The sequence below is a fragment of the Rhyacophila brunnea genome, unplaced genomic scaffold (assembly GCF_057557595.1).
Source record: "Rhyacophila brunnea isolate RB1 unplaced genomic scaffold, BYU_Rbru_1.0 scaffold_9, whole genome shotgun sequence".
NCBI classification, from domain to species: domain Eukaryota; kingdom Metazoa; phylum Arthropoda; class Insecta; order Trichoptera; family Rhyacophilidae; genus Rhyacophila; species Rhyacophila brunnea.
The window spans coordinates 38,164,563-38,236,651 of NW_028233361.1; the positions used below are offsets into that span (position 1 = coordinate 38,164,563).

The 72,089-nt window shown below is 33.6% G+C and overlaps 1 protein-coding gene across 1 annotated transcript; it reads right to left on the reverse strand.

The window, feature by feature from the left end:
* Positions 1 to 32,571: 32,571 nt before the first annotated feature.
* On the reverse strand, positions 32,572 to 40,359 carry LOC147063604 (uncharacterized). Its single transcript, XM_085959428.1, has 3 exons — positions 40,153 to 40,359; positions 37,859 to 37,970; positions 32,572 to 33,122 (listed from the first exon to the last, which is right to left on the reverse strand). The coding sequence occupies exons 1-3, from the start codon at positions 40,357 to 40,359 to the stop codon at positions 32,572 to 32,574; spliced, it is 870 nt and encodes a 289-aa protein (XP_085815554.1).
* Positions 40,360 to 72,089: the final 31,730 nt, after the last annotated feature.

The window sequence follows — 72,089 nt, forward strand, 5'->3', positions numbered from 1 at the left end:
ATGGCAGCATGGCGTCATAATCAAGTTCTAGCGAGTCTATCACAAGAAACGATGATGTTCGAGTGTAGAACAGTGTTTATTTGATGATCATGCAAATACCTACAGCGTATGGCCGTATGGATACAGAGTTAGAAAACCAATCGCTTAAGAGCAATAAAATCTGAAAGACGATAAGCATCTAATAATATTTATATATTATAATACATTGGGACGGCGCACCTGCGTGTTGAATCTTTATCCCATCCATCGATAGTGCGGGAACTGTAGGAATGTAATATGATATATAATATTTAAATATCTCCTACGCAATAGAAAATTTTGATAGTAGGTGCGACGCGCTGTCCATGTAGGAGATGTTGACGGCTGGTTTCCTCACAGTTTAGTTTGTCCATTGTGTGCAATATTCTATTCGACGTATATGGGAGTCACGACTGTACTCTGGTAAAACCAAATGCCGAATATTCGATGCTTGCTTTCTGACGGTGCCGCTTTACGGTAGCGAGTCATGGCACCGACACACGTACGGGAAACCCCAGACAAACAAGACGGTGCACTGTTGGAAACGTCATATGCGATAACGCAACGATTGCTTTGCGTTCGACATATCAATACACCTGGACGACAAAACACATCAGCTTTCTGGACAGCTTCCATAATTATTTTTTTTAGAATTGAATGGATTTTTTGTTCACTACTACATACTATCTATACTTCGTTTACAACACTCCGTGGAGTTCCATATTATGTTCCACATATCAGAAAACTGGAAGTTTTCTTTTTGATTTTTGATTTTTTTACATTTATAACAATATTTGTTCTGACATAGTAATCATATTTATCGATTCAATGAGGAAAGATAACTCTTAGCTTTGAATCTTGTAAGTTTCTGATTTTTTTAGCCTACAATGAAACCGCTCCATAGGCATGCAACTCAGATGACTTAGGTACAGCATTCTGACTTTTTTTCGCGTGGAACACCCCAAAGCTGGGGACTTTCAATTCGCAGACCAGCTTCGTTGGAGTTGTGCTCCTGCCCCATTGACATGCGAGTCATACAATTTACAGTCTTTGGACTTTTTTGCATGGAACACCCTAAATCTGGAAACTATTAAATCCGCAGACCAGATTCATTGGATTTTAAACATGTTCCTTATTTTACTCCCCGAATTGCCAGAATTTGTCCGTGACTTACTACGCGACTACAATCTGACACTAATCCGAAATAATTCGCACCGAAAAATTCTGTACCAAATTGTGTAACCTTTTCATTGATTAACGTGTTAATTTACATATTATTTAGAAAATGAGAAATTTATCATTTCTTATTTAATTTTAATTTATAAAATTCTAAAAAGAAAACGTAAAATTTGTAAAATGTTGTTTTTAATCCTACATTCAATTATTTAAATCTACATGTAAATAACACAAAAATTCAGGATAATTGGAAAATATTATGGATTTAGGCGTTATAATATTACAATAAACAATATTTTTATTACTGGACTTAAAGACTTCAAATACTGGAATATTATAATAGATCATATTGTTATCGTAATTTTAAACGAATAAAAAAAACTCACCGATTTTTAATGTCGTTGGATTTTGACTTCGTGGACACAAGGAAGCCACATAAGTTCAACGTATATATACAGGCACTATCATCTTGAGGGATTATTCCTCTGCATGTGCAGAGTCTCGCTCCTGCATTCAGCAAACACCAAACAGATTTAAAGTTCAGCAGACAAACAGCATATTGTAATGCTGTGAGACTTTCAGGAATATGTTTATATGTATGTGCTGGATGAGGGTCCATTAGCTACAAATAAAAACAACATATTTTTGATAGTAATACCTATTAGTTAATAGTAGTCAGTACTTAGATACCTACGAGAAATTTAGAATGTGACCAGAGTAAAGCACAACTCTTTGTAAAATGCCTATATTATATTTATTATATTCGTCCGTTTGAATTTGTTGAAAAAAATAATATAATGCGGTTGTAAGTACTGTCAGTAAGTAAGTACTGTCATGAACATCCCATACAAAAACATTTCATTCTGTCCGAATGAATCAGATGCTGATTTTAAAGTTGCAAACGATTGTGGGAAAAAAGTAAAGCTAGTGGTCACACTGTATCCACAAACAAACTTTACGGAAGCATCAATGTGCCGCAGTGTCGTCTAGCTAGGTATCCACGAGTTATCCACCTACATTATCACATCATGTAGAGATGTCATATTAAAAGAAAAATCATCGATACTTTTATTTTAACATATATTATTTTTCCGTCTACCGAATCACAAATCAAATTATAACTTCGTTAATTACTTTCTATACCTACACTCGATACCTATATCACAAATATTTTTCTACAAAACTATTTAAATCTGAATTCGGCACACCGGTGCACAAAAAGTTTTAGCCGAAAAAAACAGGTATTTCCCTAATTACTTCAAAAATACTCACTACTACTCACAACTACTTCAAGACTACAATTTGTTTTCTTTCGCGACCAATGACATTAATATGGACGAAGCATCTAGAAAATAAAATGACACTCACTTTGTGTCGGGTCTGCCAGATGGCGAAATTCATATTTTAATATCGGTATCCTACGCTCAAATGAACATTCTGCTTGCAAGCGGTCTGGCGACACCGCTGGGTCTGCCCATACAAACTTTCTGACTGTCAGGTTTTGACTCCACCGTTATTATTGTGTTACAAAATGCCAATGTGCCTAGTTAAAAATTGTAAAAAAATCTACTAAACACGCCAAGAAAGATGGGATATCACTTTTCATGTGTTAGTATTATTTATTATTTATAAAATGCCATTTTAAGATATTGATGAATGTTTATGCAATGCAATTGAATGACAGGAACCATTGGACAGTCAGTCGCCTGTGATTCGCTGGGCTTACTTGCGTCTAATCTCCGAGAAGTCGTAAGTAACCGAGAATCTGTTTCTAACGCAATGAGTCATGACACTAATACGCCATTACAATAAAGGTTATATTACTATAAATTCTCGAAGCTTGTATCGCATAATGGAAACGGATACGTCATATGGTCACGTGACATCTACCTATACATCTGTGAATGACTTTCATGCACAATTTCTCGTGCGCGCCGGTATGAAGTGAGTTGTCCATTTAATACGTCATTGTTCGCGACCCAATAATATAAATGTTTCTTTTATTTGACACTTCGGTATACTTTAAAATTTAGCATTTGCTATATTATAAAATATGAAAAATTGCTATAAAATTTCACACATAATTGTTATAAGGAATTACTAGGTACCTACATTTTTTTTGTCAGGAAATTTTTGTTAATTTCCTCTATAATAATGATTTTTTTGCAATGCTATGGTAATTCGAATAAGTACCAACCTAAGAATTTGCTTTTACTTACTTTCTCTTGACTTTCATTACGATTATAAAGTGACAGTGAGAAAATATTGTAATATAAGCTTGCCGACTGCCGACCGACGGCATTTTTATGATAATCCTGTAAAATGAAGCGTACTTAATGTTTAAAACTGGACAAGTTGTTAATAATTATTAAATTCCATTTAATGTTACGACTCTAATAACAATGATATTGTTCTGATCGCTTTTTCATTTCCCTTTTAGATTTATTCAGTAAGGCAATTAGTAAATGATATCCCCCCCTTCCCTCCTACAGAATTATATTAAAATACCTTATTATATGATAAATAGATGTTAGGTACTCGTATCTGATGAATCGAAATGACGATGTGTTTTGGCATTCAATTTTCCCGCATATCTGCCAGTATTTGTTTATATGCTGAAAATGACCTCTCGACGTTCACAGAGATTATTGGGCAAAATTTAAATAAAGGTGTCCAAGTTGACTTCACTTTTTCTGATAAATCCACACTTGTTCAGTTCTGTAAACTTTATTTTTGTTAATGATTCGCTAAATCTGGATTTCTGAATAAAATATTGGCGATTTTTTCGTATTTGTCTCCCATCACACCTGGGATGGAAGACAATGTTTTTTAACATCTTCCACCATATCTAATGACTGTCAAACGAAATCCTCATGTTTCCTCCAGTTTTTTGAATACTTGAGGTTTAAAAATTGTGTTCGATCACGGCTATTGTCGGGAAATCTAGGATGTTTTATAAATAAGTGCAAAAGTCCATAAATATGCATTTATTTATGAAATATTATGCACTAATGTCTCAAATATGCTCTAACCTCTCAAAGATGCATTTATATGCACAATAAAATTTTATTTTTTGATTCTACGTGTCTCAAAACGGATTTCTGTGCAACTCTCATAACTGTGCATACACCCTAACAAAATATACACTATCATATAAATCCGATCCCTAAATTTATTATATATAAAATTTAAAAGATTGTATACCTCATCGTCAATGATGATACTGCCTATGTCATTCCAAGAAGGATGTGGCACTTTCCCGTCTCTACAGGTATCATTAATGAACGCCCTTTTCTTTTTCCAATTGTTGTCAAATATATTCAGCAGTAACTGTAGAGAGATTATGTCACCCTTCCACGCTGCGATGTGAAGTGGAGTCTGACCGTAGAAATTATGTCTAAATGGATCAGCTCCATGCTGGAGAAGCAGTTTGAGAATCGAATTATCACTTAAGACTGCTGCCAAATGACAGGCAGAAGTCAAAGTTTTTCCGTAACAGCACGTGGCATCAGGATTTACCCCATTTTCAAGGCATCTGAAAATTGATAAATTCAGAAAATTATATAATATGAAATAATTAAAAAAGTATCTTTAATTCAAATGTCCCAGTATTTGAGTGACTTAGATAGGTACCTACACCGACAAACTTCCGGTGTTAAATTTAAATATTATGCATTATAACCATGACCCCTATCCTGAAGTGGGCTCCCAGGCCAAGCTGGTTGGCGAGCCCACGATCTATTGATAAGGTTAAGGCAGTGTGATACTCTCTACACTCTACAGTATACAGAGTCTACACTCGCAACCCAATGGTTCCGCGAGATAAATTAACTGTGTATTTTTAACGTGTTTTTGTACTTTTTAAATAAATCCACTTGAATTATTGAGTTGCCGGCACTCGGCATCATAATATTATGAAGTACTGATCTCGACCTCATTTTGTGGTAGCCAAGTATCATGCGATCAATCGCAATATTGGATAAATTGCCATTTGTATTATAATCAGGAAATACAATAAACATAATTATAAAATAAAATTCTACAGGTGATTTATTATTTAAGTATATCAATCATCATAATATCACATGAAATTGCATCGCATACATATATATTTTAATATTCATATTGTGATATGTGTGTTTATCTCGCTTAGCTAATCGACCCGCCACGCCAGACCCCCATAAGCCCTGGCCCCCAGGCTAGATCCCCGTCACCCCCCCTCCCTTGCGGGGCGCCATGATTACAATGACATTATTAATGGACAACGCACTCAGTACAGTAGCTAGCAAGTAAATTCGCAAGTGTATAGGTAGACGTCACGTGACAAAATTTCGCAATTTTCATTATGCTATATCACGCATCAGGAATTTATAGCAATATCACTCTTATTGTAATGGCGTTAGAACAGTGTTTCTAGTGTCAATATTTATTTTAGCGAACCCGTTCGAACCGAACCATTCGGCAGACTCGACAAAAAGCATCGGGAATTTATAGCAATATCACCTTTATTGTAATGGCGTTAGAACAGATTATGCCATTCGGCAGACCCGACAAAAAACTGAGTGTCATTTTTTTCCCCAGATGCTTCGTCCATATTAATGTCATTGCATGATTATAACTCTTATGAAAATGTAAAAAGAAGGCATTTACTTTTTTGCGCGTTGAAAATCACCAAATTGCACGCTAGCTAATAGCTCCGTATTGGCAATTGCTTCATCCAAAAATTTTTGGCCATATGTGAGTCGTTCATAAATGGTTTCACTTTCCCCTGCTATCACGTCGGATACATTTGATTGGTGATATCCATCTTCCAAACGAATGTCAGTGATTGTTTCAGTGGCAGTATGCGAACTAGTGGAACTAATTATCGTGTTGTCTCTTATCGGTGATAATTCTCTCATCTGTGTATCCTGGTTAAATTGTTTCCCGTTCATTTTAATCGAAGGCTCCTCAATAGTAGTTGTTTAAACTAATGTTGCAATAAAATCGTGGATTATGTTCACCTCTGCAAGACATTAATTAAAAAAAATATTAGTATGTTGCCAATCGTCGCTGTAGGATTGGTTTCCCGAATAGACCAAATGTTCAGGTGACGAAAATTTTTTTTCATAATCCTATATTTAAATAAATGGAGATATTTAAATTGTTATTTTTACAGCATATGAATGATGTATTCTTTACCATTACAAAGTAATTTAAAGAAAGGGATGGTTCCAGTCCAATTAGATACAAAAAACATTCTGCATTAAGAGGTCGATTTCGACAAAAACGGATATTCGGGAAACCAATCCTATAGCGACGATTACTGTCATTCACAAAAATATGCCAGATAAGGTAAGAGAATAAGCTAGATGGCGAAGTAAATTGCTAGATTATTGAAAGTGTCTAGAAACTAGCATTTCAAATAAATGTGTCACAATAATTTTATTATAAACATCTTTTAAGATCGAAAAAGAATAAAATTCAGAATGTTACAACCTATGTCACAAAATTTGAAATCGACCCAGGTAAGAAATAATATAGTCGTCATTTTGTATGTAATATTTAGTATATTAGATATAAGACGTATACAAATTTGCATGATTTATCTGTCTGCAACGCAGCGCAAAACATACACAAATGCACACACGTACTTTATAATAATATGTTTCTGCGCATTGAATACATAACGCTCTGAGCACATCGACAAGAGTGTTGACAGGTGGCACTACCGCCTGGTGTTTTTTTCCTAATAAAATATAAAGTTTTTAAAACTGACATGTTGATTTTCAATAAAATTTGGTGTAATATTCTAGCTTTTTAGTAATTTTAATGTTCCAAACCGCTAGATTTAACTCCATTCATTACGCCAGATGGAAATTTTGCAAGCTAGATACCTATCCAAAAATGCTAGATCTCTCAAGAAAAATGTTAAGTTGGCAACGCTATGTATTAGTAATACACTTGTAACTTCACATTCAACAAAACAACTAATAGTTAGTCAAGAAGGAAAAGTCTAGGTTAGGTAAAGTAATATAATTATATCATAAAATCGATCAATATAAGCTTATTAATATTTTCATAATATGGCACTAGAAATTGTACGTATCGGCGGCCCCAGGAAAAACGATGATAAGTCTAAAATCATAAATGTTCAGGAGAGCGAAAAAACTAAAATATTTACGCTATTAAATTCATCATATAAAATGAGTAAGTTTTTTCTTATCTTATTTAAGTAAATCAGATAGACCATTTTATGGTCTATATTCCTATCAAAATTTAATGGTGATTCATTAATTAACAGCTGAGATAATGTCCAAAAATCGTTTTTATTTGGAATAATATTACGCACTTTATATTTTGACTCGATTCAACATGCTTTTGCGCGGACGAAATAGATTACTGACTCCGCATAACACATTCATATTCTGAGATAGAAACCTTATTTTACGTCGCATTTTTCTTACTCCATACGATTTTATTAATTACAACTATAGTTATAACGCTCTTTTACGGAAAAATTTACATTGCGCAATATTTAACTCGAAATAGTACAGCGTGTCTATAAAATCTTAACAAGGGATATAGGGACATATTGATATATATATATTTTTTTATACGGAGTTTTTATAATTTAAATGTATTTAAGTATGACTTTTTATGTTTTTTTGCAAATTATTATTGATATTTTTATAAATAATCAGAATATGTACATTACGAAATAATAAACATTCAGGAAAAATGTTTATAATGGAATAATAAAGAAGTTATGAGGAAATTAGTACATAACACTACTTACTACACCATCAATAAAATATCTATTTTTTATACCTACTTCGTAACAAATTTTTCATTAAAAATATAGAATAGATAGAAAAAAACAATGTAATGTTAATGGTCATGTATATCGCTAGAACAATTTTAATTTAATTAATATTCAGTACAATTATCGAAACCAGAGAGATAATATATTTCATTAAATAAATCATTATAAGTTCGTTAATGGTTTACATAAAGGATATACTGAGTGAATTAAATTAGTAATTATCACTTTAGAACACACATAATTATTATTGTTCAATACAAAAATACAAAAATATTAAATAACTAGTGGAATATAATATTATACATAACAATTTGGCACAAATGTACCTACCAAAGCATCGAAATGTTGGAAAAAATATATTTAAGTAGGTTTATTAGTTTCAAAAATTTTAATACTAATAAACCTAAGGAAAGTGTTATTTATAACCTAATAATTATTATTTAAAGACAGCTGAATTCACTTTCGTTATCAAATGACATCGCATTATTAAAATGTTCATCAGCAGAAGTTAAATTCATATAAAATTTATACTAGGCTTGTATTACATACACATTCTATAATCACGATTAGGTAATTACCTATCTAAAATAATATTGATACAACATTATGTAGTTCTGCTGTAGCAAGAGTGATAACCTTTTCAGTACCTACCTTCTATTCACTTTTTTCAATTCAATTTTTGCAACATAATATCTTTCTGTAATTGATCTTGTAAAATTGTAATTAAAAGCTTATAAATACTGATACAGTGATCATATTAACTTTCGTTTTGTTTTTCTAATGTTTATTGTTGATATGAGTTTAATTATCGATTAGTAAACATAGTTGAATTATATTTAATTGTCAACATAAATCATGAAACATCAGTATAAGTACGTCTTAATTGAACTCAGTTATGTTAATTAATACGAGGTGTCATGATTGCAATAATTTATTTGGAAAGATAAAATTAATATGTACCTCCCCAACATTGTAATATTTAGTTTAAAATTTAAATAATCGTGGTACGAATCTGCATTTTTCTAAACGGTTGGCTTTTAACTAGTATCTAATCTAATCTAATCTAATCAATTACGTAGAGTTTTATTAAATACTTTCTCAAAAAAACATAGTTTAATATCAATTATCATTCATAGCACTTTATTTAACTTACTATTTTGATCGATCTATATAACTCCGACCGATTTAACTTAGATAAAAAATAGTAATTACTATTTATGCTAGTTTTCATATTTTAAAACAATCATATTCAATAAATTAATACGAGGTAAGTATATATGAGAGTAGGTACTAGATTTTTCAAAACCAATTGATATTTTGTTTGATATTATACCTACCGGGGATACCACAATATGTTAATCCCATCTCATACATATTATTTACCTAGATTCTAGACAACAATAAATGATTCATAAACTGACTATTATACACGTTTTTCGGTAAAATTCTATTGAAAATAATAGATAAAATAAGTTTTCAAAAAACCCGGCTAATCTTTTCTTTTAGGTGACCGACATGTAATAATAATTTATAATCCACAGAGCTCGTTTTCGAGAAACATTCAATGTACAAAGTAATAATAATATATACCCTTTTATATTATTGCAAACATAAAATTAACACGTCGGACGTATTTAAGTTTTACAATGAGCTTAAGTTGGTCCCAATGTGTACAAATCAATTAGTAAGCCTTTCGGAAATTCTCACCATTTGAAAGAGTAATAAAAATGATTTTTTTCACTTTCTTAAGTCATAAATATTATTCCGTAATTAGTAAAAATTTTACTAAGAGAATAATAAAATAAACTCTCTTGTATTTGCTAGCTAGATAAGTCCTTCCTTTTAAATAATAAAATATTTTGTAATTTAAACATGAAAATACTGCCTAGTTGTTATTATCGATGTACAAGACTTATTTAATCAAAATGTGTCATACTGTACCGAAAATAAAATAATTTTTTGAAGTTAAAACATAATATTATAGGTGTAAGCATCGGCCTATAACATCGTGGGTTCCGAGTTTGAATCATGGGTCTGAAAAATAGATACAAATTGTTTTTCAATTTGTGGTCGGAGTCAGAGTACGTACCTAATAGGTTGAGCAAGTGGCTGACATCCATTTCTCGTAAAAACTAAACCTGTTCTCCAATCTGTGGGGGGCCTCATTATGATCGGACATGATCGGATATTTTAGGTGGGTACATTTTTAATTGCAAAACAATTTGTTTTCTAGTGATAGGTAATAATATTTAATTAAAATATGTCGTTTTCTGCTGGGTATTTATTTAAATTAAGTTTATTTATAATTACATACTTTTTTTACTCATCTAAATAATTGAAACAGTGAATTATTATAATGATATATCCATATCGTTTTCTATTGGATATTTGTTTAATATCAAATAATATAACAATTTCAAACTTAAACATTACCTACAACATTGTTTTTTGGGTATCTAAGTAGAAGAGTAATTAACCGAAAATAGTCGAAGAAAGCTTGTGGAGGTCTTTATTTTGCGGTGGATTGAAATTGGCTGATGAATCAATATAATGAATAATCAATATTTAAACATTATTACTGTGTCCTAGTATAGTAAAAGTACCTACCTATATTAGTACAAAATAATTCTTTTCTATTTTGTTTGTTTTATATTCAATAATATAATATTTTGATAATAAAACACTAGTACTAGTGACTAGTGAGTAGCTTTTTAACTAAAACTGCATTTACCTACTGCAAATTCCAATATTTTCCGAAGATAAACCAATATATTTTTCAAAACTAATGTGATACGTCAATATAAACCATGCCGTATATAAGACTGTTATTGCAAGTATAACAACCTTCTTACTCGTAAAATAAAACGCAGTACACTTTTTTTATTGATATATGACTATACTCCTCGGATATTTATGTGAACACAAATTTGGTCGATGCGATATGTAGATATAGAGCACCATTGTCGAAAACCTAACTTTGTCAATTTTTATGCTAGAGACCTGAAATTTTTACAGGACATGCACAAAAAATATGGTATTATAAAAAGCTAATAAAACTTAAAACGCTATTTTCAGACTTATCATGGTTTTTATAGGGCACGTCGGTATATTATGACATAATATGTTGATTTATGTATAGATACTGTATCTATACATAAATAATATGTTTAGATGCTTAGTCAAATGCTTTAATTAAAGGATATTATGATTTTATTTTTTCAAAATTCATTTTTTTACCCAGTTTCTCAAAAGATTACCGAACACTGATGTAGATAAAGTTTGTTACTTTTTAAACCCTAAATCCAAATCATATTAGATAATAGTAAAAAAATATTCATTCATTTATTAAATATTTAAAGTTATGCCATTATCCATACACAAATCTAAATCTAATATATAAAAAATAATATTTGTTTGTGTGTTTGTTTGTTTGTTTGTTCGTATTGAATGCACTGCCATACCGTTCATCCGATTGCGATAAAACTTTGTCAACTTATTGCTTGCACTTTCGCGAAGAGTATAGGCTATACTAATATATAAAAATGAATGTCTGTCTGTCTGTATGTCTGTCTGTCTGTGTGTCTGTCCCGTATGCGTTCCTATACCATTCATCCGATTGCGATGAAATTTTGGTAAGTGGTTGTATGCACACCCATGAAGGTTTCTGAATTAGAAAAATCATCATCTTCTTCTTCTTCTTCATTCTATTTTCTTTTATTCATATGGTTCCTATACCATTCATCCGATTGCTATGAAACCTTCATAAGTTATTGTGGTAACACCCGTAAAGGTTTCTGAATTAGTACAACCATCTTCTTCTTCTTCTTCTTCATTATATCTTCTTTTATTCGTATGGTTTCTATACCATTCATCCGATTGCGATGAAACCTTCGTCAGTTGTTGTGGTAACACCCGCAAAGGTTTCTGAATTAGTACAACCATCTTCTTCTTTTTCTTCATTCTATCTTCTTTTATTCGTATGGTCCCTATATCATTTATCCGATTGCGATGAAACTTTCGTCAGTGGTTGTGCCAACACCCGCGAAGGTTTCTGAATTTGTACAACCATCTTCTTCTTCTTCTTCATTATATCTTCTTTTATTCGTATGGTTCCTATATCATCCATCCGATTGCGATGAAACCTTCATCAGTTGTTGTGGTAACACCCGTAAAGGTTTCTGAATTAGTACAACCATCTTCTTCTTCATTATATCTTCTTTTATTCGTATGGTCCCTATATCATTCATCCGATTGCGATGAAACTTTCGTCAGTGGTTGTGCCAACACCCGCAAAGGTTTATGAATTTGTACAAACATCTTCTTCGTCTTCTTCATTATATCTTCTTTTATTCGTATGGTTCCTATACCATTCATCCGATTGCGATGAAACCTTCGTCAGTTGTTGTGGTAACACCCGCAAAGGTTTCTGAATTAGTACAACCATCTTCTTCTTTTTCTTCATTCTATCTTCTTTTATTCGTATGGTCCCTATATCATTTATCCGATTGCGATGAAACTTTCGTCAGTGGTTGTGCCAACACCCGCGAAGGTTTCTGAATTTGTACAACCATCTTCTTCTTCTTCTTCATTATATCTTCTTTTATTCGTATGGTTCCTATATCATCCATCCGATTGCGATGAAACCTTCATCAGTTGTTGTGGTAACACCCGTAAAGGTTTCTGAATTAGTACAACCATCTTCTTCTTCATTATATCTTCTTTTATTCGTATGGTCCCTATATCATTCATCCGATTGCGATGAAACTTTCGTCAGTGGTTGTGCCAACACCCGCAAAGGTTTATGAATTTGTACAAACATCTTCTTCGTCTTCTTCATTATATCTTCTTTTATTCGTATGGTTCCTATACCATTCATCCGATTGCGATGAAACCTTCGTCAGTTGTTGTGGTAACACCCGCAAAGGTTTCTGAATTAGTACGACCATCTTCTTCTTCTATTAATTGTATGAGTTCCTATTCCATTCATCCGATTGCAATAAAACTTTCTTCAGTAATTGTGCCAACACCCGCTAAGGTTTCTGAATTAGTACAATCGTCTTCTTCTTCTTCTATTCGTATGTGTTCCTATACCATTCATCCGATTGCAATGAAATTTTGATCAAGTGTTGTGCTCACGCCCGCAAAGGTTTCTAAATTGAGACAACCATTTCTTCTTCTTTTTCATCTATTCTATCTTCTTCTATTCATATGCGTTCTTATACCATTCATCTGATTGCGATGAAATTTTTGTAAGTTGTGCGCACACCTGCGAAGGTTTCTAAATTAGTATTATATAAAACACAAAGTTTGTTCCATCCAATTTTGGTTTGTTACTGCATATTAATAACATTAATAACGTTTGCATATTTTGCATTCGATTTTAATTTAGTGTTCTTTTGTTTGACCTTTACTCCTATTAGAATTATTTTCATATTGATATATTGTATTACACAGATATTTTAATATTAAAAAAATAATTACCTCTTATTATTTTTTAAATATCTAAGATAAATATAACCACGAAGCGACCCTATGCGAAGCCGGGTACTTCAGCTAGTATTTTATAAATAAAAGAATATTTTTTATATAATTATAAATTAATAATTTAAGAAACACATATTAGTAATAAAATAAAATATACAAATATTTGTCGGAAGTTGGAATCGAACCCACGCCAATAGAACTTCAATTCAATTTTTATGCAATTACTCAGCCTTAGACCGCTCGGCCACCTCGCGATGTTGCGAAAAATTGTAATACAATGAGTATCACGGTATCATTTTGCGTTAAACTCGAATTTGGTGCGCACAACTTTAATATCATGGCGAGCGGTAAAACATATATATGTTAAAATGGAAAGAAGATATTGAACCCTTCCCTTTTCTATTGAGACGGAGCCTCAACGTATGAAAGTGATAAAAAGGAAGACCACTATTTAACCAATGTTATAAGACGTGATTACGTCAACAATAATGATTACGTCAACAACAGTCAATCTCGCAAATTTTCAAACAGAGTAGAAATTCTGATTTCCCGACGCAACAAATTAAAATGGATCAGTGTTGCCAACCGTAGTAGTTTTTGTACTATAAGTTTGGTCCGTGTACTATGTACGATATTAAAAAGGTATACTACGTCCAAAATACTATAATAAATTATGAATTATAATGAATATCGGCAAATTTTTTTTTTCATATTTTGGTTTTTCTGGAAGTACCTAGTATAATTTAATAATAGAGGAAAATTTGGCGAACCGAGAAAAAAAAGTTATTCGATAGAGTAAAAAGAAAGCCTTCGAGGGATTTCTCAAATTTGAAGGTGTTTTGTTTTTGGCTGGAAGAAAAGGAAGACATAAAAAAATGTTCGGAATATTTCTGTTTTCGGCTATTATCTTGTGAGAAATAAAAAACCTATGCATGTTCAACTGGAGACAAAGCATACCTGCTATAACTTTTGCCGAAATACTATAATTTCTTAGACCGTGTACTATAATTCGGTGACAAAAAGATGGATACAACATTGAAATGGATATTGCACAGTTTAAAGAAAAAAGGCGGAACTTTTAACCCGCGCAAATTAACTATTTAGTCGAATTTTAGAGTATAGTGCTGTGTGTAATCGAATGAAATAATAATATAATGAACAGTGATCATCTCCCCATAATATTATGGTGTGGTCGTCAGTATTAATATTCTTTTACTGCAATAGGTATATTAACTATTTTATTTGAAAAGTTTAGTAAATTCTACTATATTTTAATCAATAATCTCAAAGAAATACTCTATTCAGATAAAAAAAAAGCAGTAACATGTTTTTGAAAAGAAATAAAACATATTTTAGTATACATTTGAAAGAATATATAAATTAATTATAAGTGTTTTTAATCTGATTAACCTACATACTTACGGAAACAATTATTTTATGATGTTTTCAGATTTTAATCTAATAAATTGTAAGTATCTAATAAATAAGTATCTAATAATAACCACCCACGGTGGCCGCGCGGCATAAGCGTTGGACTACAAAGCCGTGGGTCCCAGGTTCGAATCCTGGGTCTGGCAAGTACAAAAAAAAAAAATGTTTTTCAATTTGTGTGTGTCAGGGTATGCATCTAATAGGTTGAGCAAGTGGCTGACATCCATTTCTCGTAAAAAAAAAAACAAAATCTGTCAATACAAACCTCCACTCTGTGGAGGCCCATAATATGGGCCTCCACAATATCATATTATGATCCTATCAGGATCGGACATGGTTAAAATATTTAGTTGGTAGAGTTAAATTACCTTGTTTATGGAAATCGAATTTATGACAATGCATTTTTTAATAAATTTTAGTTTTATTGACCCGGGTTCCGTCTTTCGACATCTCGGGGCTTAATATCTGCCTGTTGATATAATATTTTGTAAAACTTACCGCAATTAGTTTATCGTCCAATAAATACTTTAATCACTATTAAAATAATTCTTCAATATTTCTTCAAAATAAAATAATTATACTTTACTATCAAGATATTTTGGTACATTGTATGAACATAGTTTTTAAAAGTAGTTTAATATTATTCGTAGGTGATGATTTATATACACAACTGATATAGTTTAATCTTATCATTACCACCAGTATCATTCCGATTTTTTGAATTTCGATAATTATTTTATCTTTTTGAATTGACAGTAAAGTTGTTAATATATTATACTAGCTGAAGTACCCGGCTTCGCACAGGGTCGCTTCGTGGTTATATTTATCTTAGATATTTAAAATAAGAGGTAATTAGTTTTTTAATATTAAAATATCTGTGTAATACAATTAGGCAATAAGAAAATAATTCTAATAGAAGTAAAGGTCAAACAAAAGACCACTAAATTAAAATCGAATCTAAAATATGAAAACGTTATTAATGTTATTAATATGTGGTAAAAAAAAAAATCAAAATTGGATGGAACAACAAACTTTGTATTTTATATAATACTAATTTAGAAACCTTCGTGGGCATGCGCACGACAACTCGCCAAAGTTTCATTGCAATCGGATGAATGGTATAGGAACAAATACGAATAGAAGAAGAAGAATATGGTTGTACTAATTCAGAAACCTTCGCGGGCGTGCGCACAACAACTGGTCAAAAGTTTCATCGCAATTGGATGAATGGTATAGGAACGCATACGAATAGAAGAAGAAGACGATTTTCTAATTCAGAAATTTTCGTGGGCATGCGCACGACAACTCACCAAAGTTTCATTGCAAATAGAATAAGATAAAATAGAAGAAGAAGAAGAAGATTGTTGTACTAATTCAGAAACCTTCGCGGGTGTTGGCACAATTACTGAAGAAAGTTTTATTGCAATCGGATGAATGGTATAGGGACCATACGAATAAAAGAAGATAGAATGAAGAGAAGAAGAAGATGGTTGTACTTGTTCAGAAACCTTTGCGGGTGTTACCACAACAACTGACGAAGGTTTCATCGCAATCGGATGAATGATATGGGAACCATACGAATAAAAGAAGATATAATGAAGAAGAAGAAGAAGATGGTTTTTCTAATTTTAGATGATTCGGATGAATGGTATAGGAACGCGTATGGGACAGACAGAAAGACAGACAGACAGACAGACAGGCATACAGACAGACAGACATTCATTTTTATATAATTATAAGATATAGCCTATACTCTTCTCGCAAGTGCAAGCAATAAGTTGACAAAGTTTTATCGCAATCGGATGAAAGGTATGGCAGCGCATAAAATACGAACAAACAAACAAATATTGATTTTTATATTATAGATTATAATTTTTCGTCAAAAACTTTCTTATAAAATGTACTCTTTTTGTAATGATATTATCTCATTTAGTTTTTTTGACATAGGTACTGACAAGTTATTGGTGATATGATATGTATATTTTATTTATTGGAGTTAATTAATTATTACCTACCTACCGAAATAGAGAAAGTGGCGCGAAAAACATTTTTTGAGAACTGCGTCATTGTTCAAAACAGAACAATTTCTTCTCGCTCTATTGCCCAGCGTTCATCAACTCACTAGGTACCTACCTGCATATATACTTACGTAAAACGCACTGAAGACCATTCGGGTTTATAGCCGGCTGCATAGTCGTCCTTAGACATGAGAAATGAGTCACTTAATAAGGACTCAGACACTATAGTTCAATTACGGATAATGATTTGTTCGGACAGATTATATGAATTGTGTATTTTGTTTCCGTAATAATATGTAAAGTACTGGCACGTATGGACTAATGAGTCTCTTCGCCCCCCCCCCCCCAATATATCAAAAATTACGCGTCCAAGTTAGCCGCATTAGGGATAATCATCGGAACTCGGAGGAGTCAGCCCAATCAAAGTGCAATAAGTGTTGCCATCTTTTCAAAGTGGAATTATAGTACAGAGCCTCCAAAATTATAGTATTTGGTGAAACAATATAGTACGCGTTGTCATCTGTTCAAAATATATAGGTTTAATATTTCGCAGAAAAGAATAACGGAGAATTTGAGAAACTCCGAGATCCCTTTTTATATAGGTACGTCTTCCGACCAAAAAAGCTTACCGAAGAATTCAAGATATTTCAATTTAAACCAAAGTCAGGGGATTTTTTTACGTTTTTCGAGCAATTTTTTTTCGATGTTTTCCAAGTTTTCTTATATTGCGAAATTATAGTACTTTGCACCAATTTATCCAACGGAAATATCGAAATTTTAGTACTGTTCACATATTTTTTCCGATATTCAAAATTATAGTATTTTGGGCGTACTGTCCCTGTTTTATATCGTACAATCTGAATTTCTCCCAAAGAGCATGTTAGTAAGAATGCGGGGGATGTATCGTCTCGGGGTGCGGGGTAAGAGGAAGTCACTTAACAAACTTTCGAAAATATTACGGAAGAACATTGCAGGGGCAGGGCTGGTCATTTATGATATTATTTTTGGTTAGATTACTAATCTGGAATTTGAGACGTTCTCTTACTAGGGGCTTCATTTGGTAATAATATGTATCAGTTTCGTGCGGTCTATACATTATGTAGATGTGAAACATTCCTATACATAATCGATAGTACTAGGACTATGTAATAAATAATATTATATAGGTAGGTTTTGCGCAATTACATGGTTGATTTTCAATAACTATTTTTGTTACAGATCTACCACTCAGCACTATGACACATCATATTACTTAATCGAATACCCGCTAAAGTTTAATACCTAATTAGTTAAAGCCCTTAAATAATCCGTAGCAAATAATAGATTAAAGAGCACCTCTACAAGTAAAAGTCACCGTACGCCACTGGTATGTATTTATATAAATATAAGTACACTGAACTACATTATAATTAACTGATAAAAATAATATTACTGATATTTTAAAAATTGCAAAATATTTACTCAATGATTTGTACAACGATAGGTACGTAGCAAAAATCTACATTTATTAATCAATAATTATTATTAACATATTTTTGACACTTATCACATTTATAATAGGTACATACTATAAGGTGTATTTTATCACTGATATAATAATGTATATACTAATGATCATGTACTATTAGTAAAATTTTAAAATTGCAAAATATTTACCGAATGTCAATTATATACGCTTATTGGTCATACTTATTAGGTGTCTCATTGACTGGGTTTCATTGAACGTGAAAAAGCATTTGATTCTATTGACGAATCCTCAACTATAGACGAATTGAATAACCAAGGAATGGGAATGGGACGATTTGGCACCGCGAACTGGCCTCCGCCGATTGGCCTCCGGTAATTGGCCGCCGGTACAATCGGACGCCGGCCCAATTGGACGCCGACCCAATTCGACGCCGACCCAATTGGCCTCCGGGAGATTGGACGCCGCACAGTTGAATTAAATGCGCAAAGGAATAGACGTACGTTACGATTTGTTGGAGTAAATGAGCAAGTCAGTTTAATATGCTTCTATCTTCTCAGTAGTTGTACCTTATACATTTCGCGCTTGACACATTTTTAATATAGATTGAGAATAATTATTATGCCTTATGATGTTTATTAAAAGAAAATAATTCTTGCCTCGCTAAAACTTAAAGATGTGCATAATCAATTAATGTATTGTCTATTCATGGGTACTTATTTATATTTACAACAAATATTAAAAATAATGTTAGAATGAAAATTACATTATATTTCAGCGTTTTATCGACTTAATATTATAATAAAGCTTGAACATGTATATTATTATGCATAAATGCGTATTTTAAGATTGTATGAAATTACAAACAAAATATTAAGTAAGTTATCTGCTAAGTATAAATGTTTCAGTAGTTTGATTGATAAATTACTTAGGTACTGGGTGCCGGACAAAATCCCGAAGGCCGAAATCCCGAATGGCCGAAATCCCGAAAGCCTAATTCCCGAAAGCCGAAATCCCGAAAGCTGAAATCCCGAATACCAAAACCCGAACGCTGAAATCCCGAATGGCCGGAATCCCAAAGGCCGAAATCCCGAAAAATAAAAAAAATACAAACATCAATAATTCCGCAATTTTTGCAAGAGACACAAAACCCATTTTTTGTGGAAACAAGAATCAAGGATGGGCAAACAGTACAAATAAAATATATACTTAATTAATTTATACAAAATCAATGTATTATGGTAGGAACGTATAACATGAATATTCAATTGAATATTGATTATAGAATCATGAGGGGCCGGGGTCTGTCCCCTAGGTACCCAAAGGAAGAGCCGGCCCTGGAAGCTACCTACCATAAATATGTGACAATTAATTTACGTATCAATGTGTAATTCTATATTCATTTCAACTTAGTTATAACATGAAAGATAATTATTTTATTCATAATTACTATTTCTTTTATTCAACGAATAATTCACAAGATTTTTTGTCACAAGATTAATTTGTCGCAATTAGTATATCACTGCGTAGCATAGAGGTAATGCGCGGATGGGGCGTAAACCCGGAAGATACAGGGTCCGATTCCCTGCCAGGGTGGCTTACTTTTTTCAAAAAAGATTTTTTCTATTGGTTGTAATATATTTTCTCAGAAAGTGTTTTTCAAAATTATGTAGTTCAATTATTTTATTGTTTAGGTGTTTAGTATAACATATTATAGTAGTCTTGCATAGCAATGTAGTGGCTTATCAATAAATACAAATATATTATATCAACCTGTGTGTGTGTGTTTGTCTCAAAGTGGCCACCCATCGCTTATCTTATTGTGCATTCATGAGATTTAATCTCATTTTATATTTTAATGTTTTATGTACCGTACTAATCTATGTATTATTATCTATAATAAAAAATCTTTTGGGTAGGGCACTTGCCTACCTACTTTCAGTGATGATAAGAATTAATTATAGGTAGGAATGTATCAGTGGCGTGCGGTCTATACATTATGTAGATATTGTGAACCATTCCCATAAATAATCGATAAAGTACTATGTAGGTAGTAAATAATATTATATAGGTTTTCTGAAATTACATGATTGATTTTAATTAAATATATTGTTCTAGATTAGCAATCATCAATATTTTTGTTACAGAGCTACTACTCAGCACTATGACACATCAGATTACTTTATCGACCACCCCGCTAAGGCATAAAGCCCATCAAAAAAGCGCTCGGTGCGCTCACTACTGAGTAGGCCCCCTCCCACCCGCGCATTACCCTTCACCTATGTAATAAGGGGCCCAAAAAGCACAAAATAAATATTATTATCAGCGTCTCTCATAACAAAGCAATAAAAATATTATATTATTTCTCGGGGCTTGTAATTAATATTCACGATGACATCATTCTACCAGCGAAATATTGGACACGCAGCAAACTAAACAATGGGTTCACTGTTATTAAATAATGGCTTCTCGCCCGTCTATCGACGACGCTTCGAGGAGAGTGATTTTGCTTGCCGTGTTCGATGAATGGACTACGTTGTATTTTCGTTAATTCGTATCGCTGAGAAGCCAAAAAACGATGAATCATGGGGCACGCGGGCACAATGCGTCGTCAAATCCAGTGTGCGCTGGCGTATTTGATTACGTTGTATTTTCGATGATTCACATAGAATATGCGTGAGCGCCCTACAAGTCCGCTTTAGTGGACTTTATGCCTAAAGTTTAATAATTAGTTAAAGCCCTTAAATAATTCGTAGCAAATAGTGGATTAAAGAGCATCTCTACAAGTGAAAGTCACCGTATGTCACTGGTATGTATTTATATAAGTACACTGAACGAAATTATTATTAACTGATAAAAATAATATTACTGATATTTTGTACAACGATACGTAACAAAGATATCCATTTATTAATCCATTATTATTATCAACATATTTTTTAACGCTTATCCTATCTACATAGGTACATAATATAAGGTGTATTTTAGCACTGGATATAATAATTTATCTACTAATTATCATGTATGTACTGTTAGTAAAGTTTTATAATTGCAAAATATTTACTCAATGATTTGTTCAGCGATACTTCTCTAAATCTGCATTTATTAATCAATAATGATTTTTAGCATATTTTTTGACACTTTTATCCTATCGACCAGTAGTGGACAATATACGGCGGCATATTTGTACAGTTTCTCCTAGTTTTTATTAAATTGCAGGCATAGTGGCGGTAACCGTTGAGCGTGTCATCAGCGACTGGCGGATTGGAAGTGACTAACAGTGACCATGCTGGATTTGTGCGCCTAATATGCTAAAATATTACTCAAATATTATCGGCTGTACTACCCGCTTCGTCTAGAGAGCTACAATATTTATGCCGAATTCCACTGAGAAAATGTTTTTTTGATTTACACCAGCACTGACTATAGTGGGTATAGTCGTTATTTTTGCCGAATTTTTATCGTCGATTTTTGGTTTTTTAATATTGATGTTCCAAAATATTAATTGAAAAAGTATTATTGCATTTAACTTATACACAAACCTACTAAACACAACACCGCCTAATTTCTCGTTTATCGGTCTTTTGCCTATTGCACTCGGTATACTTACACCATGGCCCCCACATCCTGAAACGGGCCCTCAGGCTAGGATATTTGCCGGCCCCCTTACCTACCGCTAAAGTTAAAGGCAGTGTGAAACACTACATTAACGTTTTTAAAATTGTGTTTTAGTTCAAATTAAGAATACTTATACAGTGAATTAGCGATATTTAATACATCGACTTTAATAATGGAGCTGTCGAGTATCGACACATAATAATCAGAAAATAAATTACACAATTATATAATTCAAAATGTTCATGGCATTGAGGTATAATAGCGCCACAGGCGACTTTATTACTATTAAAGCTAATTTATGATGTGTGTTTATCTCACTTATCTGGTCAACCCGATACGCCGGGCCGCCCACAGCCCGGGCCCTCAGACTAGAGCCATATCAGAAGGCCAATTCTTGAATGAAGCAGTATTACCGGTTGCACAACCTAAGCGCAAACCTACTACAACGAAGTATATTAAAAGTCGACCGGTGGTGTCGAGTACCGTATGCAATTTAACTATACACGCTTTGCCGCTAGAGGCGCTAGTAACTCTCCATTTTCATCTCCATCCAACACTACATTTTGTAGTGAGCAGGCTGTTATTCTATTTTTTCTATCTTTTACACAACTATTACCGCTGAAAGTATTAGTTTGTAATTAACTATTTCTTTTATTCAAACGAATAATTCACAAGATTTAAGAATATATATTTCTGATTATTGAACATTATATAATTTTAAAAAAACACTAACTGAGAGAGCATATCACAACCAATAGAAAAAACTTTTTTGAAAAAAGTAAGCCAACCGGTCGGGAATCGAACCCGGCATTTCCAACGGGTAAACGCCCCAAACTCGTCGCATTCAACCATTATGCTACGGAAGACATACTAATGACGACAATATTTAAGCTATTGGCTATTAAATACCTACCACTCAGCGCTCTTCGAAATCATGTTACTTCGGCAATCGATTTTTGTTTATTAAATCAAAGTATGTCTTCCGTCGCATAATGGTTGAATGCGACGAGTTTGGGGCGTTTACCCGTTGGAAATGCCGGGTTCGATTCCCGACCGGTTGGCTTACTTTTTTCAAAAAAGTTTTTTCTATTGGTTGTGGTATGCTCTCTCAGTTAGTGTTTTTCTAAAATTATATAATGTATTAGTTTGTGTTTAAATTCTCACTTAAATATTTATTAAGATTTTGTAATACAGAAACACACATGTTTGTTTGCAAAATACAACGGAAATTCCGTGTTGTAATATTGTTATATTGGAGACGTAACTGATAAATTGGCTACGTACTTCAACAATTCACAAACGGTTCGTTTTGGCATATTTACTTTCTATCTTACTCTAACGCATGGATATAAGGTATAAGCATGCTGAATGCTTTCTCACTCGCAACACACAATATCTCCTGTAAAACTAAAAGTTTTACGTGCTTCATTAATGCTTCATGAAAGCGGCGTTTTTACTGCTTCATTCAAGAATTGGCCTTCAGCCCTCCGACATGCCTATCAGTCATGACCTACACCAATCCGGAATTTGGGTGGACACCGAGAAATTTTTGACAGTTTCTATTAGGGATTGGGTTTCTAAAAAAACTCGACATTAGTGTTTCGAAATTTTTGTGTTAGAAATTAAAATCTAAGATTTTTTTCTAAAAAGGGTGCTGGAGAATATTACAAATCATTTTTTTACCGTGTTTTATTTGTCTAAGCCGAAGGTATAGTTTATTGGCTTTCAATTTCAATGTTTAAAATCATTCTGATAATTGTTAAGTTCTTGTGCCCCCCCCCCCCTGGGTGCGCCACTGCTATCGACACACATCTAAATATATAAAACAAAATCGGGTTAGTTACACCATTTATAACTCATGAACGGCTGTACCGATTTTTATGATCTTTGATTTGTTGGATTTGTCTCCGCCCCAAATATCAGAATAACTATTAAAACATCGGATAAATCCCGGAAAAAATAAATTATGAAGAAAATTCATTTTCTCATACATTTTGTATGGAACGGCTTTTGACGGATATCTATGAATTTGAACGATGAACCTCGCGCATTCGAAAAGTAAGAAAATCACAAAAAAATTAAATCCGTATACAACGCCATCTCTGATACAAGACAGAAACAATAAACAAGAAACAAACAAACAAAAGAAAGAATGATAGTCGAAATGTCTAACTGTCAATGCTGTAGTGTGCCCAACATTTCGTGCGTCATGTCAACAGCTCAATTTGCTTGAAAACGATACTCATTGGGATATGACAATCGCTGAAGCAATTGTTTCTGGATCTCCAAGTCAGATACGCACATTATTTGCTATCATTATTTCGACATGCTTCCCATCGAATCCACCTGAACTGTGGAACAAGTACAAGGATGACATGTCAGAAGACATTTTACATCAAATTCGTGTCAGTTCAGGGAATCCCGATCTCGAGGTGAATGAGTAGATACATAACCAGGCTTTGCTTTTGATCGAATACATGTGTTACCTCATTTGCGGCAGTTTGTTAGTCAAGTTAGGATTGCCAACGCCACATCGTGGATTGAACGACGCTTTCAATCGAGAATTGGAACGTGAACGTGAATATAATCGAGATGCATTGAACCAATCAGTTCGAACGAATGTACCACTATTGAACCCCCAACAGAAAGAAGTGTACGGTACGTTAATGAAGGCAATTGATGATGGAAATGCTGGCTTATTTTTCCTCGACGCGCCCGGTGAAACTGCGAAGACATTCCTCATGTCATTGATTTTGGCTACTGTTCGTGCGAGATCCGAAAATGCTATAGCAGTTGCTTCTTTTGTGATAGCGGTAATGTTGCTAGAAGGATGCCGAACGTCTCATTCAACGTTGAAATTGCCCTTAAACCTTAAAAATGACTGAAAACCCGACATGCAACATTGCGAAACACTCGGCAATGGCCAAAGTTTTGGTACCAAGTAAAATCATCACCTGGGATGAATGCACAAACGCGCATTGAAAGCACTCAATCGAACTATGAAAGATCTGCGCAATGACTTAAGACGTTTTGGAGGCGCAATGATTCTACTATCTGGCGATTTCCGCCAAACACTACCAGTCATTACAAGATCGACCGCTGCCGATGAAATAAATGCTTGCCTCAAATCATCAAGTCTGTGGCGCTATGTAAATAAACTTCAGCTGACGACAAACATGCGAGTTGCATTGCTAATCGATTCATCTGCCAAAGATTTCTCCAAGCAATTGCCGACTATCGGTAACGGCTGTGTTCCTGTCGATGAATCGAACGGATTGATTTCGTTTCCGCTGAATTTTTGCAATTTCGTCTCAAATAAGGACGAACTCATCAACAAAGTGTTGCCGAACATCATTGCTAACCACAAAAATCACAATTGGTTGAGTGAACGAGCATTCTTGCGGCAAAGAACAAAGATGTGGATCACTTAAACTTCACAATTCAAAATCAAATCGTTGGTCCACTGCATTCCTTCAAATCTATCGACTGTGTAACAAACGAAGACGAAGCAACCAACTATCTAACTGAATTTTTAAACTCATTGGGTCTGCCTGGCTTGCCACCGCACAATTTACAAATGAAGGTTGGCTCGGTAGTCATCATGCTTTGAAATCTGAACCAACCAAAACTATGTTACAGAATGCGTTTGGTGGTGAGAAAACTCATGGGCAATGTGATTCACGCGACGATAATCAAAGGAATGTTCAAAGGTGAGGAAGTTCTCATTCCGAGAATTTCGATGATCCCAACCGATATGCCATTCGAGTTTAAACAAATTCAATTTCCGATTCGTTTAGCATTCGCCATGACGATCAATAAGACAGATCACAATACCAATCCTTGAGTGTTTGTAGCCTGAATCTGGAATATGAATGTTTCTCTCGCGGTTAATTGTACGTAGCATTTCACGTGTCGGCAAACCATCCGCTTTGCTCGTTCTCGCACCTTAAAACAAAACGAAAAATGTCGTATATCACAAGGTGCTTCAATGAAGGGAATTGACCCGAGTGCAACCCATCCAGCAAATAGTTTAACAGAAAGTAGTGCAACAATAAAGCAAATGCCTTGCTGCCACGTGAATTATATTCATTTCATTTCATTTCAAAATACTTTTCATTTTGATTTGATTTTTGCACATTTATTGAACTTAATTCATTTTGAGTATTCATTGTAACTTAATAAGAAACTGAATTTAATTCAGCTAATAAGTTACCATAAAATTTCTTGATTCTAAGGCGGTACGAAGTTCGCCGGGTCAGCTAGTAATAAGATATAAGCTGTGTTTTATCATTTGATATAATGAATTATCTACTAATAACCACACTACTAATACAATTTAAAACTTTCACTGTAAATGAAACCCTAAAAGTAAGTTTAAAGATAAATGACGACGTAACTTTGTTAAATGATGTATTATGATTAGGTTATAATATAAGTTTTGTTAGTCTATAATCGACAACATAAAATACCATCTTATTTTTAGGCATTTGGAAGATGTTCCGTAAGAGGTTTGATTATTCTTTGAAAAAACCAGGTTCCGGTTATTCAACAACAATATTATATTCCTATATTAGCAAATATACATCATTTCTGTGCATTTAATACATCAGGCCAGTGGCGCACCCAGGATATAATATTGGGAGGGGCCCAAGGACGAGAATGTAAATTAGTCCCATAGGCTCTTTTTCTTCTTCACAGCCTAATTTCTCGTTTATCGGTCTTTTGTCTATTGCACTCGGTGTACCTACACCATGGTCCTAACATCCTGAAACGGGCCCTCAGGCTAGGATATTTGGTGGTCCCCCTACCTACCGCTAAGATTAAAGGCAGTGTGAAACACTAAATTAGCGTTTTCCAAATTGTAATTTCCCTGGATACCCCAAGAGTACGTAAAAATACGACTGTATTACCTCTTTGAATTTATATGCTTTTTCGCTCTTTTAGGTACTCAGTTGAACGGCACTCACCTGTTTTATCAGTCAAGCGATGATCGATCTCAGCCACCGTCTTCAAAGTAGACAGTTCCCAGGGTTCAAATGTCTCAAAACCCAGGGGACAGACAATATAATTAGTTGACAGACAGTTGAAATTTTTGGTTTTGTTTGACTCAGCTAAAAGAGCTGCTGAACCTAACAATTGAAATGATTTATTCAGGTGTGATGCCGCGAGTGAATCCACGACAGTGGCATCCCGAATAAAGAATATTTTAAACGATTAATAATTTTAATTGAATAAATCAAGTATTAGAACTGTAAGATTACTTTAGAAAAATATACTTAGATTATGTACATACTATAGTGGAAGAATAATACTAGAGGATTTATTATAATATTTTCACCGATATTAGGAAATAATTCAAACAGCGAGTCTGCTCCGGTGAAACATTTTTGAGCTATTTTGATGAAAGCAGTATTTGAATTTTGCATTAACACAGACATTCCTCTGCGGTGCGGTGGTATACTCTGGTGAGAATACTCATACTGACAGCACGTTAGTCTAAAAGATAGCACTCGATAACATGGCAGTCGATGTGGTCGACACCCACCAAAGGAGGACAAACGCATCAGTTTTTCCAGATGAGATAATTAAGATGTTGAACATATTCTCTGGGATTGCCCACTGATGGGATCCGACTGAGTGGAACTGCTTGCCAGGTCTCGTTCACACACGGCGACTTGATATCAAGCAAGGCCAACTTTGAGGCATTTGAAAAGTTTTCAGCGTCATATGGAAGAACGGAATAATTTCGACCTGTTCTTAGATTCACACTTTCAACTCCTGACTCCTCCGTTTTGGCAGAGTTTCGGTACACGGCAGTGGCGAAGGCTCCATACTAGGCGAATATTTAAAGCCTACCTTCTAAGAAAACTATTTAGGGAGTAAAATGATGTTAACGCGCGTGTTTGAACATGTACCGTTTAAAAAAAATCGGTAAGGTACATGGTCAAACACGCGCGTTAACATCATTTTACTCCCTACTTCAATTATAGTTTGTCAATTTATGGCTAGGGCCATATGTTGTAGCTTAACCACTGGGGAATGCCAAAAGAAATGGCGTATTTCAAAAAAAACACTACCTTATTCTTAGGTCAATAATTATTATAAAGCAATCATTATTCGTAGGATGTTTATCACACTTAAATGGTCAAAGACATAGCTTATAATGAGTATCTTTAGAATTATCTTCAAGTGTGTTAATCTTGCCTATTTTTTGAATAATAAAATGCCTAATTCTTGTCAAATTTGGGATCACAGAGATTATCAATATAATTTTTTATCGTAAATATTTCACTATAATAATGTCGATATAAATTACTGATGGTTTTATAAATGATTTTAATAATTAACAAATGTAAAAAATCTTAACACCACCGCACAGTTATGTACTGAAATATGACTGTATTCTAAAACATTAGAGCGAGAGGTTTAAAATAATACTATTTTATGTAATAAAAAAACTTTATGCAGTCATTAAATGTTTAAAATAAATATAAAGGATAATAAGGCTTCAAAATGATATAAATAGATTATCTACAACGTTTAAGGTATGACCAGGATCATGCTATGAAAATAGAACAAAAGCTCCATTTTGACCTACACCGAATACTCCGAAAAATCTTTGGACCCACGTTGGAAAATGGAAACTACAGAATAAAAATGAACCACGAGTTGGAAGAGCTGATTGAACAGCAAACAATCATAAGATACTGTGAGTCCCAAAGACTACGATGGGCGGGACATGCGGAGAGAATGCCTGAAGTTAGAGCGCCAAGGATCATGACGAAGTGGCTACCCCAACGGAAGAGACCCAGAGGCCGTCCATGAAGGAGATGGGCTGACGCCGTAGAAGTGGACTGGCTTCATATAGGAAGGCCCGGTAACTGGAGAAGTGTGGCGAGAGACCGGAGTGAGTGGAGAGCGGTTGTGGAGGACGCCAAATTCCACCCCGGGATGTAGCGCCGTGGAAGAAGAAGAAGAAGAATATCGCTACACTTATTATTAAAATTCGTTCGAAAAGGTTTACTCACGTGGAAGCCGCCTTATGGTGGAGAGAGTCCAAAAGAAATTTTTAAGACTCCGTTACTTTCGGCTGTATGGATATTATTCGTGGCTCTATCCGACTGATTTTCTCTTAGGGATACTTACATACTGTAGCTTAAAATTTAGAAGGGATCTTTATTTAGCTACATATTTTTTCAGACTTATACGCGGCGTAAATGTGAACTCTGCCATTCTTGGTGGTGTTGGCTTGTGTGTCTCTAATAATTACCTTAGGAATCGAGGACATCCGTTGTTTGTTCTCCCACGGTGCAGAACTACCATGCCATTAGTAATGCCAATTTGGAGGGCAATAACCATGTTTAATGAAATCGCTTCGGATATTGATATATTCCACTTACGTGAGGGTGAATTTAGGTGGACGTTGTTTTATAAGTTTTTAAGATAGGGTCTATCAAAGTTCACCCTGTGTGCTTCCACCTACTTTTTTTATTTATTTTATTACTTACTGTATTTTTAACTCACACTTCTCTGTATTTTTATTTATAAAAAATATTAACACTTATTTAATGTCATGTCGTGAACGCTTTAAATTTATAATTTGTTATATTCATTATATGTAAAATAAATAGATTTGATTTGATAAACATTGAAATTGCTGTATTTGTAAGATGTTTTTTATCTCACCGGAACATTTTTGTTTTTGCATATAGACCCTTTTTATGTCGCCTTCATAATATTAAATTTTAATAGGTATGTTCTGATGAGTTCCAAATTTAATTATGTATGTATCTAAAATCCTTAAAGATAATAATATATTTTCGAACAGATTAATAATTTTGTAATGTTTTTAGCAACGTTATAATCAACAAAATATATTAAATTGCAGCTTTTGTATTTTATCGCTAGATGCACCAGGAAATGCGCAGTAGTAAACTAACAAAATAAATACAACAATTATATTTTTTTTTCAAATATCTGTATAGTAAATAATGTATTAAGTATATTATTTATTTTAAACATGATACCTACATAATAAAATAATATAATTTATAATAATAAGGAAGTATTAAGGGTTCAATTACATTCTTTATTTTTATTTTTAGATGCATATTGAATATAATAATGTGTTATTTCGAATTATTAATAATATCAATTAATTATCTACTTATAGTTAACGCAACATTATACATTCTAAAATACTATATAAACCTATCATAACATTATTTACACATAAATAATAATAATCGTTATGTAGGTACTTAACTATATGTTTTTCATAATAATATTTTTAATGTATAATAAATACTTACTTAATAAACCTGTTATGCAACATTTTATAATACACAATTTGTTAAAGTGACGGTTTCTCGTGAACCAAATGAGGCCTTTGCTTCAACAACACAAACAACAGGACTCGAAATGACCGGAGCGCACCGGAGCGCCGTTCCGGTTCGTGAAATAGGTAAAATTATCGCTCCGTCTCGTGGAAAAATAATCTGACCGACTGAGCTAGATAGGTCATTTAACGAAAAATCTTACAACTACGAGTATGTTAATATCTTCAGAAAATTATCGAGCGCTCCGGTTCGTTAACTTTTCCATTTTGAGCGCTGCATAGACCCCTCCAAACTAACCCGCCCCGCACCACACTCGGTCTTAATCTAACGTATCACGAGAACCTACGTTTGTATGTAAAATATCAGCAGTGTTTAAATATTATTATTATATATTTTTTTTAATTCAGAAGTCTCATTGACCAAATAACAAAACAAAAATCGTTGGAAACAAATCAGAAGTTTCCAAACTTGGAACATATTTGCACGTCAATAAAAATGTGTTATTTCTTTCTTAGGTACATGTTTAAATATCTGAAGAAAAAAAAACATTTTTAAATACTTTATTTTTAGGTTTCGAAAATTTATTTTTGAGAAAAAAATTATACATCTTTGTTAACTTGCAGAAGATTTTCTAGAGAAGAGTTTCCAGAGCCTCCAAATGTAGTTCGATGATCGCATAAGTAAAATCACCGCTTTTCACTTCTAAGATAGGGTATTATTGCACTATAATATGATCATTTTTAGAGTAAATACATAAATAATCTGTGTGTGTGGTCAAACATGTCATTAAGCAGATATTTTATTTCATTGTTTATGGGAATATAAATTAAATAGATAGCTTCCCATTTCAACATAAAATTGATTAACTTATTTGGAATTAATCTGTTGCAATCTTCTAAGAAAATACTTTTAATGTTGCAGAGTATAATTTCTATCGAATAGCTTAATTTTAGGTAGATATATGGCTAGTCTAGTAGATTTAAACTACGCTCCAAAGGAGTATGCTTAGTAAGAGTCCAAAATAAAGATCTTCAAGAATTATTTTCTTTCATGTTGGTACCTTATTATATATAAGATTGATGAATTTCAGAAGGAGTCACTCACTAAGGGAATGGGACGACTGGCCTCCGGACAATTGGATGCCGCAATGTCGTAGACACGTGTAGACGAGGTATTTTAATCAGTTTCTGTCTACTTCTTAGTAGTTTGAATTCATTTTACTCTTAACATAATGTATTCTTTATCGCGGATTGAGAAATACCATGCCTAAGGCTTTATATAAAATAAAAAACTCTTTTTTCGTTGGAACTTAAACATATGCACGATTAAATCATTGTTTACGTCTGCATATTTACATTCTCACCAACTATTAAATCATAATATAATCATTGAAATATAAATAATAATATTGAATATTTTTTTAAAGTACCTAACGTCTATTTATTTTCGAATTCCGTGGCGTCCAGTTGTCCGGTGCCAAATCGTCCTAGACCCCTCACTATCTACCCAGTCAAGTCACTTCGACGACGTTTTCAATTTTGATCTGAATTTGCGTAACCAAACAAAGTGCTTCATTCGATGTGCTCCAACATTATCTTAATAATTATCACTTCTTATTATAGCGCCTGTACGCGTGCATGGATTTACTGTCGGCAATAGTGCTTATTTTAAAATATCGTGACAATAACTGGTTACACGTAAAAGTGCTGACTGTCTCTCCAATCTCATTCTTCAAGATTAAGCGAGACGCGATGTTGTCATTTTATAGTACTATTTTGACAGGACGTATAATCGGTTTATCTCAAAATAAGTAAGTAGTTCATTTTTTTTACCGGCAGGTTCCCCATTATCGTTCTGCTGCGCAGGCGCAGATCCTACTTGCACATAAAAAATCAGAACAATTCAGAAACTTCCAAACTTGTTTGGTTCATGCACGAAATCTTGCCAACTGCAGGATAATACATGTTTCCTCATACATTTTCTTACTGTGCACAGTTTATCCATGTACGTGTAAACGGGGTAAAACACCAGCTTTCTTGTGCTTGAACCGTTTTCTTGACGTGTTTACGACTTTTTTAGATCAAATATGTAAAAATTATATCATGATAGAAAACTACCTTGTGACTCTTAGGAATTAGGACTACCAAACCGAAGAAGAAGATTAAATATCTGATAAAATGTTTTTAACTTTACGGTAGATAACGTACAAATATCAGCCTAACCATCACAATTATTCTTCGAACAGTTCATACTTAAATCGTTTGGGACCATCTCGTTCAAAACTGGGCCTTGCCTAGTTGTATCAGGGAATCCACTTTGGTACAGTCCAGACTCGTCGTCTTTTCCTCCGTGGGAGGTGAGATCAATTTCTGTATCACTGTCATCATCAGAATTTCCACTGCTATTATCACAAATGCTATTGTATCTGTCAAAGGCATTGTGAAAAGGCTTTTGTCCCATAATTGTCAAGTCTGTTGGTGCAGGACTCATGCAGTTCTGCTCAGTTCTTGACAAAATACCACTCAAGGAGAAGCTATTAGCTTTGTTGTGGATGTCATTTCTATTGTCATGTTGTTGGCCATTCTGTGTTGTGGATTTGTCTTCGGAGTATTTTGAGTTTGATGGAGAATGACTCTGAGGAATCATAGAAAGATAAGCTTCTCTGCCACTCGCTGGTGACATACCGCTCGCAGACGACGCTCCATCGTCTTGGCTACGCTTTTCTTGACTCGAAAGTGATTCGGGTGGACTCATCTGACCTGGTCTTCCTGAAAAAACGATCAATATTTTAACATGTGTTTTTCATTTTCTTCGAAAGTTCTTGATATCTGACGAGGTATTCAAGAATCTTGCATATTCATATTCATATTATCTTAACAAAATTTTTTATAAGAAACAGATAAAATTACCATAATAAAATACAGTCATTGAAAGAACTCCTTGAAACAATGAATTTTGCTCTTGAATATTGCAAGAAGAACGACAAGAAATAGGTTCTAGGACCATTTGGCGTCACCAAGTGACGTCTGGATAACTAGATGATTACCGGCTGAATTATCCCAACAGATTGATTTGTTTTATGTTCATAAAAATGCTGGCAGATTAAATAACAATTTAATATTTGATATTTCAAGTAAAAGAGAGATCACATAGATCAGCGCTGTCCAACTGGCGGTCCGCCAAAAAAATTTTGCGGCCCGCGAGCTGTACAGCAAATTTTTTATCAAATATTGGGGAGCAAAACTTTGTCAGAATTAATATTTGACGTGAAATGTCCGGTGAAAGAAAATATTTTTTTTTTCAGAATTGTGTCGCTGAGTTTCAAAATCCGCTAAACACTTTTTTGAAATAATTAAGATATATACATCGTTGGATTCGTTATTAAAATCTCTACATGAAAATTTTATCGCCTCTTTCAAAAGCCGCTACGATTGACTGTCATTTATGAAACAAAATCAATGTGTCTATCAAAACCCGCTATAACACTTCTGAAACATTCAAAAACCTTTTAAGTTCAAAAAGTTTTTGTTGATTTTCTCAACATAATGAAAAAGTGTTATAGCGGGTTTTGAAACTCAGCGACACAATTACCCATCATACATTAAAATATGAAAACATTTCATTATAATACTAAATATTTTCTTACACACCAAAAATTTAAAACTTTTTTGTACGAACTGCAAGCTGAGTATGGTGATCTGCTTTTACACAGTAATATTCGCTGGTTAAGCACTGGAAAGTGCTTGAACAGATTTTTTACACTTCGAAAAGAAATTCATCTTTTTCTCGTAGAAGTTTGTATCGATAAAGATTTGACAGCAAATTTTGATTTAGCTTGCAGGACTCCACACTTGAAAATATAATTAGACTTGCCACAAGAAATGTTAATATTGACATAAAAGAAATTGTTGCTCAACAACTAAGGCCACAATGCTTAGATTATAGAAAAATATAGATAGAGCTATTGCAAGTGTTTGTCCTTCAAAATATGACGAACCTTTTCACGCACTTGCCTCGCCCCCTTCACGCTTCCTCCGTAACCCTTTCCTGGGTTATTTGAAAATATGTGTGACAGTGTGCGCGTCGTAGTGTTGCCAGATATCGAATATTTATTCCAATGTTATAATTTTACAAGCGATGTTTTTATAAATTATATTATGGCAACACTGGCGTGTTGGCTATGCACTTGGTAAAACATTACTCACTAAAATCGGCTCATGCGGAGGGCTTGCCACAATGCTAAAATAACTTATAAGTACATAATTATAAGTATAATCTTTTTTTTGTAAACGTAATTAATTTATGATGAATAAAAAAAATTACAAAAAAAAATAAGTAATTAAATAACTGAATAATACCTATTAGGTATAGTTTTTATTATTTCTAGATGTGTTACCTTTGATTTTTTGTATAAAAAAATAGCTCTTGAATTGACATCAACTGACTTTTCATTTACCTATCCTCTTTGGCCCCGAAATGTTTGCTAAAGAAAAAATGGCCCGCGGCCTAAAAGAAGTTAGACAGCGCTGCCATAGATGATTGAGGATCTTGATGCATCGAAGCCACTGTCCTGGATTTGATTTGATAATTATTATAAATTTAATTATAATAATATATAGTTATGTTACAAATAATGTATAATAATAATATTTTTTTGTGATTATGTAAAATGAAGCTTCTCTGCGACAATAGTACGAAATGATTATTTAATACGTAGTGTTACCATCGTAATAATATATCGATGTACTATTATAATTTTATTGTGATTAATTGACCAATTGAATGCAGACCTGTTTGATTTTATTTGAGATAATTGGTGCCGTTTTAGCAAGATGCGAAGTCCACCAATTAGTTAAAAATCAATGCATAACGTATAATTACCATAATATTAACGTGCTTTGATGTTAATTAGAATAAAAATAAATGTTTTTCATAACTATTTATTTTATTCAACGAATAATTCAAAAGATTTAAGAATGTACCATTCTAATTATTGAACATACATAATTTTGAAAAACACTTCTGAGAAAACTTTCTCCCAAATCAAGCTACTATTGGCAATCGGTTTTTGTTTATTAAATCAAAATAGGTACCTAATACTTTAATTACTAACCGACGTCACGGATCTTTCCAATATTTTATGCTGTAACTTACTCGAACTTGCTAATAATTTTTAATTAACTATTTCTTTTATTCAACAAATAATTCGCATGATTTATGATGTAGCACTCTAATTATTGAACATACATAATTTTGAAAAACACTCATGAGAAAATATTTTATAACCAATAGAAAAAATCTTATTTTTAGTAGCTTCATTTTATAGTAGCAATAGTAGCTTGATTTGGAAGAGCGCTGATGAGCAGGTATTAAGGGCCAATAGTTAAAATTTTTCGTAATTAGTATGTCACCTAGTAACATAGTGGACAATGCGCACAGGGCGTAAACCCAAGAGATGCAGGTTCGATCCTGTCGGGTGTCTTACTTTTTTCAAACCGCCAATGAAGTACTCATTATCAATTACCTATACCTCGAATCTTGACTATGTCCAGTTCCATGCCATCCCCCGTAAATTACCTTACATCCTAATATCACAGTATGAAAACAGTTTAATCAACGATTTTTTCGGTGTTATTTTGGCATAACCTGATAACTACTTGATAATTTTATGTTAAGAGTAAAAATTGGCTCATCATAGTATTATCTTCCATTTGGTAATAATATGTTATCAATTGAAATGCATATGTGAACAAACGCAGCGGTTAGTTTGTTCAAAACATGACCAATGAACTTATCATAGTTTGATCACTGATAATAAGTGCCTGTCAATTACCTACGTGGTCGCAGTCATGATTTATTCTGGATTGGAACCGTTTCCTCGTGTCAAGCCTATCAGGCACCATTAGCGAGGGGTGCAAGACTAGTAAATGCGCTCCCTAAAGACATAGACATTTTCAATGATGTACTTTGCATTTTATTTTTGAAACTGTATTTTTCTGTATAAAATTGTATATTTTTCGTTCTCAAAAATTATATTTTTCTGTATTAAATTGTACTTAAGTATGTTTTGATTATTTTTTTTTTTGTTATTATTATTGTTATTATATATATATATATATATTTCTTTTTCTATATTCTCTTCTCTCTTGTGAGGATAATGTTTGACTTATAATGTAAATCTCATGTTGTGTACGTCTTGAATTTAGATTTGTTATGTCCACAATGTTTTGTATTCTTAAATAAATAAATAAATTATTTCCTTAATTAATGGAATAATTGACAATCTAATTAAGTATAGTCATATTCTTCTTCAGTTATTTATTTTAAAATGATTTCTCAATGTTAGACAAATAAATGAACCGAGATTTATGTAGGCAATTCAAAGCATAAAATAAATTGCTCTCTTGTAAATTTAACATTTTGCCCAAACAACACCGATCTCTACCTATGTAAAAACATGTTTTATGTCTCTTTGACACTTTACATACTTATTGATAAAACCACCACTTGCATGTTCCAAGACTAAGCGCAATGCAAAATCAATGTGACGTTTTGCGCTGTTATCGCAAGGAGCCTTCATTTTACAAGTCCCTAAAAAATATTGTTCTGTGATTTTACGAAGACTCATTAAGCTTTTATCCATTGAAATTGCAATCTTCTGTGACTACTTACGCAGTGTTTCATGTGTTTATTGACTGTTTTTAGGAGCTTGTAAAAAAGAGTATGTCCATCAACGGGGTTTAACTAATCAAAGCAACTCTTGGTGCGAAAATGGTTGGATATAATTACTTTTTATCGTAGGTACCATTAATTAATACGACATGAAATATTTTTTTATGTTCATAATATGGGTGGTTCACAATAATTATGGATCAAATCCATCAAAATGGATCCTGAGATATTTGGACCTAAGGTTAAAACTCCTTTTGTAAAATTCAGGAATGTTTTCACTGTATATATTTACCATATTTTGATAGTACATGAATCTTTTTGAATAAATAGTCGAAACATAAAATATATTCAGGCTTTATTAATATTAGCAAATTAATGTTAGCGAATACCTCTTTATACTGCTGAAGGAACTGTCAAAATGGACATGATTCACATTCAATTTTATGTCTTATCAATACTAGTTTGCTATTTATGCGGAAAATTGTAGAGCTACAATTGTGATATTAACCCACAATGTAGAAATCTGTTTTATCTAGCGACTGAAATAAAAAAATCGAATTTTATGAAAATTGGACTTGATCCATAATTATTGTGAACCAACCACCCATATTTATTTCTTATATGTTACGTTTTCGAATTGAATACCAACCCTTTGCCCATTTTATGAATTTGATAGTGGGGTTCTCCATAACCTACCACATTATTCAGCGCATGGTTTCTGGCATAGTAAATGGAATCTTCCAGGTTACTAACTGCAAGAGCTTGTATTAAGTACCTAATTACATATATATAAAATGTCAAGGACACTGAACAGTTGATTGCGCACGCTTACCCATGAACACAGGAGGTGTGGCTAATCCAAGACATCGCATTCTCCAGGCATCTTGAAGCAGCTGAAGTCTCGCCTGCTTCCTCCATTTGGCGCGACGATTTTGAAACCATACCTGGATTGTTAAGAAAAACACAATATATGATAATCATCTATGATGTTTTTATTGGTTATAATCTTATAACCAAAAAAATAAATGAATACGTATAAACAATTGCACCAAGCAGCCTCTCAATACGCTGAGAGTGAAGAGGCGACGTTGGACCTGGCTCGGCCACGTGTTGCGGATGCCAGAGGAGAACCTCATCCTGGCTTGCCTGTTCTTTAAGCCTACCGGATTCTGGCATCTTGGAAGGCTGCTAAATACTATTTATAGAGTGTATACTTCGGAGCTACGGGATGCTGGTTTGACCTGGATCAGAGATACTTGGAGGCGCCGCGTGGTGTCCATATGATCCGACTAAGGGGCGGATATGGCAGAAGAAGAAGAAGAAGATAAACAATACAATCAAGAGATGGCGATAAGCACTTTTGAAAAAAAAAATCTCTTTTACATTCAAGACATATGTCCTGCGACCAGGTGTTACATTATACCCGTAGAAAGAAATCAAAATCTGGAATTAAAAAAGACCATAATAAGACTGAAAGCTTTCCAGACGTAGCATCGGTGTACCATAAACCTAGGTTGTTTACCAATGAGGACTGAGGAATGTCGTTTTAAGACGAATCAATAAAAAACCTATGGTTACTATCAATCACTGAGAATTTGCATACTTCGGCGATATTTACCATAATGACAGATTAATATTATTTACTCTAACACATGATGTAAGGAAATGTAGAGGCCAGAATAAGCGTAGTTAGAAGGAGATTCTCTTGGATGTGGAGATTCTATAAGTGGTTCAGTTGGGGCGTAGGTACCGCAATTTGGTCGCCAACGCTCGATAGAAGACGACACGAAAAGAAGAATAAATAATGATACTATGGACTATAAAGTATGAACGTATCTTTAGATAGGTATTGGTTTACGCGAATTTGTTACCGAATTCCTCGATGTGAATTAGATTTCAATTCATGGTTTAATGCTATCTATCTAAAAATACATACAGATTAAAAACAAAATAATATGCGTGTTTAACTTACATAGATGTAGGATTCTGACCCACAACCGACATCAGTCGCACATTGAAAATAGTCTCAACTGAGATATAGTCATAGATCAAAATGTTGCAACTTTCTTCCATGCGCATAGACAAGACCATGCCACTGACAGTGACGTCACGTGGCTAGCCGAAATGAATTAAAAAGCAGCTCCTGTGCTCGGTGCGACATTTTGATATTATACTTATATCGGGTGATATTTTTGTTGCTTGCAACACCAGTTGTTTTTTCAAACGAAAATGTCGCACTCGATCTGTATGCAGAGGTACAACATAAATTACGTAATATGTTGTGAATATCAACAAAATCAAATCGATATATTCGACGTGTTGCAGTCAAGACGAGTTTAGGTGTGCGACTCAGCTAAAAGCCGCACGTTTTATAGCACTGCTAGCCTCGGAGCATCATTATATCTCTTTTTTCAACGTCATACCGAAGAAAGGCCGACTATATCCAGGCCGGGACATGAAGCTGTGAATTTCGATCGTAGTGTCAGTTTTTTCTTATTTTTCAATTGCAATATGGTATTTTTTTGATGAAAATTATGACTGTTATAAGATGGTGTTACATTAATGAATTTGAACGAAATATTCCATCGAAAATCACTATTTACTGCGAACAAGTTACCGCATTGCATTAAAAAATCATCAATAACTAGCACTACCATCCTAACTCGCAATTCAGTGTCAAGACTTGACTATAGTCGGCCATGGTATCAAGGAAATCCCAATTTTTCAAACCGATCAGAATATAAAATTTGTTGTAGGTATTCGATGAGCAAATAATAAAGTTATACCACAGACAAAAAATAATATTAAATACCAAAGAACACAGTTAATTACAGTAGTACTATGAAATAATCATAGAAACACCCAGGCCTGAGAATACAACATAGATAGATATATTGTGACCTCACTGGGAATCGAACACGGAGTCCTCTGTACATGAACAGTTCCTTACGCGTTGGACTACGAAGGTCGCCAAAATGATTGCGCCCACTGAAAATTATCTAAAAATGGATAACAATTTGTCTCTTCTCCCAGAATATACCGCCCTTAGTCAGTACCTAAGTTTCATAGGACAATACTACGCACTTCTAGACATTGCAACAACATTAAACATAGTTTCGTCATTACCTGGACCCTGGCTTCCGATAAACTGATCCTCAGCGCGACTTCCTCTCTGAGAAAGACGTCAGGATAGTGTGTCTTGTGAAATAGTGCTTCCAGCTCGTGCAGTTGCTGAGGAGTGAACGTGGTTCTATTTCTCCTCTGTCGCCGTCTCCCGAACATGTACTCCGTCAGGAGTTCCCCAGGCAGAGGCGACAGGAATGGTCCGGCCATTTTTGGACACCAGATTAACTTGGGTGGAGGCCAAATGGGTGTTGGAACTTTTTTTGCGAAAATTTAATGAAAGTGAATCCAAGAGTTTACTTGGTTACTATTAACTTGTAGAATGTGAAAAAGTTATTTCACTTCTTATTTTCCTTAATTAAGATGAAGATTTGTTTATTATAAAACTGAATCGTTTATTATAATGTTATAATTATTTAAGTTACAAATCATTGCAAAATTATAAAGCTTCTACGAATTAATTTGTTTTAATTAAAATAAATAATTGAGTACTGAGAAACAAACACATACTTCATAATATACTATTATGTAAGGCAAAGTTATAGGCATTTTTATCATAGTTATTGAATAATAAAAAAAAACTTGCAGTCAGAAAAATAATATAGATTAATAAACTATTTCTTATATTCAAAGAATAATTCACAAGATTTAGGCATTTAACATTCTTTATTGAACATACATAATTTGAAAACACGCCAAAAAATATATTATTAGCACAAGAAAAAGTCTTTTTGAAAATTCGCGCCCATATGTTCTTGACTACTAAAGTATAAGTGTCATATCTAATTGCAACAACGTTGACTTCATAGTGTTTTTTTTTAATATTCTATGAAGAGTTTTCTAAATTTCGTTATTATTGGCAGTCGGATTGTGTATTTTGAATCAAAGTATTTTCCAATAATAACAAAATTTAGAAAGCGCTTCAGAAAATATTATAAAAACCACTAGTCAACTTTCTCGTAATTAGATAGGACACTTGTAGTTTAGTCGTCAACAGGCATATGGGCGCGAATCGCGGGGGGCGCAGGTTCAAATTCTTTCTTTTTCAAAAATCGTGCTTTTTTCAAAAAGATTTTTCATGGGGTAATACATATATTTCTCTGACGAGCTTGCAAATTATGAATGGAGATTAGGATTAGAAAACAAAAGCGTTGCTTTTTATTTCATCCCTAATATTGGAATAAACTTCTCGATGTCCATTGCGTATTAATATTTTATATTATTTTATTACAACGCTTTTATTAGGTCGTATTCTTATTTGTCCGGTACAAATCTTGCAATCGATTTTTAAACAACTTTCCGACTAGCTAGACATTTGAAACTTTTAGAATATATCAGAACACGATGCCAATGCATTTTTTTAATACTTTTAGCCATCTTTAAATCCAATCCACTATTATTGGTTGCTAGGAAATTATTAATATATACGTGCGTTACTATGGAAATCAATATGAGTGTCAAAATGACATTTCAGTATTATTTGTATCGAATACAATTTTTTTTTGATCGATTGATCGATCGATTGTACGCCCACGGTGGCCGCGCGGCATAAGCATTGGACTATAAAGCCGTGGGTCCCAGGTTCGAATCCTGGGTCTGGCAAGTACACATATTGTTTTTCAATTTGTGTGTGTCAGGGTATGGACCTAATAGGTTGAGCAAGTGGCTGACATCCATTTCTCGTAAAAAACAAAATCTGTCAATGCAAACCTCCACTCTGTGGAGGCCCATATGATCCTATCAGGATCGGACATGGTCGGAAAAAAAAAAAAAAAAAAAAAAAAAAGCCAGCCAAGTCAAGTGTATATGATTCAACAAATTTTAAAACGTTGTAAGTATATAAAAAGTTCTTTTTATCTTGTAATTATTTATATAATAATGTTATATACTTATTATATTTTAGAGAGCGTCCAGAAGAAGTTTATTCGATTTCTTTATTTTTAAGACATATAATTATTTTCCTTTTAATAATAATTCGTCAAACGATTACTTTCTAACTGCCTTTCTACAAGGCATGCTCACTTTTCACTCTCTCGAATCTCGCAGGGCACTTCTGCTCTTGAGACATTTTTACCTGCTATCAGGAGTGATGGTTTCCAATCTTGTCGTCTTAAAGAATTAAAATTTATATGCGCCTGTGAATTACCTACATGGTCGTAGCCATGATCTATTCTGGATCAGAACTGTTTCCTCGAGTCAAGCCTATCAAAACTAGTGCTAAAACTAGCTTCCTAAAGAACTAGCTTCCTAAAGACATATCTATTTTCAAGGATGTACTTCGTTTTTTAAACATTATTTTATTGTATAAAATTATTTATAGTTTTTTATATTTATTATAATGTGAATCTCATGTCGTGAACGTCCGAATATTGATTTGTTATGACCATAAAGTTTTGTTTTCATAAATGAAACTGATTTTTAAATAATTGACAATAATTCTCACCATGCCTAAAATTCACTAATAATAAATTTCGTTATTTTCTTTTCACAATTATTTTGAAAAAAATACCTCATTTACATAATATAATATGTATAACGATTTGCTATATAGAATTTACATTCGCAAAAGTTTCACTTTAAATGCGTAAGTACACAAATTGGTAGTATAAATGAATGCTCTTGAATCATTTTTCCTCTCGGCACATCTTTTTTCATATTATGTCTTAAATTTAACACTGGGCTGGTAATAAAATTAATTAAATATATTTTTTTTATTATTTCAATTGACTTGATTTTCTAAAAGACGTTATCTTGCCCATTGAAATCAGTCATCAATTTAATACCCAGTGGCGGTTTGCTTGGAAGTACAATAGGTGTTTGTTTCATCAGAAAGTTTTTTAAAAGAAAATATTTTTTTCAAGCGTAGAAAATCTTTGCAAAACAACTCTATTATTATCGGATTTAACACTCAGTGGGGACTCACCTCGGCACAGGTTAAATTTCAGGATGGGGCCTCCAAGTTTGCCATAAACAAATAATAAATACAAACAGATACGTATGTATTGACGTCACATGGAGGTATAATTTTTCATTTATTGCTTAGGGCCACCAAATTGAAGAAACGCCCCTGGGAACATTTGAGAGGCGATTCCGTGAAGAAAAAAATATATTTATAGTGTCCTAATTTTATTGGGAATTTAAAATCAGTTAAGTATTAGATTATGTTTTTAATTTAAACTAAATAATAAAATTATGGGTAAATAATAAAATGTACTTTTGTAATGAATTTACATATAATTTGAAATTAAAAATGGTAGGACATTTTTTAGAGATGCTTTACCTAATGGAAAAACGCAACTGATTGCTGTCCTTTATACGTAGTGAATTTCCCAACTCGTTAAACATGTGTTAAGTACATATATTATTCAATCAATAATGAGAGACGTCTTGTACTATTCTTTGGAATTAGTTTTAGCGATTCGAGTTTCGCCTTTCGGCATCATCAGGCTATTGATATTGTTGTTGTTGTAAGGAATGATTGTGGCGTTTAATTAGTTGTGTTGGCTACAGCAGGCACATCCTTAGGTAAAGTACTGCCCTTTAGCAGAATTAACATACTATTTACTCTTAGTTTCAAATTCTACATTCAACATCATTTGTATTTTAATATTTGTTTTTTTTAAGATATAATTTTTGCTTTGCTTTCTTTCTAGTTTTAAATTTATTTTTAAGTTTTATTTTTTTGGTTTTTATTAATAACAGACTTTTATATTTTTTTTCGTTATCAAAAATATTACTATAGATGCTATATACCACGTAAAAGAGAACGAAATATTTAAATTACACATCGTAATATTCGTAATAAGTAACTCAATTTCACAAAATTAGAGCTTACCCCTTGCATACAGATTAACAGATTTTTTAAAAACTCATATAAAATAATATTTAAGCGGCAAATTTGGAGACCCCCTTACAAAAATCTGAGCCAAAAACTGCCTTCTGATGTAATAATCTAGCACTTTGGCTGTTTTTCTTAACACGTTTGAGTGTATGGCGACCACAGTTTGGATAACTGCTTCTGAGACATTCCCAGTCTTTAAAAACACTGATGCTTCACACGAAACGTAGGGTCCCGTGGTACGCCTGATTCAGATCAGGGCGTATGTAGTTTGGTTTTAACTTCAATGTTTTCTTTCAAAATATATACAAAATCGACCTATTTTATAGACATTGGTGCTTTCGGACAAAATGACCAGCTCGTTTATATTTCATGGAAAACTGCTATCTCCTATCATAACCTTTAATATATTAATTTACTTAACAAATAAACAATTAATAATATAATAATTATATTAATATGCATATATATGCAAAATAAGAAAAAATATGAGAGATGGTTTGAAATAATGAAAATATATTGTACTGTAGCAGTTAAATAAAAGAATTAAGAACGGATTCATCTAATCTACGGGAACCACTAATAGTGAAATGCTCAAATCAAAAATATTATAAGCAAGCATTGCGTAATTTATATAAAAGTGACTGCTTCTATTTAGTTTTTTTTATTATTAATTTTAGTAATTTGATATCAAAAATATAATATAAAAAAATAATCTTTATCGACGATTAAGTAATTTTTACCATCAGCCATAAAGACGCGTGTTCGTGAATTTTGTTTAAGTTTAAAAAGTCGTTCGAATCGCATCCGCCATTTGCAAAACGTTCGCGCGCACTTTCCCGCCAAACGGCTGTCATAGACTACCCTCGCGATCGTTTGTTTTTCCATTTAATCCCTTCAGACCAAACCCCCGCTATAAAATTCCGTCTCCGATTGGTCGCGAATTAGAGGGGTGAGGAAATTGAACCAATGGTACGGCTCGTCGGGGGGTTGAACAATAATTCGTCCGAAATTTGACGGGATGTTTTGTAATTTCATTGTGGTATTGAATATTTGATTGTGTTCTTACATTACATTATTTTATATGTGTGCGTAATTGTCATGTGATCTATTATTATTATTTTATTATATTATTAACTATGCCCTTGCTTTTTCGTATAAGGTCGTTTTTGTTAGTAATTTTGAACAATCATAAACACCCAGACTTTCAGAAAATCACATAAATATTTTGTGTCCTCACCGGGTCAAATCCCGAGCTCCCGGATTGAAGGCCAGCGCTTTACGCGCTGCAACACGAGAGCCGCTGATTTATTATTATTTATCCGTTGTTAAAATGCCGGATGAGGTGTGTGCAAATAATAATGATTACGTATATAGGTACTTTAACACGGATTTAAGAAAAGGTAAAAGAGTAATAATGCTATTAAACGTTGGACCGAGTGGAACACGAGCTCACATCGTTAAATTTCCTGGTGAGTGCTCTATTCTTTAAGATAGCGATCTTTCTATGGTTCGTTCGAATTATTCTTAGGTAGGTAGGTACCTGCTTCAAATTCCGAGTTAAAAATAATTATAATACTTAAATAATTCGCAGAAAAAGCGAGAGGACTATCACGGAAATTCAGAGAGCGCAGCGGTGTGTTATTTGGATTTGATAGCAGCTACTAAACTGATCATCAAAAGAAATCAAAACAAACGTAGCCAAATAACGGAACCGATTTTTGTAAAATATCCCGGCTTCGGTAGTTCAAATTAAACATAACCATTATTATAGATAAATAGTCATTGGCGATTTTTCATGAAGCAAATGAGGCGGTTGATTCGTCAAGAAGTTACGTGAAAATCAAAATATAAAAAGTCCTGGCAACATCGATATTTCTGTATTTGCAATGCTCAATGGTGGTTCATCGCATGGGCATGTTTTGCAAGGAGGGCTCTAACTTGCGAGTGCCTCGGACTTCCACGTACATAAAAACGCCACTGTAAATGGTAAATGAAGTGATAATACATCAAAAAGGTGGCCACACTAAGATGGACTAATCAATGTGATTTTACCATTGTTTTTTTTTTTTTAACGTTGAATAGCTAACTCATAGTCGAGTTGCGTAAGGCGCTGGCTTTTCATTTGCGGGCACCGAATTCGATCCAGGTGAGGTTACGATATATTTATGTGATTTTGTTTCACTTCTATGAGCTCTATGACTTACTACACTACTGTCATAGGGCCTCATGGGCTGTTGTAGTGTTCACAAGAAAAACTCATATAACCAATCGGCAAAAAGTTTCGGTTTCAGAATGTTGAATTCTTTATTATATACAAAGCAGGGCTCGAAATGGCCCGGAGCGCCGTTCCGGTTCGTGGAATCTGTAAAGTTATCGCTCCGTCTCGTGGTTAAAATATTTTGACCGTCTGAGCTGAACGCCCACGGTGGCCGCGCGGCATAAGCGTTGGACTATCATGCCGTGGGTCCCAGGTTCGAATCCTGGGTCTGGCAAGTACACATATTGTTTTTCAATATGTGTGTGGGTCAGGGTATGGACCTAATAGGTTGAGCAAGTGGCTGACATCCATTTCTCGTAAAAACAAAATCTGTTAATACAAACCTCTACTCTGTGGAGGCCCATATGATCCTATTAGGATCGGACATGGTCGAAGAAGAAGAAGAGCTAGATATGCCATATAACAAAAAATCTAGCACATTTATGTTTATGAAATACCCATAAAATTTGATAACCATGTTAATATCCTCAGAAAAATTTCGAGCGCTCCGGTTCGTAAATTTTTCCATTTCTAGCGCTGATGTAAAGTATTATTTTGAAAACCCTCAGAACCATACTGATTACAAAAAAATCTTAAAAATTAATTTGGACACATTGAGTTTCGAACTCACATCATTGGTTGTCCAGTCGAGTGCTCATATGCTTTTAAATTGAATTTATCGATCCGTCTATGACTTTTGAAAATTATTATTAATGAATTATGATGAATATTACTGTCTAAGACGTTTTAAATTCCATCTAGGAAAGGTAGGCTCACTGTGTACGTTTAAAAATCAAGAAATTTAAATTAGTAACATGATTTATAGCCCACGTCAGAAGTTACCCTAATTTTAGATAGTTAGGTATAACAAACACCCTTACATTAATTACTTACAAATAATTATGAATTCTTATTTCTTAATTATATACTGAATAGTTACTTATACACAAGATTAAATTTGATAATAATGGAATTGTAATTATTTAAAATTATTACATTAAAATTTTATTGTTATCAAGTGTAAGGACATCATAACTAAAAATTGGGTTAATTGATGAAAAAATGATAATTATAAATATTATGGTATTTCTTTACTTGTATAAGCATTTTTTTTATATTGAAAAAAGTCAGCATACGTTGTCAGAAGATCAATCAAATCGTCGAAATCTACGCAAGAAATCCTGGCTGGTTTAAATATTGTGCAAATATATTTTGATCCAATTCCATTTTTACCCATTCCAAGATAATTGCGAAAGACGTGTGAGAATAATTACAAAGTTAAAGTAATTGCAATAATTTCGTTACGAATTTCTTCTTCAAGTGTTGGAAAATACTCGTGAAAACAGTGAAAATATTTATCTCGCACGTTAAAAATGTTTGCGTTTTTTGCTTGGACCTTTTGAAGCTAATTGCCCCACCAAACCATACCCGGTTTTAATCATGCGTATCAGGGGACACTACGCTTGGGAGCAGTAACCCAAGACTGGTGTAGCCATGAACTCAAGTGTGCATTATCTAGATTCACATGACTTTAGGTACTGTTAATAGTACCCATGGGAGAGAGAAGTACAATATATTATAAGCAAAATTTATCTTGGGCTGATAAAATCACTATTTTCAATAAATTATTCTTGACGTAAATTATCTTAGATTTGGGTATACTAAGCGGGTGTCACCTTAGCGCTCGTGGTATTAGAGCGGAATGCAGAAACATTTGTCATAACTAAAATTTCCTTAGCAGAAAACACTATGCAGAAACATTGTCCTTAGTTAAGATCATTTCTATTGAAAATAATACCATATTTAAAAATTCTCTTTCCTATAGTTTAGGTAAATTATTTTATAATTGTTAAACGATGACAAAAATATGACAACTGCATTTTATAAATGCAATAACTATAACTATAAATACATATTAATATTTAATTTATAATACTCTTATGTTTCCGTTATAAGTCATTATACGTGATTCCACAGGCACCGCAAGATACTTTTTTAACATGGTAACACTAGCGTCAAGTGTCATTCTATCATCTGGCATCTTGTATTTCTGCGGGCTGGCGTATAGAAGTAAAATAATATTCTGCAAGTACATGCCAAATGAATTAACAATATCAATATCCATATTGAGATACATTGTTAAATGAATTTGAGTGTATGGACTGTTTTATAGACATGCGAATTTATTTTGACAGCAGCTGTCAGTGGTAAATGGTAATACAGAAGGGGGCGTGTTCATAACAAAAGTAGTATATGGTTAAGGATTCCTTAACTCTATACTCAGTATAGTCTATAGTTAAGTCATGCTTTTCGGCAACTTATCCTTAGGATCGAAATCTTGGATTCTGCATAGGGCTCTTAGACTTTCGGGTTTACAGCGGTACTCGTCTACTTTGACTTAACCAGTGAACTGAGTAAACGAAGAGCGTTTGAAAGGTGAGAAATATGTCTACACACAAAATAAGAATTATTGAAAATCCTGAAAACTACCAAAATAGCGGCCATGTCAAAAACAACTATGATTTTCACACTCTCAACATCTAATAAATTTACTATCAAATATTCTTAAGAAAGCTCTAAAAATGCATACGCAACATCTTCATAAATTTTATTTTATACTGTTGTTTTTATTTAATAAAACGCAATTTTTTTGTAGTACTTATTCCACTTTTAATCAATAGATTAGGACCGGTTTAAGTACTACAAAAATGCGTTTTATTAAAAAAAAACAACAATATAATGCAGTTCCACCATGAATTGATAGTTAACAAAATAAAAGAAATTTATTTTATACGTTCACAATGCTGAAACTAACTGCCGCACAAAAGCAAGAAAACTACGCAAAACAAAAAGAAGGTGCAATTAAACTGACGTTTCACGTAAAATTTGCAGTTCAGCCGTTGAACTCGGGCGTTATTTTATTTGTTCAGTATTGGATATACACATAATTTCAGAATGTTAAATGCTGCAAAGCGCGAGTATAATAATATCATCAACAATAGAAATACCAGGATAAACATCACCAACTTTACGTCATATTATCATAGATGCGGTATGTTCCCATTGCAAGATTTAGCTCGTCCAGACTGCGGCAGCGATATTTGTGTTCATCAAAAATACTGACTCTAAGGCGTAAAACCCACTTAACGCAGCAAGTGGGGCTCTCGCACAAAATTTCACAAGTGGCGCGTAAATCATCGAAAATACAACGTACTTAATCAAATACGCCAGCGCACACTAGATTTGACGACGCATTGTGCCCGCCTGCTCGATGAGTCATCGTTTTTTGGCTTCTCAGCGATACGAATTAACGAAAATACAACGTAGTCCATTCATTGAATCACGCTCCTGGCAGCGTCGTCGATAGACGGGCGAGAAGCCATTATTTAATAACAGTGAACTCTTTGTTTAGTTATTGCGTGTCCGATATTTCGCTGGTATAATAATGTCATCGTGAATATTAATTACAAGCCCTGAGAAATTTAATTATATTTTTATTGCTTTGTTATGAGAGACGCTGATAATAATAATTATGATGTGCTTCTTGAGCCCCTTATTACATAGGTGAAGGGTAATGCGCGGGTGGGAGGGGGCCTACTTCGTAGAGAGCGCGCCGAGCGACACGTTGGTGGGCTTTATGCCTAAGGGACTGCGCAAAACACGTTCATCGTGCATGCCATGAATTATGCAAGTCACGCTCGGCTCGCCTATTGCTCGCAGGTAGCACTGAATATTTTAATTTACTATTCCCTTTGGCTATAATAATTTATACAGTATGTGTCGAGACTTTACTGGTTAATATAATTATTTTGATTTTTTGTATATTTTATTTGTATTTATAATACCTAATGAATGTACCTCACTGATTCAATAAAATAATTAAAAGTATATATTATTGTCGTTATAACTGCCCACAACTATTTTTTTTAAACTCAGCCATTATTGTTGTAATCCCTTAATGCCTAGAAGCTACTAACTTTTTACAATCCCTTGGTCCTAAGCTCCAAGAATAAATTATTCTTCGCTACGTATTTTAAAAACAATACCTTTTTTCATTAAAAATGTGGTAAATAGGTACCTAGTGATATTTAGCCAATATTTTTAATTGCTACTACGGCTAAGCTGCCGCTTTGATTAAAGGTTCCAATTTATTTTTGTGACAATGGATATTGTCATATTGGTAGCTACAATTTCAAATAATTAAAAACAAAACCCAAATTTCTTAATTTAAAACCGCGAACTTCGTTTGTTTTTTCCCTCCCTTTTTTGAAATCCGTTATTATTATTTTTGTTTTGTCTCTTCACAAAAACAAGGTTTTTTAATCAGTTCCGCGACGAGCACAATCACACCGTAAGTCTCGGTAGACATTTATATAAAATAATATTATTTATGTTAGAGTGCTTAGACTTATCTCCTGCCCGTCTCATATTACTTAATTTACACATAAAATCATGGGTATCTTATTTTGGCCGTAAATCACTGGAGACATAAATATAGTGCACACTAAACTTTATCATTCATACGTATTTCCTTCATACTAACTAAAACTAACTAAGACTACAAATTGCCGATAGGATCGGTTAGTTTTTAAAATTCAATTAAACCCTGCTTAAACCAAGCTATAACATAATATAATAGGCAAAAAAAAAATTGTCTATCTATAAAATAGCTAAATTTACAATTAAAATTATCACATTAAAAAATTTTGATATATTATAGGTAGAATAATATTTTTTATCTATTATGGTTTGAACATACATAATTCTGAAAACACTCTGACTGAGAAAATATAGCCAATAGAAAAAATCTATTTCAGAAAAAGTAAGACACCCGGCCTCACCAGGCAGGATCGAACCTGCGTCTCTTGGGTTTCGCGCCCTGTGCATTACCACTATGCTACGAATGACATGCTTAATTGCGACAAATTTTAACTATTGGCCTTATTAATACCTGCTCACAAGCGCTCTCTAAATTTTTATATTTTTTCAGAATTATGTATGTTCAATAATTAGAATGGTACCTATATACTTAAATCTTGTTAATAATTCGTTGAATAAAATAAATAGTTTATTATGGTTTGGTTTTGGCAGTGGTCACCATCGGCAATTCGGCAACGAAAGCAATTAAGTATGACTGACAAAGTGTGCACTATTTATATCGGATTTTAACAGCCTACCTCCACTTTATCCCACTGCCGTAGACACTACCATTATTGTAGTTAATTTTGTCGATACTTCCCTTTATTTTATTTTTACAGATTTTTCGTCGCCTTGGATTATTTGCTAATGTTTGTAGAAAGCGTCATAATCCGGATTACTTAATCCAGCGATTTTCAAACTGGGAGGCACGGAGTGTTGCAAAGGGAGGCGCGAAAAGTTTCACACAATTAATGTAGACACAGGTTTGCAGTTTGCAAATGCTTATTTTATAAAACGGCCGCTAGATATAAACTACATAAAACAGTCCTATAAAAGGTTGTTTGCAGATACTCATTTTATAATACCTCACTTCTATAGTATATTGTGAAGCGCGCTGGCTATCTCGTGAAAAAATGAAATAAGGGGTCAAATAATCATAATGTTGAAATGTGAGGCAATTTTGTTTAGGAACGATAATTGTGTAGTTAAACTTGTCTATTTGGTTGAAATAAAAAAATGAGTGAATAAATCAATACAATGACCACTAATGCATTCACTGATTTAAAAAGACGAAGTGAAGGCATTCATAAAATATTGGAGCTTTGGAAATCAAAATTACAAAAAAATAAGTTCGCCATGTTTCCACTTTTAAATAATTTGTGCGACAGATAGGTACATTGAAACAAACAAAAATCTATCTACTGAGTTACTTACTTATGAGTTCTTGGTTAGTTTGCTAATGCACTTTTCATGTTATTTTATTAATAGTAAAAAATATCGCTCGCGGCGCTGCTTTGTTTCGAAGCTATTAAATATTTCAAATATGTGGTTATGCGTTGCAATTTGATGTGATACCTACATGATGATTGATATACTTAAATGATAATTTTTAATATATGATTATATTATTTAAAAAGGTGTCTATTATTTAATGAAATAAAGGGGGGGAAGGCGCCAAGATTAGATTTTTTTAAAGGGAGGCGTAGTAACATAAAGTTTGGAAACCACTGACTGAATCAGTGAAACAAAAGAAGAACTCCACCCAGCATATAACATAGTAGGTAGTTTATAGAATGTAAACTATGGAGATGAGGCAGGCCAGGTTGCAAGTCGCCTGCAGTATCCATTACTAATAGCCGTGCACTCTTATATCTCATCGTTTCTGACAATTTCACTGATTTATTACCTAACGATTATATAGGCTTTCAACTGAAATGAAATAATCACATACCTACTGATTTCACATTATTTATTTATTTATTTAAGAATACAAAACATTGTGGACATAACAAATCTAAATTCAAGACGTACACAACATGAGATTTACATTATAATTCAAACATTACCCTCACAAGAGAGAAGAAAATATAGAAAAATATATATATATAATAACAATAATAATAACAAAAAAAAAAATCAAAACATACTTAAGTATAATTTAATACAGAAAACTATAATTATTGAGAACGAAAAACATACAATTTTATACAGAAAAATACAGTTTCAAAAACAAAATGCAAAGTACATCATTGAACATGTCTATGTCTTTAGGGAGCGCATTTACTAATCTTGCACCACTCGCTAATGTTGACTGATAGGCTTGACACGAGGAAACGGTTCCAATCCAGAATAAATCATGGCTGCGACCACGTAGGTAATTGACAGGCGCATGGAAATTCAAATTCATTAGGACACCAGGATTGGAAACCATCCCTCGCGATAACAAGCAAAAGTGTTTCAACGGCAGAAGAGACTGACGAGATTCAAGAGAGTGAAAAGTAAGCATGCCTTGTAGAAAGGCAGTCGGAAAATAATCATCTGACGAATTATCGAAAGGAAAATAGTTAAATGTTTTAAAATAAAGACATCGAAGAAATTTCTTCTGGACGTGTTCTAAAATAAGCTTATAGGAAACCTCATAAGGACACCAGATAATCGACCCAATTATCTTTATATAGTATTAGTATAAATAGAATTGATTGTAGCCAAAGAAGCAAATAATATTTTTTTCTTAAACTTGGGTTGTAATATCGTCCTGAGCTGAGTTTGTAATTATGACGTCTTTCTGGCGGCAGTGGCGGCGAGAATTTTTTGATTACGTAGAAAAATTAATTCCTCTCGCGGTGCTCCAGGAAGAAAGGGTGGGGGGCTTAGCATATTATCAGTGGCGCTGTGAAACAGTAGCGGCTGGTGGGATATTCACAAAGTGCATTCGACATTAAATTTACCTAGGTATTTTTTCACCACATTTCAATTTTAAGTTATTTCATAATAATCTTGTCAACCATTCCCGATACACCACAGGATGAAGGCCACGCTATGCAGTCTCCAATCTTCTTAGACACAAACTTCGGCTAATCTTAATTATCCCACAGATCAAGGGATCACTCTTTAGGCATTTTAACATATTTTGGGTATCGCTGGAGAGTCGATCCTTGGCCAATGTAGCGTGCGCATCTCCGTTTAGAGCATGGGTGGCCAACCTTTTCAGCAGCCGAGCCAGATTCTAAAAATGAGATTTCCTTCCGGGCCGCACAACCAATTTTTTTATTATACAAAACAAAAATGAAATATATATTAATAAAATAAAACATAAATGAGAATCAAACATATTTATTAGTTACGACTTTTTTTAAATAATAAAAAACATACAAAATAATATAAAAATATGAAATTTTAGTAAGTTTGATTTTGTGTGGCAGAACTAAGTGCATCAATATCGATATCGAGTGAGGTTGTTCTTACATGCAAACAGTTTTCCAAAATCCCCACATCAGTGATTCGTGTTCTCACTCGGGATTTGATATGCTTCATCCGACTAAAAAGCTATTCACACGTGTAAGTGTTTCCAAATAGTGAAGTCATCATTAGAGCATGTTTGTAAAATGTAGGATATTTCTCCTTGTCCAAATATGTTTTGTAAAACTCTTCCAAACCAACCTGATGGACTTTTTCCTTTAACTGTCCATCGCAACATATTTCACAATGTTCCATTTGTAAATTTCCCGGTAATAAATTCACGTCTACGGAGAATTGCGGTGCAAATGCAGCAAAAAGTACACGGTGCATTTTAAAATCTTGAGCCAATATTTGATCCCAATTTGCGAAATTAGCACATCTAGCGGTAGTATTTGATTTATTAATATTTTTATTTTCTCACTGCTTCACTGGCCATAAGTTTCAATTAACGTCACCAATCACAAATAGATGTGGATTTAGGGACGTGGATGCCCGATGAATTGACTGATTTTGACCCCAATGATAGTTGTGTAGTGAAACAGTAGTGTGTTACTGTAATATAAATAAAACAATCACAACAATCCAGGCTCTGAGAAAATCACACAAATATATTATGACCGTACCGGGAATCGAACCTGTAGCCCCCGGATGAAAGGTCAGCGCTTTACACATTTCTAGAGTGCTACTTTGAATGTAGCCAAATGTCACTGCGTCCAACGCAACTGGTGCGTTGCCTATCAGGTGGCCATTATATATAATTTAATTTATTTTCCATTATATAAAATATCCATTATATAAAATAGCGTGTTATTTAAATGTGGTAATTAAACATTCATTATAAGGTCCGCAGCGAATGGGTTTTAGTGAGAAATCGTTGAATCTTTACGATTTTATGCGTTTTGAGAACAAGCTGCGAGAATTTTAATGAGCATACATTGCATTGATATGGATTTTTACCAGTATGTATCATTCAATTTGAAAAAAAATAATTACAAGATAAAAATAACTTTTTTTATATACTTACAACGTTTTTAAATTTTCTGTTGAATCATATGAACTTGACTTGACTGGCTTAAACGATCAAAAAAATGTGTAGGTACTTGATAGAAATACTGAATAATGAAATGGCATTTTATACTGATTTCCATAGTAACGCACGTATATATTATTTAATAATTTAGTTGTATGGACCCCCTAGCAACCAATAACGGTATCGAAATAACTTTTCATATAAAACAGAATTAACTAAAAATGAATTCAATTCTACTTAAAGATGGCTAAAAGTATTAAAAAATGCATTGGCATCGTGTTCTGATATATTCTAAAAGTTTCAAATGTCTAGCTAGTCGGGAAGTTAGTTAAAAATCGATTGCAAGATTTGTACCGGACAAAAAACCACCGGACAAATAAGAATACGACATAAGAAAAACGTTTTATAATAAAATACATTATTTTCGGGCGATATGTTTCAGATTTAAATAGGTATACTTACTTACTTTATAAGGGAAACATAGTGATATGTACATACTAAATAATATCTTCGATTTTTTTACTTAGTAAAGTCCTCCAAAACGTTTTTAATTTCTATATAAGTACCTAGTAGCATATTTTTCAAAGTTAAAATTTAATTAAAATTTTACGTTTTTGTAAATATTTATCGGGACAGTTTATTTGGGAAACGATTATTTGTAATGGGAGATTATAATCAATTTTAAAATATTGATTTTTGTAAACATTAAAACTATAAATCATGCTATTTATTATTTTACTCATTCGTTTAGGGCTCAAATTTAAAATCTGCCAATTCGTTAGAAACGTAGATCATCACAGAGCATACAAACGCGATACTGTAAAATTTCGAGTACGGCCGCGATCGAAATGTCTGCCATACCTGAATGTGTGATCTAGTTGGGATTTGATCTTGCAATTTACGACATTAATTATTGAGCTTAGACACGGTGGATGACAATACCTGAATTATAACACTTCAAAACTACCCATCGAAGACGTATAATAGAGCCTTCTTTATCAAGTTTTAATTATAACAATGTATTTTAAATCTAAATATAGGTAAACTTATTATAAAATGTAATACAATTATAATAATTTTGAATAAAAAAAAACAGTCGGTAGATGTCAGGCAACGTTAATAATAAACAACATAAGGGTTTGAATACTCGCTAAACTTTTTGACTTTCTATCACAGATTAAAACAGTACTTCATGATCATACACAAGTGCTTCTCAATATTTAAAAAATAAATATAGCATAAGTACGTTACACATGTCATGTCAGTGGCAAAGACTTTTTATTTAGCGTTTGTCTTCAAAATACCATTGGCAAATATTCGATAGCAATCTATTATTTAACATTTAATGACTTGTAAAAGAATCATTTAATTCTTCTAAAATATAACTAGTGGTAGGAAACATAATATTCATTTATGTGTCTATTTAAATTAGCCAGAGACACCTGCTCTCGTATTTATAGAAACCTCACCACTCTTGGTGCCTACTTTACACATATAAAATCTCAAGAAACACGCCAATGACGTCACAAATTGTTTTTAATATTGTATTCTTGAACAAGATCATTTATAATAAACTTACGGCAGACCAGATAAATAAAACAGTACCTATGTTTGGAAAAAAGGTAAGATGTGATATTAAATATCTACTATTAACGCTTTTATCTTTCTGCTATTTGATCTGTATAGTATCTAATTTAGCTTGAATATATTATTATTTAACTCACACTATTTTTACTGGCATTCACTGTGGCCGAGTTGCTAGAACAGCTTTATAATATGAAGATGTGGGCCGCAGGATCGATTCTGTAGCAGGTCAAATAAAAAAATGCTTCTTGTCTTTTAATGTTTGTCAATAAAATACTCATTTAAGTATGAATTTACCACTTTTCCGATTACCCATCTTCTACACCCGTCCAAAAAATACTTTTCGCAATTGTATAGTCATTTTAAAACGAAATTGTTGGTTTAAACTTCAAAATAATTCAACCTCATCATAGTTTGTTATTTTTCTACTTTTTTTTTTTAGCTACGAAGTCTCAATTGAGTCTTATTTAGCTTTTCTTTAAAACATATACTGTTAATACATATTATTACTATAATTACGCATACAGTTATTACGATACAAATTTACAGGAGAGGAAAAAAACAAAAACAATTTAAACTTGTAGGCCATACTCACTCAGAAACACTTGGATACACTGGAACGCCTTGATATTCGGCTGAGCCAAAAATATCGCTAGATCCAGTGCCAATTGGAGCTTTTGTTTACTTAGATCTTTTAGAAGGCGCTGTCTCTGGGTATCATACCGAGGACATTTCTACTGCTAGATGAAATGGTCCCAATCTTCTGTTTTGTCATAATAATAATAAATTGTATGAATACTTTCTTAATAGCAGCATGATGCAAATTTTCTTGTAGCAAACAATTTTCACTCCAGTTTTGTTGTTACTCATGCGTCATGTAATAAAATTGAACGTAGTTGCAGAATGTAGCCAGTCCACAATAATGTCGAGCTGAGATAATGGCACTTTAGTAACAACATGATTGTTAAAAATGTATGTAAAAATGTAAAATGTCAAATTGTAAATAGTATTTTATTTCAAGAATATTTTTTTTGTGGCTTGGCTATTTTCAGCAGAATGTAGAGAAAACCTTCTCGCATCTGATTTTTTCCTGTTTTTCTTTCAATTTAAATTTAAGTCGTTTTTTTGACTCTCCTGAAAAGAAGTTATTTTAGACGTCTCTCCTCTCTTTCTCAATTAAAAAAACTACTAAAAAGTAGGACGTACCTACCCGAGATCATAATATGAAGTGGGCGTTCTATAATAAGATCTCTACAAGTGTGGAAAAATAAAAAAAAACATGCTAGACTTAAGGTTAAAATAGACTATATGACGATTGGGCACATATATGCTAAGAGCGTTTTAGTGTCTATGATCAAATCTATGCCATTCTGACATTTATACATACATATTGTATGACAGCTATGACATCGTATTTACACTCTGTGACACCCTGTGACACAGGACACCAACATAAGAAACGGGTTTTTCGACATATATATGACCGATCGTCATAGAGTGTATTTGAAGCATTATTTACATGTAAAGTATGACCACTAAAATACAATTTCAACGATATCCTTCAAGCTGTTTACAATTAAAATACTATTGATTTTGGTAACTTCTGCAGTGTCATACTATAGCTACTTTAAAGACCCAATACGTAGGGATTGCAATACCGAATGAATATATGAATACCGGTTTTTCGGTATTTCTTATTGAAAACCGGTATTAATACCTGTATTAATCAAAACATATTGCACAATAAATAGAACTAGTATAATCTATTTAAAACACTATTGTATAACAACCAAAAGTACCTACCAACATTTACTGTATTGACCTTGTACAGATCATAATATATTAGAACTGATAATTTTTATAAATACAATAAGTCTGGGTACGGGAAAATCACTCTCAAATTCAACGTTTGTTGGATGTACTATCAATGTTGAATCAATAGTTATAGAGTAATATGGTGGCCGCGCGGCATAAGCGTTGGACTATCACGCCGTGGGTCTCGGGTTCGAATCCTGGGTCTGGCAAGTACACATATTGTTTTTCAATTTGTGTGTGAGTCAGGGTATGGACCTAATAGGTTGAGCAAGTGGCTGACATCCATTTCTCGTAAAAAACAAAATCTGTTTATACAAACCTCTACCCTGTGGAGGCCCATATGATCCTATTAAGATCGGACATGGTCGAAAAAAAAAAAAAAAATGTTATTGGAAATATTTGCCGCGGATATTTAACTTTTGTTGGTTTCAGTCAATTAATTTGCGTTTTGGCTGGGTCAAACTTATACAATAATAGTAGTAAGTAGTGAAAAAATAACATTAAATTCACATAAATGTGTAATTTTAATACCAAAAACACCGGTTTTTTGGATTTTTGAAACCGGTATTTCGGTATCGATAAATAATTGAATACCGGTTTTGAAATACCGGTACCTATTGCAATTCCTACTAATACGTCAAAGAGAAAGACTTCGTTCCTTTTCCATACCATGTTTACATATTGAGGAGAATACCTCTATGTTGAGGAGCGTTTGCATGTCTATAGTAGAAAACAGTACATCCCTATTTCTGGTATTGTAGTCCCAGCACATTGTCTGAATGTTTGATTCCCCCCAAATGAATATTATTATTATTATCACTCTGATTGTATTCCATTTTCAAAATTATTACCATTGCTTTCAAATCTTTTGTCGTCTAGAAGCGAATCAAGAAATTATAAATTTGACAGAGCGGGATGAAAATATGGCGCCCATTATTATAAGTACCAATATGCGAATGTTGTTGGCGCGGGTTGATTAAATTCTATTGATTTTAGTCTGTGACTAAATTTCGTAATATTATCACTGTTGAGTCAATCTACAAACAGTGTTGCCAATTTTACTATCGTTGGCGAAAATATGGCACACAGCGTGAATAAGATTTAATTTCTCAAAGTTAAAAATATATCTTGATAATGTATAAATTTTAAACATTGTTTTCATGAAAACAAAGATGGATGAATAATGTATTTATTGTGTTTGCAGTTAATAAATAATTAGTCGTAGAAACAAGTTAAAAATAATGTAACCTACGAAATTATTATATTTTCTAGTACAGGGTTCGCGAACCTTTTTACATGTCTGTTTACAATCGTTCTGATCTTTTTACAATCTGACGGACCAAGCAGTTTTTCATGGAGAAAAAAAAGTTTTCCAAAAAAAAATAGTTTTTAAGAATTCCATTAAAAAGTTTAAAAATTACAATTGAGTTCCTGATATTCTATCTGACACCGTATTTCTAGCCTAAGGCATACCTTTTATTCTTTGAATATTTTCCCCTTGTGTTCAAAATTCTCAGAGATCGTGGAAGCATTTAAACCACTCTTCTTTCATATTATTATATTCTACATCACTCAACGTTTTTCCATTTTTAGAGATTATGTTTGAGGCAAAATAACAAGCAGTTATTATCCGATTCTAAGGACCGACCTATGCAATTGTATATATTGCATACATTAAATGTAAATATTCTTCTTGAAAAGGATTTGCCTGCTATTTTTCATACATGCATGCATTATGCATGAATTTCATCTTATTTCGCGTGCCATGAAAAGTGCCATAGGTTTGCCACCCCTGTTCTGGTATCTTACCTGTTATTTTATTGTATACAGTACCTATAAAAGTTATTGAGAAGAGCGTATTAAACTGGCAGTACAATAATGCAGCACCCAGTGACGAAGTGACTACTATTCGATCATGTTCAAACACGCGCAAACACGTTCAAACATGCAATTTATGGCTACGGCCGTATGTTGTAGCTTAACCACTGGGGAATGCCAAAAGAAATTGCGTATTTCACAAAAACACTACCTTATTCTTAGGTCAATAATTATTATAAAGCAATCATTATTCATAAGATCTTTATCACACTTGAATGGTCAAAGACATAGCCTAAAATAAGTATCTTTAGAATCATCTTCAAATGTGGTAATCTTGCCGATTTTTTGAATAATAAAATGCCTAATTCTTGTCAAATTTGGGATCACAGAGATTATCAATATAATTTTTTATCGTGAATATTTTACAAAAATTGTCTCGTAATAAATTATACTAATGGTTTTATAAATGCGTTTAAAAATTAATAAATGTAAAAAATCTTAACACCACTGCACAGTTATGTACCGAAATATGACTATATTCTAAAACATTAGAGCGAGAGGTTTAAAAGAATACTATTTTATGTTACAAAAATACTTTATGCAGTCATTAAATGTTTAAAATAACTATAAAGGATAATAAGGCTTCAAAATTATATAAATATATTATCTACAACGTTTAAGGAGTGTCCAGGATCATGGTTTGAAAATACAATAAAAACTCAATTTTGACCTACGACGAGCACGTGGGCCGCTAACACACATAAATAAGGTTATCGAAGATTCGATCATTTGGTCTTATATCCGATAGGTAATATTATAAAAGGGCATTTATCAAAAAATAAAAAAAAACGTTTACTGTACGCAAAGTGAATATATACAATTTCAGAATAAAAGGAAAGTACTCTCACAAATCAAACATTCATCTCTCTATTCAATATTCGATTTTAATAAATATGCAAATTTATTGAAAACCGATGAGCTGCCATTTTCATTTTGTAATTTTAGTCAGCGTAAAACTTTTCGGTAAAAATGAAATTGTAGCTTTGCCGGACGGCTACGTTTTAATCCATTATTGCCACGTATTTTTTGCAAGAGGACTTAAACCTTTTTGAAATGTTTTTAATTAAACACAATAAATGTTATCGCTTCATGTATTTAGGGTCAGTGGTCATAAAAATGAGAACGTCTCGTAATTTTTGACGAAAAACATCTTACATTTCTGTACACATCTACGTTTGCTCCCACCAACATCTACCATATAAGTAAACAATACTTAATTTGTATACTTGTCTATATTATCCAACCCTTTTATACTTTCGGACCGGTGAAAATTGGAGAAATATTACTTACAGTCATATTTATATAATTTACCAACGACATCTGTCTGTAAGTATATATTATTATAAATTGATTGTGGACTTGGTCAACCAGACGAAACGTAGTAAATACACTAATATGTAACGAGTTATAACACGAACATAATCTAACAAAAGCTTTAACTAATTTGGTACATTTCACGCATACAACACATACACACGATTACACACGTATTGTAAAAAAAAATACGCACACAATATTAAAACCTCAGGCTATAAAAGCTTGACATGTTTAGGTACATTGATGTATTTTTTTATACTTTATATTCATATTTTTTTCGGGCGGTATTTAATTCAAAACAGTCCCTCCGACAAAACGTTGAACTACCGATACAGTAGAACTTTTGATACCGAATTTGAATCGCGGTTAGGCATTACTTTTAGTGCACGATGTCTTTTTTCGTGAAATATCTATTATAAAAAAAAAGTAAATATGGCTATCCTAGGACTTTCTTTCAGTTACCTATCACAGCTTACCTACCTGTAAGCCGGCTCTCACACCAAAACTCTTCTCGCCTAAAACGTGTCGAATATGTCGATGTAACGTCATCGTTATTCAACACAAACAACAAAACACACGTTGTCAAATGGAGCTCCGCAGATTGGTCGAATGCGACTGTGAAGTTTGAAAAAAAACATCTGCTGTTGTAATAAACAAGTTGCATCCTTCTCGGGCTTCGAGTCGAAGGGTTGAAGTCACACATAAACACCTACGAATTGGCCATTCCTATACCGGCTCGCCGATCACCGCATTCAAATATCTATACGTTTCGAAGGCTACGCGCGACTATCGCTAGATAGATGTGCGCGGTATTCACAAGCAACACTGGATCTCAGTTCTCGGAAGGTTTGTTTTATTGCTGTGCGGCACGGACGAGTTTTTATTTGAGAGCCGGCTTATAGGCACCCTTCGTCATAGAGTCATAGACTACTACACTATAACCGTCTTTGGACCCCATGGCCTGTTGAAGTATTTTAAAAAGTATTTACAATATCTTAACATGTATCCATTTTCTCTTGTCGATTATTCTATTTCTGGGTAATTTTGTGGTCACCAATGAGATTCGTAATATCCACGGAATTGAACAGCTTCGCAAGTCTTGACAATCTCCCGCTATTATTTTCTGCACATTGCAGTTCATGGCGTTTGTCATCACTCCAGCCAATTGCCTTATATAATTTTAAATTCTCGTATTATATTATTAATTATGTTTACGAAATAATCACTTACTAACAAGTCTTCGCTACATTTTTTATATGTGTGTGTGTGTTTTTTTTATCAGTCCTGATGGTGTTTTACCCCTGCGTTGAATGGTTTTTGTTATATATGCAAGGGTAGTTGTTGGACAAAGGATTAATCTCTTTATGCACCGACACAAAACAAAAATACTCCAATTAATTACGATCATTTAATTCACCATTGAATGAATCCAATCTCTCTAAAATACTGCACTTTTTCATTTCATTGTGTGCTCACCTAATAATAGCTTTCCTATACCTAGACGCACTCTGCGAATGCCGATTTTTAAATATGATATGGTGAACAAATGTTCAGATTATATATCTATATATTTTTCCTTATAAATAACAAGTTACGTTGAAATTAAATCATCAAGTCGCCCCCAGTCCAGACTATTCTCTGTAATCGTCCTCCAAACCGGGATTCCAATCGCTCACGCATCTTGGACGACTCCATCCACCACATTTTTGGTCTCCCGACCATGGCCAAGGGGGGGGGGGGGGCTGACAGGGCTCTCGGCTCAGTAGGGGCCCGGCGTGGCGAATCGACCAGATACGTGAGATAAACACACATTACAAAACTCCAATAGTAAACAAAATTCGCCTGCGGTACAATTTTCTGGTGCTATTGTACAGCGTCACACTGCCTTTATCCTTAACGATAGGTAGGGGGGGCGCCAAAGATCCTAGCCTGGGGGTCAACTTCAGGATGTGGGGGCCATGCCCCGACATTTCTCTACCCAGACGGCTTCGCTTCAAAAACTTTCCGGGCTAATCGGTTCAAGTTCAAGTAGAATACGTCCGAAAGGTAGAAATAATAGAAATGCGCTGGATCGAGCATTTAATTAAGTTCTGCGGAATAACATACGCAACACAATACACCGGACCGAGAGGAACGGGATCAGCTTGAAGAGGTTTTCTTTTAGGCTGGTATGTTTATTCCCCTGCATGATCATTTTCTGGGTCCGCTAGTGCGCTAGTACTTTGTGAAGCGCCATCATGTCACATGATGTGCACCCCTAGGTACATGAAGCTATCGATGCTCGTGATATTCTGTAGAATTGTATAAATATGTGATAATTGTTCTGCAGAATTATACAGTAAAGCTATGGGCACCCAGTTTGCGTTTGAATCGTTCTGTTGGCGAATCGAAACAATTGATGCGGGGGGAGAGAAAAAAATGAAAAACAAATGCAAGCGGCCACCAGCCATCTATCGGTCGTTACTTAAAACAATGCAATGAGCAATCTCGAAAATGAATATAAAATGTGCAGCACGATTTCAGTCATAAGCAGAATAATGGTTGCAAAACTATTTGAATAATGGAACACATTCAATTGTTTTCTGATGAGTGATGAGAATTATCATTAAATTTAGTTTGACTAAATCGACATCAAATGCGATTTTAAACTCTAAAGCGCAACCCACATTGACGTACATGTCACGGTGCATGTCGCCTACGTTCGCGGGCTGCCGTGTGTATAATGCCATTGTTATTGGTGTTAAAAATGTTATCAGACTGATGCTCCCATCCCTTAGTACATTTTGAACCTTTAAACGAACTTTGTCAGTTGGCAAAATCTGCCGTAATCAATAAAACAAGAATGAGGGCACTTCACGTTGAACTGCACTGCATCGGCACCTGCATGACGTTTCGAACGTTTTTATGATATTCCACATGCCTGCACTTTTCGAATGTCATGTCAAAATCACGTTTTTTTTTGTTTTTGGCGGTTGGCACTATGTATTTTCTATGAGAATGTTGTCTATTATTTATGGTCTGCAAGTTGGGTTCTATTAAAAATATCATCTATGGATGTCATGTCAAACGTAATTTTAATGTACCTACGCACACGTATTAACTGTTAAAAAATAATTGAAATTAGCATGAATAATTAATAATAATTCAAATTACTAATGCATTATAGTAGGCACTCTTCATGAGTGTCATTCTTCAATGAATTTACGAGATGGTGCACGTTCAAAATATTCTGCAAAATGACGAAACCATAGACTAAATTTTCACCGCGACAGCGTGATAGTAGGCCACATGCACCTCAGTGTGGGTTGCGCGTTACTCTCATTCTAATAAATTCATTGGCTTGGGAGCAGTCTGAATGGATGAATGAACTCTGTACATCAACAAGTAACAGCACACGTCACAGGGTGTAGCGATCTTAGATCCACTAATGGACTAGCGTCTCCCTTACCAAGCCCGTAGTGCGTGGTACCTACAATAATTACTATATCGAGTTGGCCCTATTTACTCAAAACACTACGGGTTTTAGTGGCGAAAGGTGGAGGTAGGCTGTTAAAATCCGTCATAAATAATGAACAATAAACTTTGTCAGTAATACGTATTTGTCTTCATTGTACCTAAGACTACAAATTATAGATAGTATTTGTTAATCTTTAAAGTTCAATTAAACCCTGTGTAAACCAAGTCGTAATAAATATTAGTCAAAAAATATTCGTCTATCCATAAAAATATCCAAAAGTATGCCATTAAATCATACATCATTTTAGATATCTTATGGATAAAAGAATATTTTTTATCTAGTATGGTTTGGTTAAAAAGGGCCTAATGGATTTATAGAAAACTAACCAAACCCCATCTGCAATAACATATATTCTTAATTCAACGAAAACAAATAAGTATGACTGAAAAGGTGTGCAGTAGTTTTGTCAGATCGCCGATAGAATACCTAAATTATTATGGTTTGGTTTAGGCGGGGTTTCATTGAATTTTAAAAACTGACCAATATGATCCAAAATTTGTAAGTATTCTTAGTTCAATGAAAACAAATAAGTATGACTAATAAAGTTTAGTATGCACTATTTATATCGGATCTCAACAGCCTACCTCCACTTCTAAACTGGGAAGTCGATATACCTATATCCCTGGCATGGCCCCCACATCATGAAGCGGGCCCCCAGGCCGGAATTTTTGGCGATCCCCTATCCATCTCCAAGGTTAAGGGCAGTTTGATGTTCTACAATTATCCGAAATGGTATTCCGCGGAAACTAATGGTTCTGCGAGGTATAATTAAGGATTTTCCGTATACTTTTAGCGATTTCTATTTTTCAATAAATCCACTTGAATTATTGAGTTGTCGGCATTATTGAGATATCGATGTTCTAACATTAACACCTCGTATCTGACATTCAATATTTTTGATAGGGGGTAGTTAAAATGTTATACAAAACTATTAAGGGGGGACATGCTCGTCGAAGGTCAAAATTGAGTTTTTAACACGCGCGTCAATATCATTTTACTCCCTACTTCAATTATAGTTTTTCAATTTATGGCTACGGCCGTATGTTGTAGCTTAACCACTGGGGAATGACAAAAGAAATGGCGTATTTCAAAAAAACACTACCTTATTCTTAGGTCAATAATTATTATAAAGCAATCATTATTCATAAAATGTTTATCACACTTGAATGGTCAAAGACATAGCTTATAATAAATATCTTTAGAATTATCTTCAAATGTGTTAATCTTGCCGATTTTTTGAATAATAAAATGCCTAATTCTTGTCAAATTTGGGATCACAGAGATTATCAATATAATTTTTTATCGTGAATATTTTACAAAAATTATCTCGTAATAAATTATGCTAATGGTTTTATAAATGCTTTTAAAAATTAATAAATGTAAAAAATCTTAACACCACCTCACATGGACGTACTGAAATATGACTATATTCTAAAACATTAGAGCGAGAGGTTTAAAAGAATACTATTTTATGTAACAAAAATACTTCATGCAGTCATCAAATGTTTAAAATAACTATAAAGGATAATAAGGCTTCAAAATTATATAAATAGATTATCTACAACGTTTAAGGAGTGTCCAGGATCATGGTTTGAAAATACAATAAAAACTCAATTTTGACCTTCGACGAGCATGTCCCCCCAAAAAAATATTTAGTTCATTTTTAATATAACGGTATTTTTGTTTCTATTTAATATCATTTAATAGTTTTTGTACAACATTTTAACTACCCCCTATCAAAAATATTGAATTTCAGATACGAGATATCAATGTTAGACCATCGATATTTTAAAGCACTGATCACAAGCACAACCCCTTTTTATGGTAGCTAAGTAACATGCGACCATTCGCTATTTTGATAAAGAGCCATTTGTATTTATTAGTCAGGAAACATACATTATGATACATCATACCTCTACATTTATATTTTAAAATGTTAACGATTTTAGTAAAATAGAGCCCAGACCATGAGATGAAGATCAGGATTAGATGACAATCTCTTGTATCAATCAATAACCCTGGGCACTTGCTGTTCCCGCACTGGTCACCGGAATCGAAGAACATTATTTTCTTCTTGATGGACGTACACTCATTCCTGAGAATCGTGACCACTTTTAAATTTTGCCATCCTTTGAGCGACCAAGACTTTCCATCCTTCTCGATCTTCCGCTTCTCGCAGGGCAGAATGAATGGTGCCCCCCAGTCAGCTCCTTTACTTGGTCGCTCTAGTGCGTAGACGCTCTTCCTCTGCTTTGCCATCCCTGGAGGCCACCCAAAGCTACCCGTCTCTCCAGGATATCCAGTCCGCGCCGGACAATATGTCCAAAAAACTGCAGAATTCGTCTCAGACGTCATATCGTTGAGAGCCGTTCCTTTGTCTGCGTCTCTGGATGATTTACTGGTTCGTCCTGTGCTCCGTCCAAGAAATACGAAGCATTCGGCGCCGACACTACATCTCAAAGGGATCAATTGCTTTACGTTCTCTTGTCTTCAGGGTCCATGACTAGACTCCGTATAAAAATATAGAGAACACTAATGTTTTCACAAGCATCATTTTTGTGGCAATTGAAATTCCCCGATCCTTCCATATAGTGGTAAGACGTGTCATCGCATTTTTTGCAATATGTGTGCGCCTTCTTATTTCCGCTTCACGTCTGCCTTTTCCTTTTAATCGTTAATTTTTCGTTAATATATAAAACAATTATAAGGCCAGTGGTCATTTACAGCTGTGAGACTTGGTGCTTAACTCAAAACGAGGAAAACAAATTAGCTGTCTTCGAGCGCAAATACTTCGAGAAATCTTTGGACCCACGTTGGAAAATGGGAACTACAGAATAAAAATGAACCACGAGTTGGAAGAGCTGATTGAACAGCAAACAATCATAAGATACTGTAAGTCCCAAAGACTACGATGGGCGGGACATGTGGAGAGAATGCCTGAAGTTAGAGCGCCAAGGATCATGACGAAGTGGCTACCCCAACGGAAGAGACCCAGAGGCCGTCCAAGAAGGAGATGGGCTGACGCCGTAGAAGTGGACTGGCTTCATATAGGAAGACCCGGTAACTGGAGAAGTGTGGCGAGAGACCGGAGTGAGTGGAGAACGGTTGTGGAGGAGGCCAAATCCCACCCCGGGATGTAGCGCCGTGGAAGAAGATCTGCCTTTTCTACCAATGGTCGATCCCAGATATACAAACTCGTCCACTGTTTCTAAGTTTTGGAGTGTACTTGCTGTTGGTAGAAGGTTAGCCTGATCGACAACCATTATCTTGACGAAAATTAGTTTTATAGAGAGTAGTAGATGTTGAAAATTAATAAAGATGATATATTTCTATTCGATAAAATCTCTACGAGACACGGATTGACATCTTCCGCAGGCATATTTAAAATACCGCGAGCCTCGGTGTCTATTCTCTCGTTTCGCCGGTGGACGGAACGGCCCGTTGCTATATTTCGATTCGACGGCTTGCAGATTAATTTTCCGGCTTTGTTCCGGAAATGCGAAGTCGCGCGGAAAACAATGACCGGCACAATGTGAGCCGAAACGGACCGGCAATACCGGAACGGACAAAATAATAATGATAAGCCGGCGAAAATACTATACGTAAGTAGGCCTGTTATTATTATTTACAATAAAGGTATCTCACGTATGCAAGCGTTTAAAGGAATGGAGCGTACCCATCAAGAACAGAAAAACATATTAACAGTAATTTTATAATAAAGAGAGATTGATTGATTTGGTACAGGAAACTTCGAGTGACAGAATCACAAGACATGTGATTAAGGCGAAGTCTTCACTGAGCCTTTTTTAAAGAGGCACCTAGCGGAAAAATACGAAGTTTGCAATTTGAAACATTTTTTTGATAATTTACGATTTCAACTATATTAATGAATAAATATGTATCTGAAAACATTAAAAAGAAAAATATTTTTAATTTTAAGTCAAAGATAAACTTACAATTCTAAAAAATGTAATAAAATGTGAATTTGTTGAATCGGACCGCACCCTATTATTATATATATATTATGGTCATATTTATTATTAAAATTTAGTTTATTAAGTTTTCTAAGCTTCACCTAAGAGATTTTTGACTAATTCATAGTTTTAATATTTTTTATATCTATTTTAAAAAACATCGATTTTTATAAAAAATATAAATGTGTATAACTTGAAATCCTTTTTATTTATATAATATAGTTTATATTTGACTTAAAATAAAAAAATATTTCTCTTTTTAATGTTTTCAGATACATATTTATTCATTAATACAGTTTAAATTGTAAATTATCAAAAAAATGTCTCAAATTGCTAGCTTCGTATTTTTACGCTAGGTGCCTCTTCAAAAAAGGCTCAGTGAAGACTTCGCCTTTAACACAACGTATTTAAAAACACATGAAGAAAACGTTAGTGTATAGAGATGAAATAATATAAAAACACGTAAAAGCGATGGCAAAAATGAACAACTAATTATTATTATACAAACTCAGAAGACGGTGCAGGGATCTCCTCATGTATTTATTTATGCATAGGTACAATAGTGACATTTGCGTCCAACTGAAATTGCATACACATAATTATCTTTACAGTGAAACCCCGATTCTACGGTTTGCATGTTACCCTAAAAACCGATAAAGCGGTATATATATATTTATATATTTTTTTAAACTCGTTTTTCTCCTGGATTTTTTTCGACGTTTTGAATTATTTTCAGTTTTTCAGCTAGAGTTCTAGTTTTCTTCATAGGGGACATTTTAGTTGCGACTTATAAAAATTCGTGATACGAGGAGAGCCTGAGCGCCGACTGACCTGTGCAAACAAAGTGACGTGACTGAAAGGTCTGTATGTATCATAAACAATTCTACGAAAGCGAAATAAAAAATATTCAACAAAAACGGTCAATCAGGATAATATTTGTGACGGGACCATAATATTTAGACGATAGATCGAGGAAAACGAAAAATCGGGGAACCGTTAATGCGGGATTATTCAACATGAACGATCCATGCGGGAAAACGATTTATGCGAGAACGGTAGATCGGGGTTCCACTGTAATGTACAATTGAGCGGGCAATTACTGTGTTCAACAAAATCGCTTTGGATATTGATAGATTCCACCTACGTGAGGATGAGTTTAGGTGGACGTTGTTTTATAAAATCATAAACTGGGCTCTTTTTAACTTCACTTAATGTACTTCCATGTACTTCACTTCAGCGGCTCTCGTGGTGCAGTGCGTAAAACGTTGGCCTTTCATCGTGAAGACACAATATATTTATGTATTTTTTTCAAAGCCTGGGTGTTTGTGATTGTTTCACTACTGTTATACTAGACTACTGTCATTGGGCCTCTAGGCCTGTTGTAATGTTAAAAAAATTCTATAGGTATGTTTAAATATTATTTTTTCATTGTTATTATTATTAATAATCATAATTTTGTATTGAATCTTTTACTGGTAAGTATTGCCTATATGTATTTGTTTTTTTTGATAATGTTTTAGTACTTGAATGTGTAATATTCACTACTTATATGTAAATAAATAAATTTGAATTTTGAACCTTTCCTACAATCTTCAGTTTGGTCGGAGATGGCTCCCACATATACCCTAGGATCCTCATTAATTTTTCATATTCATATATTTTCTGTGAAAACTCCATTGGTTTGCCTTTGATTTTTTTTTTTTAATAATATATATTTATAGTAGTGTAAATACCTGTGTTCATCAATATAATAAAAATCTATAACTTCGGCGTCCAAAACTGAAGAGAAGTAATATTAGACAGATCTAGATAGAGGGAAATGATAGTGGTGGCATCATGTCTCCCACATCCTGAAGCGGGCCCTCAGGCTAAGATCTTTGGTGGGCCCCCTACCTATCGCTTATGGTAAAGGCAGTGTGTCGCACTACATTAACGTTTTTCAAATATGGTTTCAGGTCAAATTATAATTAATGGTACCTATTCAGTATATTATTAGCGATTTTTTCTATTTTCAATACATCTACTTTAATCATAGAGTTGTCGAAAATCGACACACAATAAAAAAAATTACATCGCGCAATCATATAATTTAAAATGTTAATAGTCATGAAGTATTATTATACTATTACTATTGCGCTTCAGGCGACTTTTTTACTATTAAAGCAAAATTGTGATGTATGTATATCTCAATTATCTGGTCAACCCGCCACGCCGGACCCCCAGGCTAGAGCTCTGTCAGCCCTCCCCTTGTGAGACCAAGGGTGGCATATTCTTGAAGCGCTAAGAAGAAAAAAACTGCACTTATTAGTTCAATGAGTAAAAAGACTTTTTTTTAAATATATTTTTATATTGATGTCCGCATAAAATTGATGTCAACAACATACAGTTAGAAGAGAAAATTCATATATCAAATGACTAAATTGTTATTATTTGTAACTAATAAATCCATTATAATACGGTAAATGCAAGGTTTCTGGGCCCATCTGTTGTTACAGAGTAATAATTAAACTCATGTTCAATGAGATTGTAAAATACATTTTGGTTGTATGACGTTGATTTTGTAGCGTAAATTCGTATAACTCAGTTATCATTCTTCTGGTTATGCTGGCAATATAGTTTCTGTATAACGTGTAATTCCTTAGTAGTCTTGAGAGTGGGACGATTTTCTGGGCCACGTATCAATTAAATTACGGCACTATCGTGGAGAGGGGTCAGAAGAAATTGTTGACACTTATTTATTTCATGTTGAATGGATATGTATTATCGTGGCTTTATCCGACTGACTTTCTCCTAGGTATGCATAAAAGTGATGAGATTTTAATATGGCTACATATTTTTTCTGACTTATA

Excerpts from the sequence above, each read along its gene's own strand:
- LOC147063604 (XM_085959428.1), bottom strand. The coding sequence starts at position 40,359 with ATGGCCGGACCATTCCTGTCGCCTCTGCCTGGGGAACTCCTGACGGAG. Across the intron at positions 37,971-40,152 it reads TATCGGAAGCCAGGGTCCAG|GTATGGTTTCAAAATCGTCG; the intron begins GTAATGACGAAA and ends TTAACAATCCAG. Across the intron at positions 33,123-37,858 it reads CACACCTCCTGTGTTCATGG|GAAGACCAGGTCAGATGAGT; the intron begins GTAAGCGTGCGC and ends TCGTTTTTTCAG.